General features: G+C 40.5%; 1 long non-coding RNA gene across 1 annotated transcript; it reads right to left on the reverse strand.

Annotated features, from left to right (window-relative positions):
- Positions 1-44,668: 44,668 nt before the first annotated feature.
- LOC135249489 (uncharacterized) lies at positions 44,669-47,434 on the reverse strand. The gene is made up of 4 exons (XR_010328705.1): positions 47,286-47,434; positions 45,587-45,655; positions 45,398-45,459; positions 44,669-45,003 (listed from the first exon to the last, which is right to left on the reverse strand). It is a non-coding gene; the product is annotated as an uncharacterized LOC135249489 (long non-coding RNA).
- Positions 47,435-60,948: the final 13,514 nt, after the last annotated feature.

Consider the following 60,948-nt stretch of genomic DNA (forward strand, 5'->3'; position numbering starts at 1 on the left):
AATGTGCGTTCATCTTTATAATGAGGGGTGTATGCACTACAACGTTAATATAATATCTGTCGTGGTTCTGTGGTTTGTCTGTGTTTCCCTTTTTTGGCCGCCAGTTTTTAGTGCTGTCCTTTTACCCCGTTTAATTGTATTATTGTTTTCAGTTATTCTATTATTGTTTTTGGGTTGTCTCGCTTTCCCTTCCCTCTCTGTGGCCTGATTGTTCATTGTGCCCTCCTGTGTCTCGTCAGTGTCGTGTCTATTTAAGTTCCCTTCTTCCATGACTCAGGTGCTGGATCCTTTTGTGTGTGCGTTACGGATTGTCTTTCGGTATGTGCTCCCTCGTGAACTTGTGACTCGGTGTTTTGCCCTCAGTGTTTTCTACCCTGCCCGTGCTCTGTTTTTGCATTGTTTTTGAATTACTGCATTTTCTCTGTTTTTGCACGTTAAGAACTTTGTCCATTTTTTGACTTGCCCTGTGTGTCTTTGTTTTTGTTCTCTTTTGTTTTTTGTACTAATTTAAAAGTAACATCCTCGGTTTGTGTTTACCCTTTGGATTTTGAGTGTTTTTTTGACTCTACGTTTGGGTCCATTCCCTCGCCCCCCCCTTGACAATATCCCTCTCTATGTAGTTGTTGATAGGCTGTTCTTGCTGACACTGTCAAAGAGAATGTGATATGACTGTCACCTGGGGAAGAGCTGCTCTTCTGTTTTTCATTACATATTACACTAATGTGAATGTACACTTTCCACCACAATTTTTGACCCTATTTAATGATGTCTTTCCCATAGATCTAAATGCAGATGTCACTTTAGTCAATGCTCCTATTGAAACACAAGCCAGTTGAGAAATCTTTGTGACTGGAGCTCCTGCCATCTGTGCCCCAATAATGAACTCTCGTTCAAAGTCACTTGGATCTTTTTCACTTGGCATCTTTGACCCAAAATTGAGGTCAACTGGGCTAATAAGGTACAATACCCACTATGTAACAGTAATTCATAGCCATGAACACATTAAGTCCAGTTCACACAGTAAACATTACTCTCTGACCTAACCTATGGTAAGTCAAATTAGGAGGCATGACAAGCTAAACATCAAGATCATGATACAAAGTACAATATAAGTGCTGGACGGAGGTACTTGTAACATGAAAGTGGCACAGGAGGTACATGTGTAACCTGAAAGTACAATAGGAACAAAGTACAGGGATTTAACCTCTTAGCACAAAGCCTCTAGTGGTTGGCACGCCGTCGTGCCTAGATTGCTCAATTCAGACAGTCTGTGCTCCTGCAACCAAATTATGAGTTGAAAACACAAACTCGGAGTTCTAGCTTTATTAGTAGACGATTCAGGACAACTATGCCGAATACAGAGTTTCGCAGCGCCACCATTGTTGCGCTGGTCGTGCATTTACCAAGCACCCCCTCCCTGCAGTCTCATCTGTAACTACACCCTCCACGCATGACACACTGGACAATAGTATCAATCTGGGCATACATGAAAACATTCTTTTACCACTAAAAATTTGTATTGCGTCGAAGCAAGCAACATAAAGCCAACAATAATCAAAGGTATGCCACTACAGCTGTGAAAAATGATGCTCACTGAACACTGGAATAAACAAGATGAATTCTTCAAAAATTATACCATGTCATTCTGCTGTCAATATCTGCGACTAAATAGCAATAAATATACAACCTTATCATTGGTTTTACGTGTAGTGATGTCCCTTTCCAGATGGAGTGGTCATATATTGTCTTGTGAAATATACGCTCATTTGTGACACCTGGGTACCTTCCAAAATAGCTGTGCGTAATACCACACATGGTTTTTGGGTTGTCGTTCTTTGTAGTACAATCTGCCTTGATCGACAGTTCATCGATCCAACAGGTGACAGAATAAGCTTTCTAACGATGTATAATATGTCTAATTTTACTTTTGAATAGCGTTTTTGTTGTAACCCCAAAAAGGAACGAACACAAAGTCCAGGTAAAGGTTGCAACTGAAATACTTTACTTTCTTAACCGAGCAAAAAATAAGTACATGCGTACGACTACGCTTTTTTGATTCTACTTCCCTGCCCGGTCTACACTGGTAGTGCAATACGTTAGATGAAGCCTGGAGCTCCACCCAGTGGATAACCTGAATATATCACATCCCCTTCCACTTAAGATTTAACATGAGATTTATAAACGACATAGAGGCGACATAGCTCAGGAGGTAAGACCGATTGTCTGGCAGTCGGAGGCTTGCCGGTTCAAACCCCGCCCTGGCATGTCGAAGTGTCCTTGAGCAAGACACCTAACCCCTAACCCCTAACTGCTCTGGCGAATGAGAGGCATCAATTGTAAAGCGCTTTGGATAAAAGCGCTATATAAATGCAGTCCATTTACCATTTACCATAAACAAAACTTTTAACTCCCTTACTTTTTAAATTTTTGTTATACAGAACCTCTGAAGTATACATTACCCGTGTCATTCGGTTTGTACTTTAACTAAACAGATACATTGTACCATGCAATGAAATAACAATAACAATGATTCAACCTTGTATTCAACAGTATCCAAACAAAACATTTAGGTAGTATCTTAACATAATAATCTTACCATCAACTTCAACTTCCCCATCCTGTTTCTTGTTTTTTAACGTGTCCCATAGTGCATGGTCTACAGTGCAAAGTCTTTCAGGTAGCTTGGCAGCTTTGTGAGCCTTGCAGTACGGCGGACACTTGGAGTGGCGTTACTGTCCCTCTGCACTTGTGCAGTATCTGCTGGCTGCCTCTGGGCACTGACCTGAGTGTCTGACCCAGAGCTTGAATTTCCATCACTGGGTTGTGGTTGCACAGGAAAAACTTCTGGTTGTGATGACACATCGACGGAAGTACTGGGAGAGTGGGTGTTGTGTGCATCGAGCACATCCGGCACTTCTGCTGTCTCTTCACGTCTAGACAGTACCTGGTCCACATGTCAGCAGACTACCCTACCATCTCTCAGCATGACCTTATATGAGACAGGGCCTGTTTCTGTTACAATGAATCCAGGGATCCACTTCGGTCCATGGCTGAAATTCCTTGTCATGACAGCGTCTCCTTCCCTGAACCCTCTGTTCTTTGATGTTTTGTCGTGGTTGTCTTTCTGTTTTCTTTGTCTGACCTGTATTCTCCTTTTTAGATCCGGATGTAGTAAGTCAAGAGTGGAACGCAGCTTCCTCCTTAACAGCATCTCAACAGGAGAGAGTCCTGTTGACTGAGGTGTTATTCTGTAGCTGAACAGGACACGTGATGCCTTGGCTGACAAGCTGCCCTCAGCACTCTTTTTCATCATCTCCTTGAACGTTTGTACAGCCCGCTCGGCCAGTCCATTTGAAGATGGGTGATAGGGAGAAATCATGTGTACTATTCCGCTGTTCCTCGTGAAATCTTTAGTTTCAGCACTAACGAAACATGTGGCATTGTCACTCATCACCATTTCAGGAATGCCCTGGTTGCTGAAGCTCTGGTGCAGGCAGTGTATGGTAGTGGTGGAAGTGGCGCTGTTCACAGGATACACATCCATCCATTTGGAAAGTGCATCTATGATTATGAGGAACATTTTCCCCTTAAATGGTCCGGCATAATCCATATGCAGTCTCCTCCATGGCTTGTCAGGCCACTCCCAAGGGTGGAGAGGAGCTGCTGCTGGTGCCTTTCTGTGTGCCTGACATGTACTGCATGTTTTGACTAGATTTTCTATGTCCTCATATAGCTTTGGCCACCATATATAACTCCGTGCCAGGGCTTTCATACGGGAGACCCCAGGTTGGCTTTGATGAAGCTGCTCTAAGACAATTTTCCTGGCTGGCTGTGGAATAATCACCCGTGCTCCCCACAACATGCACCTATCCTGAACACTGAGTTTGCCCCCCCCCACCTTGTATGGTGCAAAGTCCCCCTCTGTTTGCTGCGGCCACCCCCTTACCACATTTTCACGTACTCTGGCTAGTACTGGATCTTTACTTGTCAGTGCCTTTACCTGTTCCGCTGTCACAGGTGTTGTGTCCATTTCCTCAAACATCAGCACTTTGTCCTCCGGCACTGTGGTGATGGGCGTGTGCTGGAGGGGCAGTCGGCTTAAAGCATCCACGTTGCCGTGGTCTTTCCCTGGCTTGTAGACAATGACGTATTCATATGCCCTCAAGGTCACTGCCCACCTCTGCACTCGTGGTGACACTATGTGTGGAACAGCCTTCACTTCACTGAACAGGAAGAGCAGTGGTTTATGGTCTGTGCAAATGGTAAACTTCCGGCCACAGATGTATTTGTGGAACCTCTGCACACCAAACATTACTGCTAAACCCTCTTTGTCCAATTTAGAATAATTATTTTCTGCCGGTGTCAGAGTTCTGGACATAAACCCTATTGGTCTCTCTGTTCCATCTCTCATTTTGTGTGACAGAACTGCTCCGACCCCATAGGGTGATTCATCGCATGAGAGAATGATTTCTTTCTCTCTGTCACAGTGTACTAGCACGAGTGCTGCATGAGTTTCTTTGACAGTTCAAATGAGTTTTCTTGGTCTTTTCCCCACTCCCAGTTTGTCTCTTTTCTCAGGAATAAGTGGAGCGGTGCTAACGCTGTTGACAAGTTGGGCAGAAACCTGTTGTAATAATTAAGCAGTCCCAGGTATGCCTTCAACTCTGTCACATTAGTGGGCGCCGGTGCTTTCTGGATTGCTTCCACTTTGTTTTTTAGTGGATGGAGTCCTGTTGCATCCACTCTTTGACACAGGAATTCCGCCTCTGTTCCCATGAAGGTGCATTTGGTCCTCTTTAGAAGCAGGCCTGCAGTATCCAATCTTTGCAGCACTTCTGCCAATGTCTCCAGGTGTTGTTGGTCATTGCAGCCTGTCAGGAGAATATCATCCAAATACACTGCCATGTTTGGAACCCCCTGAAGCACTGTTTCGATATTTCTCTGGAAGATAGCTGGGCTGGACGACACTCCGAAAGGTAAGCGTGTGTATGTAAACAGCCCCTTATGTGTGTTTATAGTTATGTGTGGAATCTGCAGATATGCATGGCTCATGTCCAGCTTTGTGAATTTTTCTCCCCCTGCCAGATTTGCAAAAAGATCCTGTCTTTGGAATTGGATATTGCTGTAGCTTGGATACTCTATTCACCGTCAGTTTATAATCACCACATATTCTCACTGAGTTGTCAGGTTTCTGTACTGACACTATGAGCGCAGCGAATTCAGCGAGCTTGACTGGCTCAATAATTTTCTCTTTAAAAAAAAAAAACCTTGGTGTTGCATCTTTCTCTACATAGATCTTAGCTGGGGGTCCCTTAAATGTTCCAAGTTCCTCCTTGAACACATTCTCGTGTCTGGCCAGCACCTCCTGTAACGCCAACTGGTTACCTTCATCTATCTGATTTACTGCCACCCTCCAGTTTATGTTAAGGGCTTTTATCCAGCCCCTGCCTAACAGGTTTGGTCCTGAGCCTGAGACTACAACTACTGGAAGGTGTTGTGTTGTACCCCGGTGTTGTACAGCGACTCTAGCAACATGTATACTCTTTCTCCTGTGTATGTTTTGAGCTTAAGGGAACATTTCTCTAATTCAAGAACTTTTGCATTGTCCCACAGTTTTGAGTAATCTGACCTTGTCATTAGAGTTACACTGCAGCCAGTGTCAACCTCAAAATTCACTTTTGATTCATTCAGTTGCAACTGTAACGTGATGGGGGGCACTTTTGGTATATTCTCGGAAACAGTGTACATTGTGAAAACATGCTCTTCCTCTTCTTCTGCTTCCCCTGTGTCAGCTTGTCCACTGATGTGATGTGCTCCATGACCCCTCCTCACTCCCTTTGGCGCCCCCCCCCCCCCCTCCTTTAAATTTGGGTTTCTCTGGGGGTGAAGTAGCCCTACATGCCATCCTTATGTGCCCATGTTTGCCACACTTATGACACTTTTCATTTGCAAAGCAACACTCACTTGCCATGTGGTTTTCCTTGCACCTGTAGCACATCTGCACTTGTTCCTCCCTAGAATGATGCATGTTCAATTTGTGCACATTTGCCTGGCCTGACACCTGCTTCCAACTTCCATCAGCACTGTCCAAACATTTTCCATGCAACTGCTGTACATACTTTTTCGCAGTCTCAATGGCTCGAGCAAGCATCAATGCTTTCTCAAAAATAAGCTCAGTCTTGGATAATAATCTACGCTGGATGTGGTCATCATTCACCCCACAGACTAGCCTATCTCTTAGCATGTGTCAGGTTGTCCCCGTAATTGCAATCTTGAGCTAGCTTGCGCAACACAGCAACATAGTCCGTAATTGACTCACCCTCGTTCCTGTTCCTCAAATTGAATTTAAACCGCTGCACAATTTCACTTGGCCTGCGGTTGAAATGCGCCTTCAGAAATTCCACAATGTCACTGAACGATTTTTCCCCTGGTAACTCCGGACTGAGGATATTTCTCGTCAGACTGTAGGTTTGGGCACCTACGGAACTGGGCAAAATGGACTTCTTAATGTCCCCATCGGTAATCCCGTTAGCAATAAAAAAATGTCGCAAAATTTCAATATATTCCACCCATGACTGCGACTGGCTATCAAAAGCAGCGACCGTTCCTACCGTCGCCATTGCTCTTGCCTCAGCAGTTAGCCAACTCCAATTAGGTGCTAAGACGTCCGAAAAACCTTTGAACAAAAAAAACCAAAAACGAATATCTCCTTCCTCCGGACCTCCTTTTACCTCGTCGCCAAATGTTGTAATCCCAAAAAAGAACAAACACAGAGTCCAGGTAAAGGTTGCTATTGAAATGCTTTACTGTCTTAAGAGAGGAAAAATTAAAAATTAAAGGGTTTCGTTGAAGACGAGATGTCAGTTATTTCAATGCTGACAATACCGTTTATTTAAACTGTTGTTTACAAACGCATTATTTTCAACTAAAATAATTCAAATCTTAAATTGCTTCATATGTTAATTCATTCTTTTACATGTTTGTTTAGATGTATAGGCCTATATTAGGCTTCTTATATTTAAAGAGAAATAAAGAAGTAGCCTAGGCCCCTATCCTGTTGAAGAAGATATGTTATTTCAAACCGGACAATGCTGTGAATGTATTTAAACTGTTTCATTTGTTTGCTCATTTTTAATGTTTAAAGAAAAATAAATAAGTTATAAGAACTAGGCTTAACCAGAAATACCTGTATAGCCTACTGTCTCATTATTCCGACATGATTCTGACAAATCCAAAGGCTAATGCATCTGGAGTCATATGCAGTTGTCTTAATGGATTTATTGATTTTATGCTCAAAACAATGTTCATATGACTCTGTTGCACTTGACGATGTTAACATGGTCTAAATCAGCACTGAAACGCATGCCAATGTACTATTTTGCCAGAAAGTCTTATAGACCTTTATATATAAAACGAATCGCCGTATTGAACTGCCGAATCCGATTCGACTAGCCCTGACTCAGTCTGAAAAGGGACATATCTACGCGTAAAACCAATGGTAAGGTTGTATATTTATTCAACATTTAGTCCCAGATATTGACTGTAAAATGACATGGTATCATTTTTGAAAACTTTGTCTCGTTTATTTCGTTATTCAGTGAGCAGCGTTTTCACTACTGTATTGGCATATCTTAGGGCTATTGTCGGGTTTATCTTGTTGCTATGACGGAATACGGTTTTTGAGTGGTGAAAGAATATTTTTATGAATGCCCAGATAGACAATATTGTCAATTATGTCATGGGTGGGGGGTGTAGCTGCAGATGAGACTGCAGGAAGGGGGTGTTTTTTAAATGTATGACCAGAGCGACAATGGTGGTGCTGCGAAACAGAGTATTCGGCATTGTCGTGTATCATCTACTAATGAAACTAAAACAAAGCGTTTCTGTTTTTAACTCATACTTTGGTTGCAGTAGCACTGAATGTCTGAGTTCAGTAATCTCAGCAGGCTGGCATGCAGACCACTGGGGCATTGCGCTAAGAGGTTAACTCAAAAAAGGTTCACATTCACCCTGTATTGATAACTACAGTTTCTTAACTACATTACTGTATCTACCCGACAACCCCTCCTTTCTAATTTCATCTTAGCTAGCCCTATTCATCCTCTACCGACATACAAACAATTAGTAGGTCTGTCTTGGGCAATAACCCATTCAAAACACTTCCATTAAAAATATGACACAGTCCCCTCCAAAAGTATTGGAACAGAAAGGTCAATTCCTTTGTTTTTGCTATACACTGAAGACAATTGAGTTTGAGGTCAAAAGATGTACATGAGATGACAGATTCGAATTTCAGCTTTTATTTCCTGGTATTTTTATCTAGATTTGTTAAACAACTTAGAACATATCACCTTTTGTATCAGACAACCCAATTTTTAGGTGAGCAAAAATATTGGAACATGTGACTGACAAGTGTTTCTTGTTGCCCAGATGTGTCCTGTTAGATTGATTGGTTAAACAATAAATCGTTCTGAATGTCTACTCTTGGTTTTAGCCTTGGGTTTTGCCTGTGAAAACTGCATTTGTGTTATAAAAGATAAACTAACATGAAGACCAGAGAGCTGTCTTTGGGAGAAAAGCAAGCTTAGAAAAGAGGGGAAATCGATCAGAGCCATTGCACAAGCATTGTATGACAACTTGGAATGTCCTGAAAAAGAAAGAAACCGCTGGCGTACTGAGCAACAGATATCGAACAGGTCAACCAAGGAAAACAACAGCAGTTGATGACAGAAACATTGTGAAAGCTGTGAAGAAAAACCTCAAAACATCAGTCAGTGACATCACAAACAATCTCCACAGGACAGGGGTGAAGGTATCTCAATCAACTGTTCGAAGAAGACTTAGAGAGCAGCAATATAGAGGCTATCCCACAAGATGCAAACCACTCATCAGTAGTAAGAATCGGAAGACGAGATTCCAATTTGCAAAGAAGTACAGAGATGAGCCACAAAAGTTCTGGAACAAAGTTTTATGGACTGATGAGACCAAGATTAACCTCTACCAAAGTGATGGAAAGGCCAAAGTGTGGAGAAAGAAGGGATTTGCTCATGATCCAAAACATATAAACTAATCTGTGAAGCACGGTGGAGGAAGTGTCATGGCTTGGGCTTGCATGGCTGCTTCTGGAGTGGGCTCACTAATTTTTATTGATGATGTAACTCATGATGGTAGCAGCAGGATGAATTCATAAGTCTACAAAAACATTCTGTCTGCCAACATACAGAGAAATGTGTCCAAACTAATTGGGAAGAACTTCATCATGCAGCAAGACAATGACCCAAAACACACTGCCAACACAACAAAGGATTTCATTAGGGAGAAAAAGTGGAAGGTTTTAGACTGGCCAAGTCAATCACCAGACCTTAACCCAATTGAGCATGCATTTCACCTCCTGAAGAGGAGATTGAAGGGAAAAACCCCTGAAACAAACAACAACTGAAAGAGGCTGCAGTAAAAGCCTGGAAAAGCATCACAAAAGAAGAATGCAACAGTTTGGTGATGTCAATGGGTCGCAGGTTTGATGCAGTTATTGCAAGCAAGAGATATGCTACCAAATATTAAGTGTTATTTGCTTTCATTTACTTAAATGCTCTCTGTTAAAATACTTTTGCTCACCTAAAAATTGGGTGGTCTGATACCAAAGGTGCTATGTTCTAAGTAGTTTAACACATCTAGGTGTAAATACCAGGAAAATGAAAGCTGAAATTCTTAACTCTTGTCTCATGTTCATCTTTTTATCTCAACCCCAAATGTATTCAGTGTATTGCAAAAACAAAAGAATTGGCCTTGCTTTTCCAATACTTTTGGAGGGGACTGTACTTTCATTTATTTGACATGCATGTTAAAGGAAAATGTTAGTATACACATAGACACCTCCAAAATTGATCTTTAAAATCTGTGTTGCGATTCAGTCCGGTTGGTAATGTTACTGGTTGTATAGAAATTGCTGCAAGATAATGATTTCACGTCAGGTATGTCCAGTTTCTTTAACTCGGCTCTAAAACGGTTCATACTCACCGCTGCCCCGTACTGATAACTACTTCTTAACTAAGGTACGGTTACTACCTTTAACCCTGCAACACCACATTTTTAAATTCATGTTAGCTAGCCCTATACATACTCTACCGACATACAAACAATTAGCAGTTCTGCTGTGTGCAATAACCCATTAAATCACTTCCATTTAAATTATGACATACAATTTCATTTATTTGAGATTCATGGTAAAGGAAAATGTTAGTACACATACAAACACCTCCAAAATCTGCGTTGTGATTCAGTCCAGTAGGTAATGTTACCAGTTGTATAGAAACTGCTGCAACATAATGACTTCACGCCGGGTATGTCCAGTTTCTTTAACTCAAAAATGGTTTACATTCACTGCCCCTGTATTGATAACTGCTGTTTCTTAACTACATTACTGTACCTAGCTGACAGCCACTCCTTTCTAAATTCATGTTAGCTAGCCCTATGCATCCTCTACCAACACACAAACAGTTTGTAGGTATGTTGTGTGCAATAGCCCATTCAAAACACTTCCATAATTTTGACATACACTTATTTTGCATTCATGGTAAAGGATTTAAACCATGCCTATTTGTTTCTTTCAGAATGTAGGCTATGTGTGTTTGCATGCACTTATGTGTATGCGTGTCTGTCATAGCGTACATTTATTTTATATATTAATTACTGTTATCACTTACTCATTACAAACACAGTGCAAAAAGACATGATATCTGATGAAAAACACATTTTCAACATAAAAAAATGCCAGGTTACTCACACATACAAAGCACGGTCTATAAGTCATTCATTCAGTGTGCCAAAATCTAGGCCTGCCATTAAAAGTATTGATTAAAATTACACCAAGTTACTGTACTAACAATATAGGCTATCTTGCCTCACAGAAATTAAAGAAGCTGTATTCCAGAGCAATGCTACCCAAAGTCTCCTAAATGTTTGTCTAAATTTGAAGGTATTGGGCATTTGTTGTTGCAATTGTCGATCAATCTTGTCAAACATGAATGGAGAATGGAACTAAACAGTAACACTAGGCTTGCTTCAACTTTTGTTTTCTGACTGTCACATTTTTGACGTGAGCAAGATTAGCCTGTTTATACTAACTTGACCTTGAAAGATATGATGCATTGGAGTCCTGTTCATTCATAACATATATTTAACATTTGGTGAGCTGATGCGGTCAGTCAAGATGAGGCAGCAGCTGAGTACCATGAGATCTTTGCTGACCAGATTGTCACAAAGCAATATGGGGTTTTTTTTTCACACACCAGCGTGACACCCCTGGAAGAGAAATTCAGCAGTTCTGGGAGTGCACCGTTGGTTGCCACATGGAGAGAGAGCACATCCACACAAACACGAAATGAAATAAATCGATACCTTCACCCTTACCCCTCACAGGTTTCGAAAACAGTAAACTAAAACAACAAGCTAAAATAACAAAGACAAAAGAAAGCAAAACAGAGCTGAAACTTTTCAGTTCCTCGCTGGTAGCTGGCCCACTTTTCAGTGGACCAGCGCCTCCTGCTTTTCAGCAGTGTTTCACTTTCATTGTGTTCTCTGACAAACATGCAAACAGAAACTAAATAAAGAAACACGCTTTCAGTGTGAGCTCCCAGTCTCGGCCCAGAACTGTGGAGAAGAACACAACTTTAAGCTCTTGGACTGATTAGTTAATACAACCCAGGCGCTTGTGCTCTCTCCACCAGCCGGTGCAGCTGAGACCAATTTGCTTCTCCAGCGGACCGAATGACACAGGGTTGTGTGCTATTTCCTAATTAACAAGTATAATTGAGAGGTTTTGAGATACACTACATGGCCAAAATTTTGTGTACACCCAAACATCACACCCCCATGTGCTTGTTGAACATCTCATTCTAAAACCATGCTCATTAATCTGGAATTGGTTCCCCCCTTTGATGCTATAACAATCTGGGAAGGTTTTCCACTAGATTTTGGAGCATGGCTGAGAGGACACTACAGTTCAGCCGCAAGAAAATTAGTGAGGTTTGGTACTGATGTTGGATGATAATGCCTAGTTCACAGTTGCCGTTCCAGTTCAACCCAAAGGTGTTGGATGAGGTTGAGGTTAGGGCTCTGTGCAGGCCAGCCAAGTTCTTTCACACCAAACACAGCAAACCATTTTTTTTTTACCATCCATGCTTTGTGCATTGTCATGCTGAAACAGGAAAGGGCCTGTCACAATGTTGTCTAAGATCCATTGAAGGGAAATGTAATTGTATGCTGTTGCATTGAGATTTCCTTTCAATGGAACTTAGGGGCCTAGCCCAAGCCATGAAAAACAGCCCCAGACTATTATTCTTCTTCTACAAAACTTTACAGTTGACACTATGCATTTGGGCAGGTAGCGTTCTTCTGGTATTTGCCAAACCCCGATTCGTTCCTTAGGCTGCCAGATAGTGAAGCATGATTCATCACTCTAGAGACTGCATTTCCACTGCTCCAGAGTCCAATGGTGGTGTGCTTTACACCACTCCAGTCGACACTTGGCATTGCACATGGTGATCTTAGACTAGCGTGCAGCTGCTCAGCTATGGAAGCCCATATCATGAAGCTCCCAATGAACAGTTCTTGTGCTGACATTGCTTCCAGAGGCAGTCTAGGACTCGGTAGCGAGTGTTGCAACCAGGGACAAAACAATTTTTACACACTACGTGCTTCAGCACTCAGCGGTTCTATTCTGTGAACTGTTGTTGCTCCTAGACGTTTCCACTTCACAATAACAGCACTTACAGTTGACAGGAGGAGCTCTAGCAGGAGCCAATCATCAGCATGTAAAAAGCCAAATAACTGTCAATTCAGAAGAGATCGACGGTAATTTACTGTCACAAGTCTGGTAATGGGTACAAAAAAAATACATAAACGGTTAAACATACCACTTAGCACAATAATAAGGGCAATAATAAAAAGGTGTAAAACATATGGAATGGTTGCAAATTTGCCAGTAAGAGGAAGTAAGTGCATGGTGTCCCCACGGACAGTGAGGAAGATGTTGAGGGAGGTCATTAATAATCCAAGGATCACTGTTTAATAATTGCAGAGATTGATTTGTTTCTTGCAGTCAACAAGTCTAAAAAAACATAAAATGGCACTTCCATACCAACTAACTCTTTGGAAGGGTGGCACGAAGACAGCCCTTACTGAGCACAATAAACAAAACCAAGAATCTGGAGCTTGCCAAACCTCATTGGAATTATGACTGGAAGAGAGTGCTATTGTCAGATGAGACCAAAATTGAATGTTTTGGCCATACACACCATCGATATGTTTGGCGGCAAAAGAGGAATGCATACAGGAGAAGCACATCATACCTACTGTCAAATATGGGGGTGGGTCATTGATATTTTGGAGATGTTTTGCTGGCAGTGGTCCCGGGGCACTATTTTAGATCAATGGCACAATGAATTCCAAAAAATACCAGGAAATTCTGACAGAAAGAAACTAGGACTTGGTCATAGGTAGATTGCCCAGCAGGACAATGACTCCAAGCATACATCAAAATCTAAACAGAAATGCTTAAGTGAAATCAACATCCATGTTTTCCAATGGCCACCTCAGTCTCCAGACTTAAATTCCATCAAAAACCTGTGGTCTGAACTGAAGAGGGGGGGTCAATGATTCAGAAAAGTTCTACATGGAGCAATGGTCAAAAATCTCTCCAAAAGTGTTCTCTAACCTTATCACAAATTATAGGAAAATACTCATGGCTGTCATCTTTGCCAGGGGTGTTTTCACAAAGTATTAAACCAGGGGTGCCAATAATTGTGCAACTTGTTTTTTGGGGAAATATTTTTTTTATTTAAAAAATGTAAGACTTTGGTTGATTCCAATGAATCATTAATCAAGCACACTAGTTTACACATTGGAAAATAAAGCTTATATCAATATGTCAATTATTTTTCAGTTAGGCTTTTTTTTTTTTGCTTTTTTTGTGCATATTTTTCAAGGGTGCCAATAATTCTGGATAATAATGGAGCCCACTGTGTGTGTGTGTGTGTGTGTGTATATATATATATATATACAGTGAGCACCATAATTCATTGGACAGTGACACATTTCTTGTTATTTTGGTTCTGTACTCTAGCACTTTGAGTTTGAAAGGATACAATGACAATGAGGTTGAAGTGCAGACTGTCAGCTTTAATTTGAGGGCATTTTCATACATATTGGATGAACCATTTAGAAGTTATAGAACCTTTTGTACATAGTCCCGCCCATTTTCGGGCATCAAAAAATATTGGACAGTTTAACATAATGTAGAATAAAGTAATCATTTTTAATATTTGGTCGCATATCCTTTGCATGCAATGACTGCTTGAAGTCTGCGATGCATAGACATCACCAGAGGCTGGGTATCTTCCCTGGTGATGCTCTGTCAGGCCTGTACTGCAGCCATCTTCAGTTCCTGCTTGTTTCGGGGACTTTTGCCTTCAGTATGTAAAATGCATGTTCAGTTGGATTCAGGTCAGGTGATTGACTCGGCCAGTAAATGATTTTCCATTTTTTGGCCGTCAAAAACCCCTTCGTTGCTCTAGCACTATGTTTCGAGTCATTGGCTTGTTGCATGATGAAGTGCCGTCCAATGAGTTTGGAGGTATTTGGTTTTATCTGAGCAGATAAATATTTCTGTAGACTTCAGAATTAATTGCTCTACTTCTGTCTGCAGTCACATCATCGATGAAGACAAGTGAGCCCGTTCTACTGGCAGCCATACAGGCCCAAGGCTTATGCCATGTTTTACGGATGAGGTGGTATGCTTTGGATCATGGGCATTTCCTTTTTTTCTCCACACTTTCCTCTTTCCATCACTCTGGTACATGTTAATCTTTGTCTCATCTGTCCACAAGACTTTGAACCAGAAAATGCGCCTGAGAGACGACACATGCCATCGCTTGGCAACCAGGCTAATGGATGCCTGTTGTGATGACGGCGGTACCATCGCAGAGCAGCAATATTAGAAAGATGCAAGACTATATATTTATGATGTGCATCTTTCTAAGTTAGTCTTGGTTAGCCTACTGTCTACGTTGTCTGTTCTTGACAACTTGTTAAAGACATATTCTGTGACTCGTTAAATTGCTAATTGTAGCCTTCGTGTTACTTCTTAGTCATAGAAAGTGCATATTGTCGTGATAGTCAAAGATACCCCAGTTTCCAACTCGAAACATCGGTAAGGAATGGAAGGACGGACCTTTAGGCCAGAGGAATATCGTGCTGGGTTACATCTACCTGCTTGGTGAGATCCTGCAACCTGTGATATACCTGTATATACCTGCTTATAACTCCTTTAGGACAAATACCTCTAACTCCCTGTTTTGCTGTAAAATAAATGCCTTCTTGCATTTTAAATATCACTTTATGCTTAACTGGGTCTTCTTTCGGGTTGGGGTTAATATTGAGGTGGCTTAGTGTTACATCCGGTAGTGTACACCTGGTTATTAAATGCAGGTGAGTTACGGGACGTAACACCCCTCAAATATCTGTGAGAGGGTAAAAAGCTGGACTGCCGTTCCATGGCTTGGACGAAACCCGCATTGTTCTGCTTGAATCTGGGGTTTGTCTGTCGGCCAAAACCTCCTTTCCAGCATCTTGGCATAGACGTTCCCAGGGCACTGATAGCTGATCTTAAATGTGAATGTATGCCTGAGGATCAGAGATAAATTATACATACCTATTCATCCTTACACAGGATATACTCCTTGGCACATAAATAATGCAAATAAGATGCATTGCTATCTAACATAAATATCACTCAGCTAATATTTGTTGCCAAATTAGCTACAAAAGAACTGGCTACTGTTATGTCATATGATGCTTTTAATCAATATTTAACTGGGCATTTCATCCATTTCATGTGTTCTGCTGTTCTGCTTGCCTGGCTCTGTGGGGATATTGGATGTGGTTAATGTCACAGTAAGTTTTCATTACATTTTATATCCACAATAGACATTTGTTAAGTTTTAAGGCAATGAAATGTATGTTAAAAACACAATTATTTAGCTTCACTCAACTGTAATAAACCCGTAAACACAGCTGTACTGAGTTTGTGGTTTATGCTACTCCATTTTGCGTAAAGGAATGCAGTGCATTTGATTTGCTTGCTAGTCAGAGAGGGTGTAGTAAACACCTATGCTGGGAGAAAATACATGTTTTGTGGATGCCACCTTTCCACCAAGTCAGTTCATTAAATTTCTGCCCCGATCAACTGTAAGTGCTGTTATTGTATAATGGAAACATCTAGGATCAACAACAGCTCAACCGTGAAGTGGTAGGCTTCTCACTGAACGGGACTGCTGAGTGCTGAAGCGTGTAGTGTAAAAATAGTCTATATTCGGTTGCAACACTCACTACCGAGTTCCAGACTACCTCAGGGAAGCAACGTCAGCTCAAGAACTGTTCGTTGGGAGCCTCATGAAATGGTTTTCCATGGCCGAGCAGCTGCACATAAGCCTAAGATCAGCATGCTCAATGACAAGTGTCGGCTGAAGTGCTGTAAAGCACACCACCATTGGACTCTGGAGTGATGAATCATGAGTCACTAGCTGGCAGTCTGACGGATGAATATTGGTCTGGTGAATGCCAGGAGAATGCTACCTGCCTGACTGTATAGTGCCAACTGTAATGTCTGGTGGAGGAGGGATAATGGTCTGGGACTGTTTTTCATGGGCTAGGCCTGGTGAAGGAAAATCTTAATGCTACAGCATACAGTGATATACTAGAAAACTGTGTGCATCCAACTTTGTGGCAACAGTTTGGGGAAGGACCTTTCTTGTTTCAGCATGACAATGCCCCCATGCAGAAAGCGAGGTTTATGCAGCCATGTTCCAAAATCTAGTGAAAAGCCTTCCTAGAAGAGAGGAGGCTGATATATCAGCAAAGGGGGGACCAACTCCATAGTTTTGGAATGAGATATGCAACATATGAGCACATATGGGTGTGATATTTGGATGTCCATATTCTTTTGGCAATGTTGTTATGAAGGCATGAGCAAAGCGTCAAATTAAGTGTTACCTGTAATGCTAAAAGTTTCAGTTTATGATATGTTTATGGTATATTAATAATTGATTCATATACCGTAAACAAACATAACAGATAGTTTGTTTACGGTATATTAATCAATTAATGTCGTTATTCCAATTCATCTAAATTGTATGCATTTGGCAGAATACACATAACCTGGACATTAAGGTAGATGAAGGACGTTATAGTTACAGTCTAACATTTCTGTGGTGGTCAAGCTTGACATCTAATGGTTGAAACATGTTACAGGCCTAACATTAAGAATCCTTAGGGACTAACCTTAATACCACTGATACAATTCTTAGTGCATTATCAGCTGGAGGAGCTGAGTCTATTGTGTCAGTGAAGCATGATCCATTAAACATACTGATGACAATGTACCAATTGGCTAACTTTGCCTGATGATCTGACTACCAGCAAGCAGTAATTGCAGAAGCAGCTAGCTAGCTTACATTCCCATGTCCCATGCTTATTTTTTGTTTACATAAAGAAATACAGTTGCTTTTGTGATTCTTATAGCGAGATGCCTGATCCAGCCTCCTACACCCAATGGATCAGGGGTACTTTATATGTCAATAGACAATAATATTGTGTGCTTTCAATGGCTCCTCCTAAAATTTCAACAAGACCTTGCAACCCTTCCTGGCTGATGTTGCTCCTGTCCCATTGTCTTCCAGTCTTCCATTGAATTACTTCCCAATCTAAAGTGACCTCTCCCTCCTGAACCTAAAATAAATGCTCAATCATACAAAAATAATTAAATTCCCAACCTTTTTGTGTTTGCATGATTTTATTGTCACTTGTTATTTTTCTGTTGTGTGAAATTATTATATACCAACATAATTGTTCACAGAATTATTTTGTTTTGTGTTACAAAGGAAATATAAAATGACAGCCTTTATGAACACAGCATGGTCACAAAAATGGACAATATAAATGCACGTATACTAACCATATTTTTTGTTTCTGGGAATTGGAGCAGATTCACTACCATCAACATAAAATTTTATATAATAAACTAACTCCCTGCTTTGCTGTAAAATAAATGAACTATTACTAATTGGTCTTGGGGGCAAGCAAAGTGAATTACAAACATGCGTAACCACAGTTTTTCAGGGAACACTTGCCCATAAATCGTTCACATGGTTCCAGAGAAAACAAGTCAATACAATCTGGGTCAAAAATGAGGACCTCAATATGAACTTTTCCCTTATGAGAAGAAATAAAAACTCATTCCAAGTGTTGTTTGTCATGCATCATTCCTTAGCTTTGTTCATTATTTACGTTCTCTTTCTTGAAAACACATGTGCAATGTTCACACACACACACACACCCTCCTTTACATCCTCTTTAAACTTCAAACCTAAAACGTTCATGTGAAAACCTCTTTGATTGAACAGTAACACCTGTATTTTTGGAAGGGACTTCCTCAGTAGCCTCCACCCCTCATCTTTGATAGTTAAACGGCAGTGGCGCCATCATTACTGTCTGTATGACAAGACGCCAGCCAAACCCCCCTCCTCCCAACAATATAAATAACTGCTTTTGACTGTACATTTTACATGAACATATTAATTTAATTGATCATTTTTTGTCATTCTTGCATATTTCATGTTGGTGTTTTTCTCTGTTTTTGTAAACTAAAAATCTGCTGATGATGTGTGTATGTGTGTGTGTGTGTGTGTGTGAATGGTGTGTGAACAGTGGAAGTAGGTAATGCGTGTTAGACCTACACATAAGCCTAGATTCAGTCCATAGCTCCTGACCTGACTGTTATTAACGTTTCCAAGGATAAGTTCATTATTTTCAACCTTCCTGCCATCTTCCCTCAACTGATCTGATTCATATCTGAGGTTGAAATTTTCTATTTTATTCAATATAATAACCTACAGTATTGTTTTACAATAAATATCATGTACATATATGTCCTTTTCAAGGGCTTATACAAAAAAAAAATTCTATAATGGACAGACCTCTTTCTGAGTCCCTCTCGCTATCTCATGCTTTTTCTCCTCCACACCCTTCCTATTCTAATACCAGCCCTTATTAGCAGTCTACAGTTCCTCATTTCTGCCTTCCTGTCTTACCCAGATTAATATTCTTACTTCAGTCACTCAGCTGTTTACGAAAGCAAATCCCCATCGTTTTCCTGGCCTTTGATTCCTGAGAGCACAATTGGGTTGGGTAATTTGGAGTCTGGACTGCCAGCGTGGCTCTTAAGATAAATCCCCTCCATCTTAAATCATGCTGGATATCACCTGCACTTTTCTTTTTTTCCAAGTCACAGGTAATTCAGCAGGAAATAGCAGTTTTGCTACAACTATTATAACCATGAAATCCAAGGGTATTCACCAGACCTGGGTCAAATACATATTTATTTTGCATTCAAATATCTACATGGTGACATCGACTGATACAGCTGTTTGGATCACGCAGACATTAGAGGGAAACCGGTCTTGTGATAGATTTTCACTGATATAGATAGCCCATGAAAAACATATAAATGTAATCAAAAAATAAATTAGACTTTGTGAATTGCCTTACTTTGTATACCTTTGAAAGATATTAAGACTGTTAGGTGTACCCTGTGCCACGTTAGTTTTTACCCGAACCTCAGGTTTAAATGTAATGTTTCACTCTTTCAGTCATATTGCTAGTAAACTGTATGTCCCAGAAATTTCATTGTGGTGTGTAATCATAGCCAAGGGATGTAGGTTGTTTGTATAAAAAAAGATTAGTCTATCTCAAGTAATATTTTCAGAATTTAGCCAAATTTACCTGCTCTCCTCTACTAGCTGAAAACACACACAAAACACACAGCACACAGCGCTGCATTTGTAATACTTCAGAAACATGTCTCAGAAATAAACATTATCAACTGCCACAGACTGAAACCAACAAATCCACGCTATTTAATAGGCTACTTGTTGTTCTTACGGTTTGTGTATTGAAATAAAAACGTTACTATGCATACATTCTACTACTATATTGACAATTATAACTATAGAATTATAAACATTATTTTACAAGCATTACAAAGCCTACAGTTATTCTCAAATTGTGTTTGATACATTGGGATTCTGTAGACTGTTTGTCGCATGCTTCAATGGCGTGTATCCTAATCATTCAGTTCATGTCAAAAATTAAATAAATAAATAAATAATATATATATATATATATATATATATATAATTAGTATGCATAGTTATTTATAAAGGTATTTATTTTTATTTATGACTTATATGTAATGTAAATTTATTTTTATTTTATAAATTATTATTGTAAAACAAGGGTGGCATGGTGGTGCAGTGGGTAGCACTGTCGCCTCACAGCAAGAAGGTCGTGGGTTAAAATCTCGGCTTGGGGCCTTTCTGTGTGGAGTTTTCATGTTCTCCCTGGGTCCGCATGGGTTTCCTCCAGGTACTCCGGTTTCCTCCCACAGTCCAAAAACATGCAGGTAGGCCGATTGGAGACTCCAAATTGCCCAAAGGTATGAGTGTGTGAGTGAATGTGTGTGTGCCCTGCGATAGATTGGCGGCCTGTCCAGGGTGTATTCCTGCCTCTCGCCCAATGAACTCTGGGATAGGCTCCAGAACCCTCCGCAACCCTGCTCAGGATAAGCGGGTATAGATAATGGATGGATGGATAATTGTAAAACATAGTTATTTATTATATGAATTGGTTCCACTGTCATAAAAATAAAAGAAAACTGCAATGGTATGTTCAACATGGCTCTATGATGTGGTTAAACCATACAACATAATTCTTGTAATGTAAGATGATATAACTGAGCTGACACCTTTGGTTTTGGAGATATACTCCAGTGGACACATTTTTCAGTAAGCAAAAATCATCCATTCTCACCTGCAAGAGCTGGCTTTGTTGTTCCTTTATTGTTCTGTATGTATGTGAGATGTCTCCTAGTGAGTAATTGGCCAACAGTAGACAACCTCAAGAGGGCACAAGAATGAAAGTATTATGTGTAATCAAATTAAACTGTATTTAACCCTCTGATATTGAAATGTGTAAATTAAATACACAAACAAATTCACAAAAGTTCCATTTTTAGACACATAACTAAATACATACATAATACATGTGCATTATACAGAGTGTGGGGTGCTGATGAGGCATGCCAATTGAACAAGGTTGAAGACCAGCACTACACCTCAACACTGCCTCCCCTCCACTTCTCTACCCATCCAAACCCTGTACTGATACATATGAAATCTATCAAAACATATTTATTTACATTACCTGAGAATATGACATAGTGAAAGACAGAAAGATAAAATAGATAGTTTGTCTTCAAGAGGAAATTCTTTTCAGTTATGTGCAGGCATATGAGAACATTTCAAAAAATGTAACATATACAAAAAGTCTTTGAATTCCTCTTTCTCCCTACCCAACTTTCACTCTCAGAATATAAATAAAGAAAGTTATTTGGTCACAAAAAACTAAACTACACTTTTTTTGCTTCCACCCATCAAAAAAATGCAGTTCAGTGTAACGTTATGTAAATATGTAATGTGTATGTGTGTTAAATTTATTTAATGTTTTATTTGGATGTGCCAGATTAACTTTGGACTGGATACATTTCTGGACTTCTTTTGCTGCCACATTTTTGGACAAAGGAATGCTGGAAATAAATTAAGACTGCCAAATCAGCCACTGGGCCGTCCCACTTTTAACCCAGCGCTTCAGTGAATACATTTCTTTGATACACATAAGGCACCCAAAAACGTAGTCAATTAATGCATGTGCGATTTATGATGTATTGTACAATACATTTAACTTTATAATAACTATGTAATACATTTTGAACAATGCAAGCACTCTTGATTTAATACATTAATAGTAATAGCATAGTATTTATGTTACCTTCCTCCCATACGACTGCAAACTTCCTTGAAAAAACTTGCGGCAATTTAAATGGGATTATTTTTAACCCTTTTGCGCACGTTCTGGCCAATTCTTGCCCATTTAGGGAGTACCCTATTAAAATCTTATAACTCCAGATGTGAGCATCACAGAGACTTTGTACCATTTACAATTAGTTTATATTCATAATTTAGGAAGAAATAAAGTGCCACAAATGCAATTGTCTAGGCAAAAAATCTAAAATAAATTTGCCCTTTTTTAGTTTGCAATGAAATACTGAGAGATTACAAATATACAGCAGGTTAAAAAATCTATCCGAAATCTGTTTTTACTAATGAAACTCACTGTTGCATCATTTTCAAGTGGGAATTACAAGATGCCCATCAGTAAAGTGGCTTAAAATATCTAGGGGTCCTGAAACATGTCCAAAATCTCTCCAAAAATGAATAAAATTTTTGTCCATTATAAAGCATTTACATGTGCCACGTATGAAGGTTAAAAAGATTAAACATTCATATCAGATAAAATAAATAATGCAAAAACATTATCACACTATGTGGTACAGTACTTAAATGTGTAATCATTAACTCTTGTATGTTTTTCTGTACTCTACAGTATGTAATGTTTTTTTTTTATGGGGATGGGACGACATTAAAACAATATTCAACCGTCCACCACGTTTTGGCAATGTTCCAGCTGAGGTCATATCTGGTACATACATTAAACACAAACTACAAGCAAACCAATAAACGCTTACGTTACAGTGTGAAATATCCTCATTCAAATATACCACTAACCTATTTAAAGACACTCAATTTCAAAAATAACATATATAACCAAAATATTTTCAGCAGTAACACTTACATTTGGACGATGTTCAGTAGATAGAGACAGAGACAGAGACAGAATGAATCCTGTCGCTCCCCAGTTCTAACTTAGCCAAGAAAACAGCATATCAGCTAGGTCTATCAGCAAACATATGCCTTAACCATGCTCAGAATTTCTCATGAATAATAATATTTTCTAAGAAATTACAAAAGTCATCGATAAAATTGAGACTGAATGTGTAATGCAGCAATACTGATACAAAACTTTTGGTTACGCTGAGCTATAAAAAGCTATTCTAAAAGTAAAATTAGACATGTTATACATCGTTAGAAAGCTTATTCTGTCACCTATTGGATCGATTAATTGTCGATCAAGCCTGTACTGTACTACAAAGGATGACATCCTTAAACAGCATGTGTGGTATTACACACAGATATTTTTGAAGGTACCCAGGCGTCACAAATGAGTGTATATTTCACAACGGATTATCCAAGACAATATATGACCACTCCGTCTCAAAAGGGATATCTCTGTGTGTAAAACCAATGGTAAGGTTGTATATTTATTCCATACTGATACATTTTAACTCTGATGCGCTAATCTATTAAATTAAATTAAGGTTTAATGTGGCATTGTTCACTGGTTTCATCGAATCCCCTTTTGCTGAACTTCTGATTAAATATCATAAATGAATTTGTATTTTTATGGGTTTTGTCCAACTACTCCCTCATGTGGAATCTCCCATATTTCTTGATGGCACTTCTCTTCTTTGCACCAAGTAACCTTGCGAGCACAGCTCATTGCTCCAGTTTGTCACAGATAAAATGGAGCTTTGTATGTTTTCAATCTGTTTACAATGTGCAACTTACCCACAACTGACAGCCTACATTTCCAATAGTCCGGATAGCATTTTTGGTTCAGACCATCGTAGAACTGTGTTCTCACCAGGAACTAACTGCACCAGGGTTCACTTGGAAGAGGACCCGAGACTACCGTTTTTTAGCAAAGCAAGGTTCGTCTGGTTGGTGCGCACCCAAGTGTGGGTGGAGGTTTCACACCCATCAAAACTAAGTGAACACAGAAAAAGGTTAGATTGGTCCGTACCAAAGGAGGTAGGTGTGAAAGCACCTTTAAATTAACCAACAATTTTCCTGCACACCCTCCTCTATTAACAATCGATTGTTCCTGGAGTGCTAAATAGGTCCCCAGAGAGGATCCTGAGAACACAGAACAGGTAGGTAAGTTTGTGGAAGCATCACATTATTTACCTTATATTTCTTTTTCACTCTTAATGTGTTAGCTTACAGAACAAATGATAGACAGAATATTTAGATACACACCCACATGAGAATACTTAATCTTGATGTGACATGTCGACATTACTAAGCAATGTTTTCTTTACACTAAGGGGATGGCCAACCCCCGTCCCCAATCATCCTTCACCATCTGCACCCCATCACAACGCAAAACAGTAAAACATGAATGGAAACAAAATGGTACAATGATGTTTGATACAACCAATTAGTGATCAACTGGTATAATTTGTTATTTGTGGATATATAATGTGATGTCCAATTGAACTATGTAACTATGCCAGTTAATATCGCTATGCCCATTAACCTGCAAATCAATCTATGGTAATGGAATCTTTAGACTCCATTACAGGTGCCTGTCTGCAATAAGGAAAACCCCTGGCAGAATAAATCTAGAAGAACAAAAGTAAAGGGCCAACACAGTTATGAGGGCAGTACTGTGACAGTCACCACTAGACCACGATTAGCTCATATTAACACCAGAAGCACTGGACCGTGTGCTTGAAATAACTCAGGGTGCCGCCTGGGTCATATGACAGAAGTCGTCAAACAGGAAATGTTCGAATTGTTCGCTAGATGGCGCTTATTAGACACAAGCTGACAAAGGTTGCCAGCCCATTGTCCTCATGAAATATTTGCGAGATTTTAGACTGTCAGAGTAAGCTATGTTTTAGTTATGGCTCAGCATTCTAGCCAACACATTGTTACAATCTAAATTGATTTAGAATAAATTGATAGGCTAAATGCCAGATTTGAAGACCAGTATGTCCGTTTGAAGTGGCTGAGTCATGAAAAGCTAACAATAAACACATAGCTATTTCAATAGCTAACAACTGCTTATTTAAACACATTTGTAAACCGAAAAACGAACGATAGGCTAAACGTACATTTAAATTCACTAACGTTAGTATGTGAATACATAGGTAGCTAAAATGGCTAACATAACGTTAGCTAGCTGTCAGCTGTTTATCCTATACAGCTGTAGCACTGCCTTGAAATAATGTGACTTTATTTCAGTCTTCTCATTTCAGTCTCCACTGACCAGGACAGAGCTATGGCATGGCTGGGTAACAGAGAGTGTCTCCACTGTCAATAGATTCACGGCCATGTTATGTTGGGATATTCCAATAGGTCTGAATAAATTCAATGTGATTAGCACATTTATATTTATTTTTGTTTGTATTTTTGGTGGCGACGGGGCATGAATCATGATAAAAACATCTAATTTAGCTAGCTGCCTAATGTTATAATATTTTCTAACTAGCTATCTAGTGTCACATCACAAATAACAGTTTACCCAAAACTACGAAACAGCAGAAAAAGTGGGATTTCAAAACTGGATACAGTACAATGTATTGCTTCAGCGCACACAGAACATTACATTGAGATAGCTACAAAGTAAAAAGATGAGACACCTGTCTTCAATAATTTGCTTTATTATATCAAAACCACTCGCATACGGCACATTGTTAGTAAATTGAACCAATTTGAAAAAATATAATGTTTGCTAAACATAGCTGAATTATTTAGAATCGGCTCTCACCCCTACCCCAGAATACAGAATTGTCTTTGTTCCTCTCCACGACACCAGTGAAGGCGATTGGAGACTCCATTCAATAGGCCTAACTGACATTTTCAAAACCTACATTTTCAACTGCAAAAACAACACTTAAATAAATTTCCATTCAATCTATTGGTAAGCTGTTATATCAAATCAATAAATAAGTAATCAATATAAATCATGATCAATAGAGCTGCTGGTAATGCGGTAACCCAGTCAGCCTTCAAGGCAGAGCATTGGTTGGACTTCACTGCATTTCCCATAGACAAATCGCTTACACTTGTCACAGATGTCACAAGTTTTGTTCCCTCCACATCTGGATACCTGGCAGCATTTTCTTTCCAGTGACAGCTCTTGTTCAGGTGGGTTGGGGGCTTGTGGACTGCATAGTGGCGTTAGGACAGTACGCCAGAGTTTGTAAGCCAATTGCCCCCTTTGCTGCCATGTGACTTGCACGCAACTCCTTGGCCAACTCAAGAATAAATCTTCTTCGACTAATTGTTTTGTCCATGTACTGCGTGTACAATACATGAGCATTGATAGCAGCCAGATCCAAAATGTTGTAATAAACGGCAACTGGTCAATGACGACTGACCCCCTTGACCGAATACAACCGTGCCATCTTATCCAAAACATCCATTCCCATTTTTGTGGCGTTATATTGGGCGATTGTTTCTGGCAGTTTCTTTGGATCACTCTCAATCGATACTGTTTTCTGCATAGTGCTCAAGATGCACACATTTTTCTTGGGCTTGCACTGATAAACTGTGAGTGTAGCTTGTTAAGCTCTCCAGATTGAGGTGGAAAATCTCTCTTTATTTTGTGGTTTTGTAGAAGGGGGCACTTCTCTCCTCTTTTTATTCATGGTACCAACCAATGCAGTTTTTTTGCATATAGATTGTCCGCCAGAGCTATCGAGGTAAAGAAATTGTCGTAAGGTTATATTTCTTCCTTTTCCAATGAAGGGTTCCACAAGGCGCATTACCACGTTGCCAGCTAATCGTTTTCCAACAGGCCTCGTCTCATCTTTCCCAAGATACAGGAAAGCGTTCAGCATGTATTTGGTTTCATGTCGACTGCTATCCAGAACTTTATTCCAAATTTGTCAGGTTTATTAGCTATGTACTGCATGAAGCGGCTCTGCATGAATCACCTGCAACAAAGTTGCAGGTGATTTTAAAGGTGTTATTATTATTATTATTATAAGTGCAAGTGAGGTGATATTTACATTTGTACAATTTAACACAAAACAAGACACAACTAGGTCACAAGGCCAAGGGACATGGATGTAGCCAAATAAATGAAATAAACAAAACCAAACAGCGCTAGAACAAAATATAATCTGACTATCTAAGCATAACAAGATTATCTAGCTACTCTTACAAACAAAAATACATAGTTGGCAACCACCCCTTTTCTAATGTGTCTATACAAGTTTCCTCCTGCGTGTGGCACCAATGTATAGAGGCCTCTGTCTTACCTGCCCCAGGGCCTGAACCACACACAGACAACCACACATACACAAGCAGGGGAAAACGTTTACACGCACACTCACAGGTCTCCAATCTCTACAACCACACAGCGAAAACGAACAGAGATCAACAACAGAGAGACGACGAGCTGCAGGAGCCACGTAGCTTTTATCTTCCAGAGGAGGGATGTGATTGGTGGAGGCGGGACCAGGTTAACGATGATTGACAGCGGGGACAGCGAATGGAATGATGAATGGCTCTCCTGCAGCATTACAGAGGGGGAATAAAACACACACGACGTGGAACGTAACACGCCCACCAACAAGAACAAACTTATTAGTTAAGTTTGTTCATGGGTACATTATATCATTTTCGTTCTAAAAAGGCTACTTCATATACGAGACAATGCGTCTGCCATTACATTATCGGTACCTTTTTTATGTTTTATGTCCAAGTTGTAATTTTGAATTATGAGGGACCAGCGCATTAAATGGCTGGTTCTGATTATACATTCTCGACAAGAAAACTAATGGATTATGGTATATACAACAACAGGAACAGAGCTGGATCCAACGTATACTTCAAAATGTTGTAACGCCAACAGTAAGGCCAATGCTTCTTTCTCGATGGTGGAGTAATTTATCTGAGGCTTGGTGGACTTTCTCGAAAAGAAACAGATGGGGTGATCAATTCCATCTGCACTTTCTTGAATTAACACAGCGCCAGCTCCCAAGGCGCTCGCGTCTACCTCTAATTTAAACGGTATCGCGAACTCCGGAGCGGCGAGCACAGGAGCACTGCACAATAAAGCTTTGACGCTTTCAAAGGCATGTTGACAATCGGGGTTCCAGATAAACTGTCGTGTAGAGCTGAGCAAACTAGTCAGGGGAGCTATGACCGAGGAAAAGTTCCTGCAGAAACTACGGTAGTAGCCTGCCATTCCAATGAATCTACGCAACTCGCGTTTGGTCGTAGGTGCTGGAAAACCGGTAATGGCCATAATTTTAGCATTTACAGGCCTTACCCTACCCTGGCCAACCTGCTTACCTAAGTAGGTAACTGTGGCTTTCCCAAACTCGCATTTGGCAAGGTTGACAGTTAACGAAGCCAATGCCAATCTGTCAAACACCATTCTGAGGATGTGTATATGTTCTGACCAAGTGCTGGTATATACAACCAGGTCATCGAGATATGCATTGCAGTTCGGAACACCAGATAATACGATATTGACCAACCTTGGTGGCCGGAGCATTCCGCATACCAAAAGCTAAGACGTTGTACTGAAGAAAATCGTCATGGGTGACAAAGGCAGAGATGTCAGAAGCACGGGAGGTTAAAGGAACCTGCCAATAATCTTTCAACAAGTCGAGTTTGCTCACATACCGAGCGGAGCCAATGTTGTCAATGCAATCCTCCATCCGTGGGAGAGGGTAGGAGTCGGGTACCGTAACTGCATTGACTTTACGAAAGTCCGTACAGAACCTGGGACTACCATCTGGCTTGGGCACCAACAAACACGGCGAACTCCAGGGACTTGAACTAGGACTGGCTAACTGATTGGTTAAAAGATACTATACCTCTTTTTTCATGGCCGCACGTTTGGCAGCATTGATTCGGTACGGATGCTGTCGGATGGGCGCAGAGTTATTCACATCTATGTCATGCCGTATGACTTGTGTTTGAGTAGGGGTGTCATTAAAGAGCATTGGATATTCTGTGATTAATTGCATCACATCAGAACGTTGCTCTTCGGGCGCGTGGGCCAGATGAGAAAGCAGCACCTTTGAATTCAGTAGTCTAGCGCACTGCTGTGGCGCATTTCTGAGTAGCAGACCATCCTCATCCCCAGCCGGATCAAAAGAAACCACCGTGGACACGGAACTTATAGCCGAAACTGGCAAAACATTACTCTCCTCCGACTTCGGAGCTCTAGCATGATACAACTTGATCATGTTTACATGACACATACGGGACTGACGTCTGACGTAGTCAGTGTCACTTAGCTTCTCCTCCACAGTGTAAGGACCTGAGAAGCGAGCAGACAGCGCAGAATCTTGAACGGGCATTAAGACCAGCACCTGATCTCCGACACCAACTGAGCGTGCAACAGCCTTCCGGTCATAACGCTTTTTCATAGCGCTTTGAGAGGTGGCAAGCGCTTCTTTGGCAAGAGAGCAAGCCCGATGTAAGCGCTCTCGAAACTGGCAAACATAGTCCAACACATTAGTGGACTTAGCGGAGAAGTCGTCAGACAGTATTTGTTCTTTAAGAACTTGAAGGGGACCTCGCACTGTGTGCCCAAAAACCAGTTCAGCTGGGCTAAAACCAAGTGACTCCTGCACAGTTTCTCGTAGTGCAAACAATGCAAAAGGTACTCCCTCATCCCAGCTGTTTCCTGTCTCCAGACAGTATTTGCGTAGCACCGATTTAAAAGTCTGATGCCAGCGTTCTAGCGCACCTTGCGATTCGGGATGGTATGCGGAAGAGACCTTGTGCTTAATTGCCAGGGAACCTAAAACCTGTTTAAAAATCTTTGAAAGAAAATTAGATCCCTGATCGGTTTGGAGAGTCTTAGGGAAACCAAAGGTAGAGAAGAACTTAGTTAAAGCCCTCACAACTGCTTTTGCAGTAATTGCACGGAGGGGAATAGCCTCCGGAAATCGTGTAGCTGCACACATGATGGTAAGCAGAAATTTGTTTCCGGTTCTGCTTCTCGGTAACGGGCCCACACAATCGGCTATCACATGAGTGAAAGGTTCGCCCATAACAGGAATAGGACAAAGGGGAGCGGGAGAAATTACTTGATTTGGCTTGCCTGTAACCTGACAACTATGGCAGGTTCGACAGTACAGAGTAACCGTGGTTTTTAACTTGGGCCAAAAAAAATGTTGCAACACCCTGTTATAGGTTTTGGTTATACCCAGGTGACCAGACTAAGGGCTCTCGTGTGCCAACGATAACACCTGCTGGCGATAAGGTATGGGTACAACTACTTGGGTCACCACACCCCAATCCATGCCAGCTGCAACAGGTAACGCCCATTTCCTCATCAACAGGCCCTTTTCCATGAAATAAGCTACCGGCTTGTCTTTCGCAGCTTCAGTAGTGATAGCTGATTTAAAACAATGGGTGAGAGATGGATCCGATTTCTGAGCGACAATAAGCTGTTCGCGTGTGACTGGCAGCTTAATCGAAGGCATGTCCACGGACAATGCTTTCTCCTTCACCTTTTTAGTCTGGCACTCAGGGACTGGAACATCGCTAGCGAATGAAGTGGCAAGGAGGGAGTCCGACAAATTCACCTGCTCGCCCCATTTTCGTGCTTGTGCTCGGGTAAGCACACAGGCAGGGAAAATATCAGGGGGAGATTTCGAGATCTCTGGCGTAGCGTGCGTCTCGGGGTATTTCAAGATCTCCAGTACAGGGTGCACTCTACCACCCGCGATATCGTTCCCCATAATGAGGTCTATCCCTGAAACTGGCAGAGCAGAACGCACGGCTACGTTAAAACAGCCAGAAATTAAATCAGAATAAATTTGTACCTGATGCAACGGAACACTAATAAAGCCCATCTCGATTCCCTGAACTATGATGTCCGCACCGCAAGAGGACGCATCTGACAAAGGCAAGATCTCCGCCAACAAGAAGGACTGGGATGCCCCAGTGTCTCTTAAAATTCGGACTGCCTTTTGGACATTCGGTTCCCCAACCAAAGACACAAAGCCCTCAAATATGAATGGCCCGTAGCCAACGTTACCTTTTTCATGGGTACTGGGGAACTGTTTGGATACGGTTCTAACAAAACCGGTAGGTTTTGGGATGTCGGGAGTTTTCTTTTTTGCTAGAAAACAGTCTGCTATAACATGGCCCCTTTTGTGGCAGTAGAAACACTCCCGCTGTTCCTTAAAGCGTGAAGGGGGAGATCTAGGGGGTTTAACTAATGACGCAACAGGTAGAGCAGCATCAGCAGTTTTCCCACGGGACGTCACAAACACACTTTTGTGTGTGAGGGTAAACTCATCGGCAAAGATTGCCACCTCGTTTAAGGAAGCAACTTTTTGCTCATTCAAGTAAACTACACAACGCTCTGGCGTGCACTTTTTGAACTCCTCCAATAAAATTAACTCCCGGAGCGAACTATACTCTGTTGCTTTGCTAGCAACACACCACTTATCGAAAAGAGTTCCCTTCTCCCTAGCGAACTCAACAAAGGACTGGGACGAGGCTTTCTGGTAATTTCTAAATTGTTGTCTATACACCTCCGGCACCAACTCATACGCACGGAGCACCGCAGCCTTCACCACCTCATAATTTAAACTGTCGGCAAGCGATAAGGTAGCCACTGCATCCTGTGCTTTACCTGTTAATTTGCACTGCAGCAAGGTGGTCCAAATATCTTTTGGCCAGTTAAGCACAGTGGCAAGGCGCTCAAAAGTATTAAAATAAGCGTCCACCTCTGTCTCTCGAAATGGGGGAATTGCTACGTGTCTCCGCACATCATAGTGGTCAGCAAATGGTGCGGGCATACCTGAGGCGGGGGCTGTAACAGCTTGCGTAGCGGCGTTCTCCAACTCCAACTTACGCAGCTTTAGCTTTGTCTCCGCCTCAATTTCTAGTGTACGTATGGCTAGCCTATGCTCAAACTCAAGTTTCTGAGCCCTTTCCTGGGACTCTCGAGCCCTCTCCTGGGCCTCCAGTTGAAGACGGGCCAAACGGAGCTTCAGTCATGCATCAACCCTCAACCCAGAGGAGCTTGGCGAGAAAGCCTCGAACCTTGGCAAGGTAGCCGGGGGATTCTCCGCCTTCACCTCCGTTCCGGCGGAACCCCCAGCGCTCAGCGGTGGATCGGGATCCCAGACTCCACGGATGACACGTCAAGCTGGTTGGGAGGTAACAGGACAGGCAAGGTAAAGACTCCCAACTCCACTAGCTTGTCCCATACCACGGACTTAATCTCCCTTTTAAGAAGACTCCTCGAAACCAAAATACCGAAGTGATTCGCAATTTCTAACAAGTCTGCTTTACGACAGTGGTCGAAAACAATAACCGAAGGTTCTGCAATAAACTCACCTACATCAAACGATGCCATTCTTATTTCCTTCACTATGCACAGCAGCAAATACACACACAGTACACCAACAATACACCACCGTAGAGCTACACAACCCACCGATCTAGAGATGCAACTATGTACACTGCTAACACACGATTATTCACACGGAATTTCGCGCTATTCCGGACGAGCCCCCAATTTGTTACGTCTCTCTTAGTGTCTAGGGGTAGGAGGGAGTACGTAACATATATATATATATAGAAATAAAGTGTCCGGGTGAAAAGGTGTTGTGCACGTGTAGTATAAATAATCAGGGCAGACAAAGTTGCAGGTGATTTTAAAGGTGAGGTGATATTTACATTTTTACAATTTAACACAAAACAAGACACAACTAGGTCACAAGGCCAAGGGACATGGATGTAGCCAAATAAATGAAATAAACAAAACCAAACAGCGCTAGAACAAAATATAATCTGACTATCTTAGCATAACAAGATTATCTAGCTACTCTTACAAACAAAAATACATAGTTGGCAACCACCCCTTTTCTAATGTGTCTATACAAGTTTCCTCCTGCGTGTGGCACCAATGTATAGAGGCCTCTGTCTTACCTGCCCCAGGGCCTGAACCACACACAGACAACCACACATACACAAGCAGGGGAAAACGTTTACACGCACACTCACAGGTCTCCGATCTCTACAACCACACAGCGAAAACGAACAGAGATCAACAACAGAGAGACGACGAGCTGCAGGAGCCACGTAGCTTTTATCTTCCAGAGGAGGGATGTGATTGGTGGAGGCGGGACCAGGTTAACAATGATTGACAGCGGGGACAGCGAATGGAATGATGAATGGCTCTCCTGCAGCATTACAGAGGAGGAATAAAACACACACGACGTGGAACGTAACAGTAGGGAATTGCTCATCAACAGTTATGTTTTCTCCTGGTGTGTAACATGCAGTACTTTTACTAACAAATTTGTTCCAGATTTCAGAAATCATGGCAAATTTGTCTTTCTCAAGACGTGTTGCCCTTGTGTCCTTGTCATCAAATCTCAGAGTGCATGATGTCCCGAAACCTTTGCCGTGACATAGTGTCGTAGAAAAATGGATTGCTCGAATCTGAAGACCAAAAGTCTTCTAAATCCATGCTTTTATTGCCACTGATGCCTCGTAAATACAGCTTCCCGTGAAAGCTTTCAACTCATCGATTGACAGGTCCCAATTTTCCCACATCAGAATGTCAATCAGACATAGCAGACTGCTCAGCGGACTTCCAATGTTCTCCTTGGCGCACCGTGTGGGCCCAGCCTTTTCCCGTAAGACGAACGTTAGTCACGTGGTAACGATCTGTTTCTCTGATTGGTAACTGTTAAAGTGTTGCTGAAATTTAAATTATTGTAATTATGTGGGTAATTAGTTTCATTAACTCCGTAATGAGCCATTCACGCATGATTGTGCATGCTCCTCCATTGAATCACCCCTCACCCTTCCCCAGCCCCAAAATACAGAATTATTCAGCTGCCTTTAGCGAAACCAGAGCTGATGGTCTTTCTCTATGGCTCTGAGCCAAACTATCAGCAGGCGTAAATGTTCCACTTCGCAGAGGGGCATGATTTTATTCCTCTCCATGACACCAGTGAAGGCGATTGGAGACTTCACTTCAATAGGCCTAACTGACATTTTCAAAACCTACATTTTCAACTGCAAAAACAATATTTAGAAATTTCCATTCAATCTATGGGTAAGCAGTTATATCAAATCAATAAATAAGAAAATCAATATAAAACATTAGTAAAAACAAGCAAAAATCTACAATAGCTGTGCCCATGCATGCATCCATGGGGGGACACTTTTTTGGACCGACCGACTAACCAACAGAGAGCTAGCCTAAATAGCTGCTGGTCGCCGCTACACCGCCGAGTTTGTAAGCTTAGAGCCCGCCTTTGCCATAATGTGACTTGTACGCAACTCCTTGGCCAGCTTGGTCAATAGCATATTGCTCAAGACACCGGAACAGCGTCCTCCCACCCGCCCCAAAAAGTGTCTCATCTTTATACATGCATGCATGAATGAATGAATGTGCACTACGTGTGAATGAATGTGAACTTTTGTTTCTAAATAAATGAAAAAATTACGCTCAGCATAAGTGAAGCATACTCTCATGGAACATTTACAGGTGCCATGCTTTGCTAAAGCTGCTGAAGTTTTCGGTGTTCTTGGGTGGGGGAGGGGTGAGCGTTGAATGTCTTACCCATACAGTTCAGTGGTCTTGCCCTTACCCTTAGATTGACATGTTAATGTTCCAACAGAGAATGGTGTACTTATACCATGGCGTGGTTGATAGTTTGACTAAACCTGATATCTCTCCAGGGAGAGATAAAATGTTCTATTAGTTTGGCACATAATATTATTATTGTTATAAATATTATTAACAATAAAGTGTAATATTACTCATTACTCATTTCAAAAGTAATAAAAGTACTTTACTTAGCCGTAATTCGTTATGCTACACAGTATAAATTGTATTCCTTTTTGTTACACTGCAACCTCTCTCTAGCTTATACTATTTGATCCTGTCTCAACGGAATAATAGCATACACCACAGAAACACATCACAAGACACTTCACATTTGAGAAATCCATTTTTTATTGTATGTAATAGTGACATTTGTTTTATCTGAAGTAGCCTAAATGTAAAAAAAAAAAAATCTATGATGTTGCACATAATAGCAATATTTGTAATGTGCATGCTATTTATTCTAAGCAACTGTAAAGGCTATTCTAACACGGACATCATGTCACCACTCGCGTCCAACTTCACAGGCTGTGATGGATGTTTTTTCCACAATGTTTCTTCCAAAACCTTTACTCCCTGGAACAAATGTCACCTCCTTTCTGGTCCCTCAAGTGCAAAATATGTCACGACTTCACATTTTTACCTCACAGAAAATAGGATAGGATACTGCTATAATTTTGAGAATGTTTGAAAAGTATGTTCGCTATAATCTGTAATTTAGCAAATGACAAACTTCCATAAGCCTCTATACGACTGGATGCAAGGCTCAACAATATCAATGAGCGAGGTATGCTTCAGCACTCACAGAAAGTCCACTAATAACAAGTCCACTAAATAAACTGTCTACCTAAATTGTGTTACAGCTTTACCGGCTGATTTCCAATGCTTTTTCTCCATAGGGATTTTGTTTTCTGACGAAAATAAGGTTGGTGGCGAACGTAAGCATAACAGTTTCACATATTTACTTTCATTATAGCAACTTACTTTTTAAAGGCACATAACGGTTTTGAAAGTACCGGTTGAGATATTAAAGACCCTGTGCAGTCAAAATCATGATTTTAAAATGCTTATATTATGACCAAAGACTATACGGTTACTTACGCGTTGATTTTAAAAGTATTTCATACATGTATGTAATTAATTAATTTTTTTCTCATAAGAACATACAATGCTCGACATTGCCGTCTGGCGGAGTATTTGGTATTGGGGGTTTGAGACCAAATTTGTGACGTTGCGAATGTTTCTAATTTGCATTGACCAATGTGCAGTGGCCAAAACACTCACCCAGTATGAATATTTATGTAGTGTGCGCTCCCAAGTTCAAAGCTGGTTGAACGTACCGGTTCCGGTAAGCATCCGTTCGGGCTAGATGACGTTCTGCTATTAATCGAATCAAGCCTACAGACTATAACGTTACCGTTAACCTCATCTCACCGATTTACTTGCTGTCTGGCTATCGATAATTTTGCTAATGTAGCAATGAGCTGTACTTATCTTATGTGAATATAACGTTAGCTGGCGGGTGTAACGTTACTTTATTCTCCAGACTGTTATAACGTTGCTGCCGCAAAAAAACCAATCGATAATGTTGTGTGGTAATGTAGGTTATCCTATAATGTTAGGGTCCTATATTGTAGGCTGTAAGCGATGGGCTCATACATATACGGCTCAATATTTCTAATGCTGTTATTGCTGTACTCATTATCCATTATTATGGTCGTATGATAACTAGCTAACGTTAGCTAACAACTGACGTTTGGCACAATATTATCAATTTAGAATCTTGTCTGTGTCCGTGCTATTATATTGCAAATCTGTGCTGGCTAATAATAAAGTCTGACTGATTCCTCTGGGTTCTATATACAATAGCTCATTCTAGGTTTAGTGAAAAACTCAGAAAGACTCTTATTCAATTCTCAGAGAAGAATAAGGCAAATAAGAAGGGGTCATTAAAAAATGTATTAGTCTTGGAAGAAGATTCATCATAATATTAATCTTCCTACTCATACATGTGAGTATTTCATTAGATCAACTTTGATTCAAACTATCAGAGGAGTATAAGTGCCCTTAACCCAGATCAGCAAGTTTGCATTCATTTTAATCCCAAGGTATTTTAACCCCTTCGCGCAAGCCCCCCAGTGGTCTGCAAACCAGCGTGCCTAGATAGCTCAACGTAGACATTTATTACTCCTGCAACCAAACTATAAGTTGAAAACAGGAACACTGAGTTTGACTTGTATTAGTTGACGATACAGGACAACTATACCCAATACGAGTTTTGCAGTGCCACCATTGTCGTGTCGGTTGTTCATTTAACAAGCACCCACTCCCTGCAGTCTCATCTGCAACTACACCCACCACCCATGACACACTGGACCTTCATAAAAATAGTCTTTCACCACCAAAAATTTGTATTCTGTCATAGCAACAAGATAAACCCAACAATACATAGGGTTATGTGGCGGTGTGGGCGTGTCACTACATGGCCCATTTGTGTGACGTCATGTTGTGAACTTTAACCACCCCCCACTCCCCCAAAAAATGAACAAAAACGCAAACCGAAGGAAGCTTCTTGCTATTGTTATTTTGCAGCGTAGACTGCCAGCCAGACGCAGATGAAGCTGGGTAAACAAAATAAACCAAGTGAGGACACAACTGGGAGAGTATCATCGTTTGGTCCATGAACTCCATAGTGCTAGGTACAATAAATGAACATGCAAGAACTGCTAAATAGCGAATCTTTTATACAGCTTAATTCCGACGTTCGGAATTGATATTTAGCTAGTAGCCTAATTATTGTTTCGGTACTCGTCCCATTACCCGGTACTGTCAAATCACGATGACGATAATAAAATCAAATCTTAGGAAATGAATCGCGTCAGTAATTCATCTGACAGTTGTTCGGTAAACAGCGGACTGCTACATGGTAATTTAAACAACTTACGTGATTGGCCACTGCAGCGTGACGTCGGGTTGCGTTCCAGCAAAAGTTGATTCTGGTTCAAATTTCATGCTGCAGGCCGCTGCAGTTTTTTTCGCCACCCCAGTGATCAAACACTGCCGCAGCCTAAACGCACTACTCCCATTCAAATAAATAGGAAGACTGCCGTTTTTGCCGCACAACCCTGCGGCAAGCTGATCTGGTGTGAATCCAGCCTAAGACATGCCAATCCAACGGTGAAAACACTGCTCACTGAATAATGAAATAAACAAGACATATTTTTCTAACATTATACCATGTCATTCTACTGTCAATATCTGGGACTAAATATGGAATAAATATAAAACCTTATGATTGGTTTTACACGTAGAGATAGCCTTTTTGAGACTGAGTAGTCATATACTGTCTTGGTTTTATATTGTTTTAATGCGATCCCATCCTCAAACAAGAAAACATCCTGAACCTTCATAAGGGGCACATTTATATGCTTTATAATGGACAAAAAGCATTTTATTCATTTTTGGAGTGATTTTGGATATGTTCTGGACCCCTATATATTTTAGATTACTGTACTGATGGAAAGCTTGTAATTCCCACTTGAAAATAATGCAAAAAAAGTGAGTTTCTTGAGTCAAAACAGTTAGAAAGGTAAGAATTGGCCATATTTGGCATGTGTGTGAAGGGGTTAAATAAATTCTTCTGGTAAGGCATTATTTTTTCTGAAATAGATTTTATATCCTAAATATTCACAACTATACTTATCTCTCATTAGAGATTAGAATTCTAACATCATTAGAATATAAATAAGGCAGGGAACCAAATGAAATTTATGAAAATATAAATGTCAATTGTGTCTGTCTGAATGGATTAAACATATTTTCGAAATTTGTAAAGTGTCCCTTGTAATTTATGTAAATATACAGTAATTAAATGTTATTTCAAGTTCTGTTTTGGTGTTTCAGATATTTTATCCAAAAGGAAATATACCAGGCTTTTTAAAAGAGTCGGGTAAACATTATTTAGACTGTGTGTGGTCCTGACTTAGCAGCTTGATCCTTATTATGTGTATGCAGAACTGGGAAAGCAGAAATGCAAACACAGAATGGAACTCTTCCTTGTTGTCTCTCATCACATTGACATCTAAAGGTTAAATGTGATCCAGGTTTTCCTACTTCTCTCCCTCTGTTCTCAATCAATTCACATTTGCACATAATGTATTTTATTCAAATTCAGAAGCAAAGCCTGAGTAAAGCTTTTTATGAGATGTTATGTTAATTTGCATTATATTATGGAGGGTAAAGCTCCAGAACAGGCTTTTCTTTGGGGTTATTATTTTCTAATTGTTACAATGTTGTATCCCTCATAAAAGAAACTAAATATGAAGAGAAAATATTAACTAAAACATATAGACAGTGGTAGGTGGAGTCAGTTAGAAAGTGTGACCAAAATAGGTTTATACCTTAGGAACGTCTGTATAATGTTATCTTGTTTAAGCACAAAGAAAATAAATAATGTAATGCAGGGTCTGAATAAGAAAGAAAATACAACTTTTTCAAATAAAAAATTGATACTGCTGATAAACCCAGAAAAATTCAGGTAGCTTACAGACGCCTCTTCCCACCTGTTTCTCTGCATTCTCTTTAAAAGGACGTTTAAAGATGGGTCCCTCAGCATGTTGTGACAAGCAAAGACAGGAGACGGGAAGAAAAAACCAACTGTTTAGGAAACACAGCTGGGCTGCAAGGCAATTGCACTGACATTTCCTAACAAGGCTGAGATGAACAGTGGCACCAGAAATACTGTTAGACCTCTCAATTTTACTGTGAGCAAAACCACATTAAATTTTGTTTATGGAGTTGTGGAAGTAATTTCATACAACAGAAACTACATGCAAATTCATAGTATTCTAGATGATAGTCCTTATTGTAGTTACAGTCATATTCCAATAAGCTGTTTACATGCACCATGAAATATAGCAATAACAGACATTCCTGAATACATGGTCATCAGAGTATCCTAAATATTTAGAAGGTAAATCCTGCACAGACATTAGGAAGTAGTCAATGTGTAGAATAGCCTACCAGGCCATGAGGCAGAAAATCTGGGGGTTTTCAAGACCAAGCTTGATATGGTGTTAGGTAGCCTGTAGGTAATAAGGTACTAGGTACAATTTAATTAGGAAAATTGGTGAGCATTGGGCTGCATGGTCTGTTCTCATCATTATGTTAGGGTAAATAAGGTCTGCAGAGGACAAGCATGAAATGTCCTGTTTAAAGACATCATTTCGGAGAGATACTCTTCTATGCAGAAATCACATGACTGACAGACAGTCAGGAAAGTATCCTGCAGAACCTGGAAGATGTATTGCTTTTCAGGTATACCATGATGGCGAGTTAGAATTATGACCTACAAAAAAATACACTATACAAGCCCATGTGAGACTTAATTTGGTACCGATACCACCAGTCATAAATACCTCTTGTACTAAGTTTGTGTATCTGCTTCTTACAACCAGCCAAACAATAAAACACGAGAAGGCTGGTTTCTAGTGTCTTGCCAGGCACAATGTAAATCTGTTGTAAAGACTTGCACCAGTGCAGTGATCCTCAAAATCCTTTGATTGCAAGAAATGGACTACATAGGGACATCCAGTTGGCAGATAATAGAATAGTCATTTTGTAGGGAGTTCTGTACTGCCACTCTACCCACTGTTCAAATCAATAAAAAAAATGTACAATATAAAAAAATTATCAACACAATAGTTTGAACAAAAAACAGCATCAAAATTACAGATTCGAACATCAACAAGCAAACTGAACAGGCAACTAACAACAATGAGGTCCTTATACCTAGCGTTGCCAACTATCTAGGATTAGCTGGGAGACTCCTGGAATGCAATTAATTCAATCCGCAGATTTTTTTTAATATTAAATATTAAAGAATAAATTTTGAGATAAAACACATTTGTGGTTTGGGAATATTATTTTTGATTAAGCCACTGTAGTCCTGTGCTTTGCCAAACACAAAATCATACAAGCATTTCAGTTATCTGATTGGTTGATATACAAGTCATGTAACATTTGAGCCAAGCAGAAGCACTATTTGTAGGAGCACAAATTGGCCACCTCAAGCACATTTTAAAATATCTCTATTTTGTATTTTTCTGCAATCAGCGGAAGATACGGTATGTGACTGGATTGTTTAGAGAATTAATTCTGCTGATTAAAGTATGTGCCCAAATTTTGGTGACCCCTCATTCCATTAGACTGTTTTTAGTAAAACATCAGGCATTTCTGAGATGATAATATAATTGGCTGAGATTGAAATTGCCAGACCCCGTTTTAGATAAACAGCAATCACAGGTTTTCGGGAATAGCAAGGCTAGAAGAGTAATGCCTATAATGGATACTATATATTTTTGCTGTATATACGAATGGTACTGGAGAGGTGGACAATTTTATTTAATGAGAAAGGGGGAATATTCAAAAGGGGAATATTATTGCATATGTACCAGAAATTCAAAAGCAAAGAAAAGGCTCAGGATCATAAAATTGGAAATTCAATCAAAATGACTCATTGCTCTGCTCAAGTTTCACGGTTGCTTAACTACAAATGAATAGAACTAAAACATACAACCAAATATAAATTAATATAATCTGAACACAAAATATTTCAGTTATTTAAAAAACAGAAGTCTTTAATAGAAATTTTGTTTTACACGCACAATGCACTTTTGGTAGATGACTGTGGCAGTCGGTCCGCTGAGAGGCGGATTGGTCTCGGCTGCGCCGGCTGGTGGAGAGAGCATACGCACCTGGGCTTCTTTAGATAATCAGCCTAGGTGCTTGAAGGTGTGCTGCTCTCCACAGTTTGGGGCAGAGACCGGGAGCTAACACAGAGAGCGCGTCCACACAAACACGAAATAAAATAAACGACTTCCCAGCTAGATCCAGCTCCTCCAGCATCCCAGCTGAGGATTGTTTTCTCTTTCTTTTGTGCTCAAAATAAAATGAAACGAAAATCATAATTGCGCTTTTGGTGTTAGCTCCCGGTCTCGGCCCCGAACTGTGGAGAGCAGCGCACCTATAAGCACCTGGTCTGATTAGCTAACGCAGCCCAGATGCGAGCTAATACCCCCGCTTCAACTTCTGTAAAAGATCTCCTGGATAATTTCAATTCTAAAATAACTAAAGTTATGGATACCATAGCACCTGTTAGGGTTAAATCAATCTCTGGTAAACAAAAAGCACCATGGAGAAATGCTATGTGAGTGCTGTAAAGCAGAGCGCAGATGGCGAAAATCAAGTCTCCAGATTCACTATGATATCTATAAAGAGAGACTTTATATATACAACTTAGAGATAAGAAGCGCTAGACAATCCTTTTTCACTGAGATCATCAACAATAACATCAATAACGCACGCATTCTATTTGCCACTTTTGACAGGTTAACAAACCTGCCACTTCCAATAGCTCCTGAATTCCTTTCCAATAAAAAAATGCAATGAATTTGCGACAAAATGACAAAATTCTAGGCATTAGACAAACCATTAACTCTTCTATGCTAAACAAAAAAAATGTGTCACCGTTACTTTCAGATAGAGATAAGTCTGTAAGCATGACACAATTTAATGCCATTGACTATAGAACTCTTAAGGAAACTGTGTTACGTCTTAAACTGTCCACCTGTAGCCTCGATGTCATGCCCACTAGGTTTTTTAAAAATGTTTTTAACTGCTTGGTGACCGAATTACTACAGATAGTCAACAGTTCTCTCCTGTCAGGCAACTTCCCAAAGGCTTTGAAAACTGTGGTTATTAAGCCTCTTTTAAAAAAGAGCAGTCTTGATGGGTCTGTACTTAATAACTACAGACCAATATCAAATCTACCCTTCATAGGTAAAGTAATTGAAAAAATTGTCTACCAGCAACTTAGACTTCAAATGGCTGCTTTGACAACTTTCAATCAGGATTTTGCCCTCATCACAGCACCGAGACTGCCTTTAAGGTCCTAAATGACATTCGCTTAAACACTGACGGAAAAATCTCAATTTTAGTCTTACTGGATCTCAGTGCTGCCTTCGACACCGTAGACCACAATATTCTGTTAGACAGATTAGAAAACTGGGTTGGACTTTCAGGTACTGTCCTAAACCGGTTCAGGTCCTATCTGCATGACAGGAACTATTTTGTCTCTATTGGCAACTTTGAATCAGAACGAATTAACATGGCATGTGGAGTTCCCCATGGATCAGTCCTTGGACCTCTTCTATTCAATCTTTACATGCTCCCGTTAGGCCAAATACCGCGAAATAACAAAATAGCCTACCATAACTACGCAGATGACACCCAAATCTACATTGCTCTCTCACCAATGAATATGGTCCCATCGACTCGCTGCGTCAGTGCATTGAACAAATCAATACCTGGATGCACCAAAACTTTCTTCAACTAAATAAGGACAAAACTGAGGTAATTGTCTTTGTGCCCATGATGAAAGGATGAAAGTCAGTGCTCACCTTCATGCCCTATCTTTGCAGACTAACACCCAGGTCAGAAATCTTGGTGTTATTTTGGATTCAGATCTCAATTTTAATAGCCATATCAACTCAATAACAAAGTCAGCCTATTATCATCTGAAAATATATAGAATCAGAGGATTCATGTCTAAACAAGACCTATAAAAGCTTATCCACACTTTTATTTCTAGTAGGGTAGACTATTGTAATGGTCTTCTGTCAGGCCTATCTAAAAGAGCTCTTCAACAGCTTCAGCGTATTCAAAACGCCACTGCTAGAGTCCTAACCAAAAGTAAGAAATATGAACACATTACGCCAATTCTCTGGACTCTGCACTGGCTTCCAATCTGTCAAAGAATTGACTTTAAGATACTGCTGCATGTCTACTAATCACTCAATGGTCTAGGACCTAAATACATTTCTGACCTGCTTGTACCATATGAACCCGCTAGACCCCTATGGTCATCTGGAACTGGTCTACTAACCATTCCCAGAGTTAAAACAAAACATGGTGAGGCAGCATTCAGTTATGCTACACACACCTGGAACAAACTTCCAGAAGATCTCAGACGTGCCCAAACCTTGACCATTTTTAAAACTAGGTTGGAAACTTTTATGTTCTGAATCGCATATAATTACATTCTTGCATTTTGATTTTATTCCTTTTTAAGTGAATTTCTGCACTTTTTTTATTATTATTTTTTAATTTTATTTCTTTATTTTTCCTTATTTTATTTGTTATTTTCTATCTTATGCTATTTTATTCTAATTCTGTGTCTTATTCTGTATCTATGTGAAGCACTTTGTTTGAATTGCCTTTGTGTATGAAAGGTGCTATACAAATAAACTTGCCTTGTCTTATTAATAGTGAAAAATATCAATACAATGCCACAGAATTTGTGTGATGTGATACATAGGATATCTGTGAATAGGATGGATTCAACAGCTAAATATCTTAGTATATCAGCATGTATTATCATTAGGGATTATGCATTTAAAGGAGGTATTATCACTGGCTTAAGCTCATATGACGCGGATCAATAATAACGTTACGACATTTAAATAACTGCGGATAATGTACACGTTAGTTTCACCAAAAATGATAGTTTGATCCATATGGCCAAGTGACTGAATGGCTGCTGCTAGAAAACGGAGCCGTTTACAACAGACAACTTATCTGTCTCTGTTGGCATACGCGAGCAGTTGCCCCACAGACACCATCTCTTATACCCTACTCTTGGCTCTTCTGGCCCGCGATCTTCATTATTTTGATATATTTGATGAGGGCTGTCCTCGGTACGTTCCTGTTGAGCAATGTCCTACTCTATTTTGAATTATTGGCCATTACCCCAGGTCCTTCATGACATTATGAATGACCTGGACCCAACAGCTAAGAGCCTGATAATACATTGAACTCCTCCCATTCAATCTGCACATAGAAACTGATGGAAATGTTTAGACTGATATAATTCCACACTGTAATGCAATTGATTTATCGTACTGTTGCTGATGCTTAATACATACAGTTGAGGCCAAAAGTTTACATACACCTAGGCTAAAGACATTCAACCTCAATGTGACCACCAGGAGGTGCTAGGACTCCAGTTACCTGATAGTGTGACTACACCACTCCCAAGTATAGGGTGGGAGACCCTCGAAAGAGTAGTCTTTAAATAACGTCCAAGGGTAAGTGTTCAATTGAATGAACAAGCAGAGGTTTCAAAATAAAGGGTGTATTTTATTACAGTCATTGGCGAACAATACATAGCATTTATTTGTTTAAATAAATTTTAAAAAATAGAAAAAAACAACAACCTCCTACACAACTGTAACCATGACTGGCCACTAGGGGAGAATACACATGGAGCCTGCCCGAAAGGGAATAAGATCACTGTGAATGGATACACAAGGGCGAAAGCCTTACACACAAAATATTAAAGATCACTGCAGATCCAAGCCATATACACACACAAGTAGTGGAAACACAGCAAATATATGAAATCTTAGTCTAAAGCTCCAATGTACTATTACCCCAGTCCTCTGAGGTACAGGTTGGTGCAGAGTATTTGGACATCTGTAGAAAGAAGGGCAAATACACAGTAAAAACAAGAAAAAAAAAAGACTTGGCTAACCAGCTCAATAGAAACTTTGGTAGACACAGGGAAAGGGTTCTGTTAAAAACATACAGCTGGTTAGCAAAATACGTCAGTATCACAATATCTGAAAACGAAATAGCAGCATAGAAATTAAAACTAAAGAACAGCGGCTGAACAGCAATGTGCAAAGGCGCAAATATCTGAAAAAAACATACAATTAGCCTTCTCATAATTAAAAGCATTTCTGAGATTAACCGTACCGTGTAGTAAAACTAAAACAATGTAAAAGGCTCTCGCAAAAACAAAATGCAATGTGCTGATTGCTTAAACCTCTTAAGACATTCTAAATGTATAACACAAAATGTCACATACCCTTGTGACAGGAGGTCATGGGTTACCCGGGTTGTGGCGGCAAACAGTCTGTCGTGCTTTGCCTAAATAGTTAACACAGGAGCAGTTACGTTACTATTTAGACTAGAAAATAATCATGTCAGTGTCCGTATTCTAATCCATTCATAGCGTGAGCCAGCAATAGTAGGGTAGCATAGTAGCATAACCTACCTTCGTTTATCAAGTACCCACATAAACTGGAAAGGCCAGGAATTACACCAGATATTCCATATCACAGTCCTATAAAAGACACGGCAAACACGCAACATTGTCGTAAGTCATTTGAGCTTAAAAACAAGTAACCACAGTGCATTGTTAAAACAAACATAAGCCGCGTTTCCACCAAAAGTACCCGGAACTACTTTTCAAGGAACTAAAAGGTTCCTTCAGCCCATGGTTGTCTGCGTTTCCACCGCGGTCTAAAGTCCCGCGAAGATTAGGCAAATTAGCCCACTGACGTATGAAAAAGCGACGTTGTCGTCGGTCCATCTGTCCTATGATTTCTTCTGTAACCCCATACTACCACCGAAGTAGCCTACATTATTTTCTAATAACCGGGACAGCCCGGAGGGGTTTATTCCACTTATATACAACAGGTTACCAACAATGATTATATATGGTTACTTTTGTATATTGATTTTTATCGATTTAATCACCTGGAATTGAAATATTCTTCTGCAGCCGTTTGGGCATATTTTACCGTTGTCAAGCAAAACTGTCGTTGGTAGTTGAACTTGGACCGTTGTTATGCAACAAATAGGATATAACAGGCCAATAGTCAGATTGTAACTGTTTTATATATCCTCTCAAACACATTCATTATGTTTTTATGCGAACATTCGCTTTCATGTCTTGACATCCGAAGCGACAGAATGCGTTCACATTTCCAATATAACTGGCAACAACAGCAGAAAACATGCACACGTTGTAAACAATTTGCTGTTTGATTACTTTCTCATCGTCAATTCCATATAGGCTAATCGCAAAATGACAAGAATAGAACGAGAACTTGGACTTGCATGAAAATTTTAATTAGTAGTGGTACAGCCACCGTTTGCTTTCCTTCGAAGGTACTGCTAACCGAGCAGCGAAGTGTGCCCTCCAGATGCGAACCATGCACCATAAATTAGTCCATAGTCTTCCTGGTCTTTTTGTGGAATTGAAGAATGGCGGAGTAAAATTACGGCAGTCTGAAAAAGCTAAAGGGACGATTACTAGAATTAACCTGTTATTTTACCCTGACAAAAAGTGCGGAAGGTTATTTCCAGTTTGCTTTTACTGTATCACCAATGTGAATTACGCAGAACTACCGCATACCTCACATAACTGTATCAAACGTTTTGAGTCAATTACAACGGGCTAACAAAGAAAATCCGGAAGAAAATATTCAGCAACCGAATTAATCCATTTGAATGTTTTGGTACGTAATATGCTGTCCCAGCACAAATGCTTAGCATTTTATAAAACGACTACTAAAGCAAGAAAAGAACAGAAGAGCACACGTGTTATAATTCCAAGACGTTGGCAGGCTATAACCAAAACTAGGCTACTGCGCCGCATAACATACAATTTTGATTTGAAGTTATTATGAAAATAAAATATTTTTAAACATGGCGATTGAAAATAAACACAAAAAAATGCTGCGAGAACTCGACCAATCAGAAATGTTCAGCGCTGCAAGCTCCACCCAAAAGGTTCCTGTACTTTCGGAAAGTACTACCCCCCGAGCAGGAACTTTTTTGGGGGTAAAATAAAACCCCCGGAACTAAATTTAGACCCTAGTTCCTGCGGTGGAAACGCACTGAGTTCCTCAAAAGGTTCCTAGTTCCGGGGTAAAGTTCCTGCGGTGGAAACGCGGCTATAGGCTTACCTTGAACCACAAGCAGAGGCAACAAACAGGAAGTAATATTGGAAGGACCCGGGCAATAGTTGTCTCTCGCTATGCCTGTTCTGGTAGCTTATATACAGATGTAAAGGGGTGGCGTCAAAGTAATTAGCCCTGCCGGGAGCTTGCGATTGGCCCCACTGGCTACATCAATTTTTCACAACTCCACACATTTCACGTTACCATACATTTCCCGTGTTAAGTCAATTAGGGTATCTATTTCCATAAGAGTTTCAATTTCAAAATAATAGCTAAGAGACAGATTTATTTCAGCTTTTCTGTACTATATCAAATTTTCAGTGGGTCAAAAGTTTATATACACTTTGTTAGTATTCGGTGGCATTGCCTTTTAATTGCTTAACTTGAAACGCTTGGGGTAGCCTTCCACAAGGTTCACACAATACTTGAGTAACTCAGTCAGGTTTGTGGGCCTCCTTGCTCAGACATTCAGTTCAGTCCACACATTTTCAATGGGATTCAGGTCAGGGCTTTGTGATGGACACTCCAATACCTTCACTTTGTTGTCTTTAAGCTATTTTGTTACAACTTTGGATGTACTATGCTTAGGATCATTATCCTGCTGAAGACCCAGATGCTTTCAAGTTTCAACTTTCTAGCTGATGTCTTGAGGTGCTTCAGTATTTCTTAATAATCCTCCTTCCTCATGATGCCATCTATTTTTCAACCAGTTCGTTTTCCAGCAAAACACCCCCACAAAATGACGCTGCCACCCCTGTGCAGTTGGGATGGTGTTCTTCGGATTAAAAGAACCATATTTCTTCCATACATAGCGCTGATCATTATGGTCTTCGTCCTGGTAATCACCTGCAAACTTCATTCTGGCTTTTTACGACGGCCATGGAGTAGGGGCTTTTTCCTTGCACGGCAGCCTTTCAGGCTATGGAAATGTAGGATTTTCTCAATGGTGGATGTAGATACTTTGGTACCTGATGCCTCCAACTCCTTCACCATTTCCATTTCCTTTGTTGTTGTCTTGGGGTTCAGTTGAACCTTACAGACTAAAGTTTGTTCAGCCCTGGGAGTTCATTTGTGCCTCCTTCCGGAACGATGCAGTGTCTGTTTGGTCCCAAGATTTTTATATTTTCATACAATTGTTTGTACAGATGCTTGTGATACCTTCAGTGGTTCGGAAATTGCTCCTAAGGAGAAACCGGACTTGTGGAGGTCCACATTTTTTTCTGAGGTCTTGGCTGAGTTGCTTGGATTTTCCCATGGTATCAAGAGCAAAAAGGCAGTGGTTCTTAAGGTAGGCCCTTAAATACAGCCACAGGAGCCAATTAACTCCTAATTATGATAAGTGGCCTAACAGAAGCTTCTAAAAAGTCATTATATTAATTTCTGGAATCTTCCTGACTGTTTAAAGAGAGAGTCAGCTTGATGAATGTAAACCTTTGACCGACTGGAATTCTGATACTGTGAATTAAAGCTGAAATAAATCAGTCTCTACTCGATTGTTTTAAAATTACCTCTGATGTGAACAAAGTAGATGCCCTAATTGATTCGCCAAAAGAAATGTATGGTAACATGAAATGTGCGGAGTTGTGAAACTGAGTAAACTGAGAAACTGAGTTTAAAAATCTAGGTGTATGTAAACTATTGCCTCAACTGTATATATAAGAGAACTCACAACCAAACCAACCACTTCCAAAGAAGAAAAATTAGGAATGGCAACAAGACCTCCTGTCTTCAAGACCTACAAAAAGTCAAACTTCCTAGAATGTGCACAAGGTCAGCGACCAAAAAGAAGCTCAAGGAGAAAATCCTGTGGAGGCCTGGGGCACCTCACGCACTGCAAATAATATAGGGTTCAGTCACTTAACCCAATTTTTACTATCCTCATGTACGAACTTACGAATCATTGTTTTTAAAGTTTTATTAAATAATTCCGTCTGTTTGCAGATGGTACACAAGGATGTACAGATCGATTTAATTCCTAACAATTTGTTCAGTTTGTGCAGTGTGCGTGACATAAAGGAAATGCCTTAATCAGTTAGAATCCCTTTAGGGATTCCAACTCGGGAGATTATCTGAAACAATGCTTGTGCAACCGTATGCTGCACAACAGCATTATGATATGCTGCACAATGGCACTGCTTTGGGGTATCAGGTTGCATAGTCCACCATCACTAACACGAAGCGATACCCCTGTGCACTTCTGTTCTATGGCCTGATGAGATCCATACCCACCTGTTCAAACGGGATCTCCATTAACGGCAAGGGTTGCAATGGTGCTTTTGGTGTGGCTGCAGGGTTAACTAGCTGATATTCGGGACAAGCTGCACACCACCGCTGCACCTCAGCCCAAATGCCCAGCCAATAAAATCGGTTCATGAACCTGTTCAGTGTTTTATCTGCCCCAAGGTGAGCAGATATAGGATTATGATGAGCTGCCCGGAAAAGCATTTCCCGATGGCTTTTCGGGAACAACAACTGGGTTATTTCTTCTCCTGTCTGAGTCTCACAACCTACCGTGGTGTCAGGGCACACCTGGTGACTGTCAATTACCATCACTTGATCGAAAACAAAGCGTAGAGTATCATCCCGAGACTGCTCGAGCGGAAAGTCTTCCTGGAGTTGTATGGTGGAAGCCGGGGAAGAACTTGCGAGAGTTCCTCCTGGCTCTGCCCCTCCCTCGGCAGTGTTGGGCGACCTCGTGTTACCACTGAACATATCACACAGCTCACATTTCCCTATCGGTCATGGTCGCATTTCCATATAACCATGCATAACATTACAGAACCCTGGCCAATCCGTCCTTAATAAAAGGGAATGCGACAAGCGGGGGCTAAACGCAGCCTTTACATTATGCTTTTTTCCCTTGAAATGAATTTCTACTGACGCCACAGGGTAATCGTGAACATCCATGACACTTCACCAAGTGCCTCAGGTCGAACCAGGCTTTGATGTATCCTGGTTTGTGTGTAACCCTTTGGATCCTTACCACAATCCGGTACGTTCCCTCCTGAACAGGGGAGGGTGCAAAAGTGCTCGCGACTGAAATCACTTGTCCAAACTCCATCAGTGGGCAGTCCCTATGGATGTGGCCGGATCACCCACATTGCCAGCAATCCTGCCCAGGAGGTCTCTGGGAGTCCGGCACTGCAGCTGCTGAGACCGGGAAGCCTGCGGAAACAGGACGGAACGGATTACGGGGAGACAATGCGTTAAGAAAAGTAGCAGCAGACACCACTCTCACTGCCGACAAGGGTCCAGCAGGTGGTCTTCTCCTTGGTGTGGGAACTGGCCTCAGAGACCGGAATTCCCTCGCAGCAGGAGCAGCAGATGGGGCAGTATAGGGACAGCAGTCCGCAGGCTTAGCAAGAATTGCTCAAGTGTCACCTGCTCGACCACCTCCACCGCTGGCTGGAGCCACCAGTGTCTCAGAGTTGCTGCGCCAGGGCAAAGGGATGACTGGTGTCCTCGTAATGGAGGGACCTGAAACAGCGTTGGTGATCATCTATGGTCAACCCTGACCTGGTTGAGGATCGCTCGCTTCAGGTCCTCCTAGTTAGCCTTCGAGGACACCGTCAGGCTGTGCTGTACGCTTGCTTCCCCTTATCGGTGCACAGCCCACTCTTCAGCTGCCCACCCGCAGGCAACCGGGTGCTCTCAAACGTAGCCAGGTACGCCTCCACGTCCTCCATTTCCCCCATGCGGGGCATCTGTAGCCCGGCGCACCTGCCCACTGAGGCAACCGTTGGCTGTTGACCTGCTGGCTCTGGGCGCAGCAAACTTCACAGGAGAGCCCGGTCTTCCGCCTGCCCTTGAGTTAGTTCAAACAAGGCTGTTATCTGTCTCTCCTGCAAGTCCACGAGTTGTCGTAAAGTTTGTACAAGACAAAAGAACAAAACCAATAGTAGCGTTGTGTTGAGGTGCGTGCCTGCAGGATCAGAGAAAGAGAGCGGCTGCCTCGAATCGCCATCTTATATGTGACGAGTGCTGGAGGAAAGGTCCGCAAGTCGCAAATCTTGAAATCACGCTAGGAGGCAAAAAAGGTTTTTTAAATTTTTTTTTACTGTTTTCCTTTTTTTCATATTACGAAATTTAAAGTGTTGAAGAAGTCACTCAATAGAATAAACAACATTTTTAGGGTCACTAAATACTTATAATTTGTCAGCAAAGTCGGCTTGTTTTAGTGATTCTTACAGCCGGGTTTTGGAGGCGTGATGGGGGTGCAGTTTAATTAGCATGTTTGATTTCCTTGGCTATTGTCACTTAGTTTCAGTCAAGCCTCCGCCCATAAATAAAGCCGTGTGGTAGTAGCCTATGTTTGTTTACTGTGTCAGGTTGCTACAACGCTCAATCAGTAGGTGAGAGTGTAAGCTTTCTAACGATGTATAACATGTCTAATTTTGCTTTTGGAATAGCGTTTTATAGGTTAGCGTAACCGAACATTTTCTTCCCATGGCATTCGCTCTATATATGGTAGCATTAAAAGACGTTGCACCTAACGAAACGTTGTCAACGATTTTTCGTAATTCCTTGGAAAATACCATTATTATTGAGGACTTATGGGCATAGCTAAGCCATATGTTTGCTGATAGACCTATCTGACATCGTTTTCTGGAGCAAAACAGAAGCGGATAGAACTGTCATCGATTTATTGTCTATGTCTCCATCTACTGAACATAGATAAGATTTCATCATTGCTATGTAAGTATTACTGCTCAAAATATTTCGGTTATATACGTTATTTTAGAAATTGAGTGTCTTTAAATAGGTTAGTGGTATTATGTAATGTGGACATTTCACACTGTAATGTAGCTATTTTAGACCAGTGTTAATAATTTAGACATTTTGGGTAGATTTGGAGATGCTGGGTACACTGCTTAGTTTTTGCTTCATAGATCTTTAGTAGTTCTACATATCCACCCTTAGATTTTATGAACTTGTGGTCAAGAAGTTTCTGATCCAGGACATGTATACTTCAACCCGCAATCTCCCAGTATTTCATTGCGAACTCAAAAAGGAGCAAATTCATTTTAGCCTTGACCATTTTTTGCCTTGACCATTGCATTTGTGGCACTTTATTTCTTACAAAATTATGAATATAAAGTAATCTAAGCTAGTATTGTAAATGGTACAAATGTATTGCTTCATTTAAGACATTTTTCTAGTCTCTGTGGTGTTCACATCTGGAGTTATAAAGCTTTAAATAGGGTAACCCCTAAATGGGCAAGGATTGACAGGTACTCTAGCGGGGGAGTGGTTGGGGTGGAGTTAACTAGCTATTGTTCCCACCCATTATCTCCCTGTGAGAAGTGTGAAAAGTTCAAGATCTTTCAAGGGGATTTTCTCTGCTACTTGATTTTAGGAATACCAACATTCAAATAAGCATATCTTCTTCAACTATTTTCAGATTTCAATGTATGACACATCATTTGAAAGCTTATAAGCTGCACTTTCATAATCTGTAAAAAACTGAAAAATTACCTTGCCCTACTTGAGGACCAAAACACCAGCACCTGTCACATATGCGTGTGGGGGTTGTACCCACAACCGAACTGTGCACACGCATTCCCTGTGCGCGCACCCGGGAGAAGCCAGCCAACTAATGCTGCAGCCTGTAACAAAATAGCAAAGAACACGCAACACAAAACACACTCACATAACAGAGAAAATTATAACAAAATTCAGTTATATTAAAGAACTAGGAGCACATAACATTGCCCTAGTGGAGATTCCATAGCTCTCACTCCCAAATGTCCTTCCAGCCGAATCCGCTATTCCTTCCTGATTACGCCCCCTGTGCAGGCCACCACTGTAAGAGGTCCCACAGAACCACACAGGCATGGAGCTGTACAATTCACACGGTTTATTGTTTAAACGACCCACAACACTGTCACTGTCCCCATCGTTGTAGTTGTTGTTGTTGTGGTTTCAGGTATTGTCGCTGTCTGTGACCGTCTGCATTTGTCATGAACTCCCTGGTCTCACTGCAGCCAGCACAGATAAAGGTTAGAACTAAAACATACTAAATTCTGATTGGTTGTTGAATTGTTCTGAATAAACCTGACCAAACCTCACGACAGAATCCTATTCAAATGCATTTAGCTTTACAAATAGCTGGAAGACATGGGGAAAATTCAATACAGGTTAATTACTTCATTTATTGATTTATCATTGACAGAATGAACGCTAAATCTGAAATGTGTGACAGTCTTATAAGGTACATTGTGTGTACTTACTCAGGGAGCCAACTGCCCTGCAAATAGGTCCCTCTGCTCACGTGCGCTCACTGCCTGTTCTGTTCACTTTCAAATGGCACATGCAGTTCAGCTTCTCCCTTTCTAAATCCCTCTAATGTCTCCTCTGTGAGATCAGCATCAAATCTGTGAAGCATGGCTATGTTGAGGGAACACAACATGCAACAAAGAATGCGCTGACTCTCTGACTGGCCCAAACATCTGAAATGCATTTTTATCATTCAAAATGTTTATGACTGTTCAGGCCCTACCAAACACATGATTAAAGACACTTTGCCTTTGTGTTGGGTGCATAATGTATGGCATCATGCATAAATGGATTTAAATGGATAGCCATTGTCACCTAGCACCCATCCACAGGTGCATCCCCTGAAAGACTGCAGACTATGACAGAGTTGGCCAAGATAAGTGTCATGGGTAGACCCTGGCTGGGTAGAAGGAGCATGCAATAGCAATTGTGTGCAATCGATGGCACCCAAACCCCTGGGAAATCATATTTGCTTGAAAATTCTTGTTTAGTTCTGTCTTACCAAACAGGCTAATTATTCTCCAGTGTATTCCATAAAATCTTCCTTGAAATGTCTCACAAATAGCCTCCTTTTCAGGAGCATCATGCACAAATCACTTAATCACGGCCTCCTTTATATTAGGCCTGATACAGATGCAGGTGTATCCAGCCTAATTAGGTAATTGGTTTGCCTTTTCTGAAGATAACCTTTTTTTGGCAATAGTCACATGAATTCTGTTCTTGGTGTATTGCAGTGCACATATTCATTTAAAATACAGGCACACAATTCAATTGAAAAGATTGTTCAAGTTCAAACTGTGTTTGTTATTTCTTCTCATTACAGATGGGTGTAAGAAAAATAATGAAATACATTACCCCAGGGACCACAATGCAGAATAAGAACAGCCATAAACAATTAAGAACAGAAATAAATAGAGGAATTTAAAATTATAAAAAAAGAAAAAAGACAATAAAGGATCAGCGCAAAGTATGCATTTTTCCTGCTTCTAGTCAAGTCAAGTTGGGCAGCATGTGTGCATTTCAACGGAAATCCCGAAATCCACTGTAGAATGGCCTGCGACTTACTCCGTAGACATGGCCTGAGCAGGCGGCCGGCAAACGGTACAAATGCCAGACTAGACTGACCCAAAATGTCCATTAAGTTTCACCAAAATTGCAATGTGCTACGTGATATTGACTGACACACCACCAGCAGTGGCTCCCCTCCCACTTCGGTGCAGGTCACAGAATTACTAATTCACGTCAAAATTCATGATGCCCTTTCACCACTGCTAGGGCTTGCAAAATGGCATGCACCAGCTGGAAAATTGAGCCCAAAGTCTCCATAATCAGGTTTTGTCCCTCATCTCAGGGATCTGTGTAATGGATGTGTGTATGTGGTAATTAAAGAAACTGGTCATTTGGAGCAGGGATTTGATTGTAGTGGTGTGCTTTGGGGAGTGGGCTGTAGCTCAATCAGCTAGTTGGTCAGGGATTCATCCTACAGCAAGATAATGACCCAGAACATACCTCCAGGCTATGTCAGAACTATCTTACAAGAAAAAAAAGATGTAGGCTTCAAATCATGGAATGGTCAGTACAGTCTCCGGACTTAAACCCCATCAAGCTGGTTTGGGTTGAACTGGACAGAAGGATGAAAGCAAAGCAACCTAGAAGTGCAACACATTCTGCAACAGTGTTGGGAAGATCTTTCCGAAAAATATCTGATTTTCATTGTAGAACTAATGCCACGAGTGTGTTCAGCTGTTATATCTGCAAAAGGCGGCTACTTTTATGAGTCAAACAATTACAATAAATTGTGTTAAACAGAATGATTCCATGATTTATTTATTTTTATCTCCAATTGTTTATTTGTTCTATGCTTTAATTTCAGAGTACATTGAGACAACTGCATGAATTTTAATAAAAATTAGAAAAATGGAGGTGTTCTAAAACTTTTGACCGGTAGTGTGTGTATGTATGTATGTATGTATGTACAGTATGTATTTTACAATCAGTATGTATTTTAACCCCTTAGCACACATGCCAAATCTGGGGGTACCCATATTAGGGGGTACCCCATTTAAAGCTTTATAACTCCAGATGTGAGCATCACAGAGACTTGAAAAATGGTTTAAATGAAGCAAGACATTTGTACCATTTACAATATTAGCTTATTTCTTCCTAAATTATGAATATAAACTAAAGTTGCACAAATGCAATAGTCTAGGCAAAAAATCTAAAATCAATTTGCTCTCTTTTAGTTTGCAATGAAATACTGAGAGATTGCAAATATACAAATCGTCAAATCGAAGGGTGGATACGCAGAACTGCTAAAGATCTATGAATCAAAAAGTAACCAGTGTACCCAGTGTCATTTTTGAAAACTTTGTCTCGTTTGTTTCATTATTCAGTGAGCAGCGTTTTCACTGCTGTATTGGCATATCTTAGGGCTATTGTCAGGTTTATCTTGTTGCTATGACGGAATACGATTTTTGAGTGGTGAAAGATGCCCAGATAGACAGTATTTTACTCTGTAGCACTTCAAGATTTATTTCTAATGAAAAGTGCATTACAAATTAAAGGTATTATTATTATTTTTTATTATTATTATTATTATTATTATTATTATTATTGTTGTTGTTGTCCATTATGTCATGGGTGGGGGGTGTAGTTGCAGATGAAACTGCAGGGAGGGGGTGCTTGTTAAATGAACAACCAGAGCGACAATGGTGGTGTTTCAAAACTCTGTATTCGGCATAGTTGTTGTGTATCGTCTACTAATGAAACAAAAACAAAGCGTTTCTGTTTTTAACTCATACTTTGGTTGCAGTAGCACTGAATGTCCGAGTTCAGCAATCTGGGCACGCCAGTGTGCTCACCGCTAAGGTCTTTGCGCTAAAAGGTTAAGTTGCAGACTTTGTACATTTTGCAAAATGAATTTGACAACAGAGTATAAACATATCCTTTCTTTGTGTATTTCCTGGCAGTTTCATACATTCATTCAATGTATTTATTTTTTGTAATTAGACACTTTGATGTGACACAAAGTTTGAATTACGACATTGTCTTCAGAAGGTAAGATTTAAAAACTCAGGGCCAAGTTACTTGAAGCAATTTAGGCAACATTGGGTAGCATTGCTTTGGAATACAGCTTGTTTAATGTGTGAGCAAAGGTAGCCAACATTGTTTCATGTAACTTGGCACAATTTTGATATCAATACTTTTAATGTGAGGCCTAGATATGAATCAATGACTTTGTACGTGTGAGTAACTTGGCATTTTTGTATGTTGAAAATGTGTTTTTCATCAGATTAATCATAATACTGAAGCCTCACTGATATAAATTGACCTATAGCTGGCTAGCTACATAGCTAAAAAGGTACTTGACCGCTGGATAGGTTTCAAAGTAATACAAGACAATTGGGACAGATTAGATTAAAAAAAGCTAGAGGATGAATCATCATATTGCAATGTGAATGCAATAACAAAATAAAGGTTTTCTATAAATGTATGATTGAATTTCAATATCGGCATTGGCTTACCTTTATTGATTCAGAGGAACTAGTTAGGTCATGTGATATGAGGAGTTGGCCATTTGGGATGTAATTCTTTAGAATAGATAGAAATTGTTTTTGAGACCAGGTTTCACATGCTGTCATATGCTTGGGGTCTGTCCTGGCACCCAAATTCCAGGATCTACATCCTTCATGCTTGGCTGCTGGACGAAGGCCAGAAGAAAAGCTGAGAATCTGCACTTGAATCACATGTGAATTGTTTGAACAAATCTAAAAAATATCTAACATTGTGGAGTACAGAGCTAACTCAGTTATGGAGGGCGGTGTAACATTCTTGTTTATTTGTTTAATTTACTGGGAAGTTTTTGAAACCAGTTTTCTATTAAATAAATGATTCATACATAATTTGTGACCACGTAACTATGGAAAAGGTTTTTACTATTTTACATCTGTACATAGATAATACATAAATCTTGTTCACAATATAGAATAAACTAAAGTTCATTTGCACAGCTCTGTACCTAGCATTCAGAATTTTAAAAAAGGTGATGTGAAAACAGAATCAATCATGACACTGGAAAAAAAAAAACAGAAACACAGTATCTTCAACATCATTTCACAACAGTAAAACCCATTGTAGCAGGGAGAGGCATTTCTTCTTGAAATGGTTAAAACATTATTTAAAACCTCATCTAATGTCCACAAGGAAGAAATACAATCCCAACCCAAAGCATGGCACTGCCTTGCTAGTTGTTTTTGATCAAAACACCCACACAAATGGTTGTGAGGATCTCTCACAATTTGTGTCTTTGTGCACGGTGGTGGTAAAGCAGTGAATGTATTATAATAGGTAGTTGGCTCTTGTAAAATCCAAAATGTCAAGTGATGAGTCTTATGTTGGACACATAATGAATAAAATATTTTTCTAGCAACTTATTATTATATTTATCTAGAAAAATATTATAGCAATACAATAGCTACACAAATGCTAGTGACATAATTTGTCTTTTCTGGTCTAGCTGTGTGCGGTGTCCTTCGATATATATGTAGACAAACCTTAGCCATGATAGGACAATAATTTGACAGTTAGCATTAACATTTTTCATTGTTTATGCAGCTTGGAAATCATTTTCCAGGTGGTTAGACCTAGCAGGCTATCTGGTGGAGCCATGCACTTAGCAACAAACTGAGCCATTTCTTCACTGTAGTTCCAACTGGAAACCGGCTGCATATTTTATTTGTGAGAAAAAGATTAGGGAGCTACTGACTCAGGAACATTGCTGGAGGCAATAACCCCAGTATCTGAAATCTTAGACAGACATAACCACAATGGGCTTATGTGACCATAATATGATTACAAATTCATAGTCAATATAAGATTTTTGAGGAAAAGCAATACTTTTATTCTGCTTCACTATGAAAAAACAGCACTGCTGAGTTCAGTAATTTCAAAGGGCCCGGTAGGCCAAGTAAGCTCTCCGAAGCTGATAATGGAAGAATTCTCGCCATAATGAAGAAAAACCCCGAAACACCCATCCAACAGATCAGAAACACTCTTCAGTAGGCGGATGTAGATGTGTCAGTGACAACTGTCCACAGAAGACATCATGAACAGAACTACAGAGCCTACACTCAAGATGCAAACTGCTAGTTAACTCCAAAAACAGGATGGGCAGCTTACAGTTTGCTAAGGAGTACATAAAAGAGCCTGCACAGTTCTGGACAAAAAGGTCTTATAGACAGATGAGACCAAGATTCACTTGTATCAGAGTGATGGCAAGAGCAAGGTGTGGAGGCCAAAAGGAACTGCCCAAAGAATACTACCTCATCTGTGAAACATTGTGGTGGGGGTGTTATGTTTTGGGCATGTATGGCTGCCATAAGTACTGGCTCACTTGTCTTTATTGATGATGTAAATGCTGACAGCAGCAGCAGAATGTATTCCGAAGTGTACAGGAACATCTGCTCAAGTTCAAGCAAATGCCTCTAAACTCATTGGATGGTGCTCCATTTTACAGCAAGACAGTAATCCCAAACATACTGCTAAAGCAACAAAGGAGTTTTTCAAAGCCAAAAACCTGGAAATTTATTGACTGGCTAAGTCAGTTACCCAATCAGAATCCAATTGAACATGCGTTTCATATGCCGAAGAGAAAACTTAAGGCAACTAGCTCCCGATACAAGCAGGAGCTGAAGATGGCTGCAGTACAGGCCTGGCAGAGCATCACCAGAGAAGATATTTAGCACTTGGTAATGCACATGGGTCACAGACTTCAAGCAGTCATTGCATGCAAGTTATGCAACAAAGCCCTAAACATGACTACTTTCAGTTACATAACATTAACATGTCCCAGCCAGTATGGTGCCCTGAAATGGGGGGCTATGTATAAGAAGTGTTTTCATTTCTACATGGTGCAAAAAAGTATCCTTTAATAAAAGCTGATAATCTTTAACCATGTGTGAATTGTGTGATTACAAATATAAAATTGTGGAGTCCAGAGCCAAATCAAGAAAAAAAGTGTTTTTCCCAAACACAGCATAATGCATTTGAAGAGTAACTGGCTCTATTGTCAGTTTAATTGTGTCCTGTTTAATTAATTTCCTTTTATTTGATAAACTAGCTGTCTGTATATTTTGCCATTTTTCTCTGTTTTTGACAGTACTTGGAGTGCTGGTGGTTATATTTGTGTGCATGACTGTGACTATGGGAACATTCTTTCTGAAGTATGTGATGTAAGAAGCTGCCACTTATTATCACACCATAGTTTGTATATTGGACTCTGTGACGAAACCGTCATAGGCTGTGGAGAGCACCCGGTAAAAGGCACTCTCATATACACACACACACACACTCTCTCTCTCCCTCTCTGCCCCTCCCGTTTCGCTTGTTGCGGCGAGTGCACGCACCACACTAGTGTTAAAGGTAACAAACATCTCATTTAACAATCTCCCCTCAGTATTTGATAAACATTAGGATGACAGACACAAAATACTGGTTAAAAACCCAGAAGGTTGCATTTATTGAAGTGTTAAAGTGTTTAAAGTTACAGAGTGATTGTTGATTGAACAGAAACCTATCATCATCTAAGGGGTCTCTCCTGACGTTGGATATAGCCAGAACAGTCTGTCCTTTTTAGTCTCTCCTATATTTGAGGGGCAGGAGTGGGTGGCGGGCATAGCTATAGAGTCTCTGGTGGACTGAGCGGTTAGTGCTGTCACTGGATCATCATTGGTAGTGCTGTGTTAAGCTGAACCGGTCATGGTCTGTTGATGACTGTCTCAAGCCTGCCCTCATGGTTGCGTTGGCCCCTGCCTCTGTTTCCCTTAGCTATGCTACTATAGCCTTATTCTGCCAGGGTTTTCCTTATCACACACAGGCACTGCTGTCTCTTCTGCTCTGCTTGCTAATCTACCTTTTGAACCCCCTAACAATGTTTTTTTTCTCGTTTTCCTCGGCTCTGGGCACCTACCCGGAGCTCTAGCCCAAGTTTGCTGAGCACCCCCCCTGGCCTGGAGCTCCAGCCCTAGACCAGCTAGACCAGCTGGGCACTCCCGCCTCCTGCCACTATTGATTTTCCATAACAAACCGTGGCAGATGGGTTCCCCCTCTGAGACCGGTTCTGCTCAAGGTTTCTTCCTGCTTCCAGTCAGGGAGATTTCCTTGCCATTGTTGCCATAGGCTTACTCTTTGGGGGCCGATTCTCTGTAAAGCTGCTTTGTAACAAAGCTCCTTTGTTAAAAGCGCTATACAAATAAAAATTGATTGATTGATTGAACAGCGGATGAAAGAGGAGATTGGTAAGGCAGTAATCCTAGAGCAGCTGCTGCAGGTTCTCCCACCAGACATCAGAACCTGGGTCCGTGAGCATGAGCCTGAGGACGGGCTCACTGCAGCA

This window comes from Anguilla rostrata, chromosome 2 (assembly GCF_018555375.3).
Source record: "Anguilla rostrata isolate EN2019 chromosome 2, ASM1855537v3, whole genome shotgun sequence".
Classification (NCBI taxonomy): Eukaryota; Metazoa; Chordata; class Actinopteri; order Anguilliformes; family Anguillidae; genus Anguilla; species Anguilla rostrata.